Source organism: Thamnophis elegans, chromosome 2, assembly GCF_009769535.1.
Source record: "Thamnophis elegans isolate rThaEle1 chromosome 2, rThaEle1.pri, whole genome shotgun sequence".
NCBI lineage: Eukaryota > Metazoa > Chordata > Lepidosauria > Squamata > Colubridae > Thamnophis > Thamnophis elegans.
The window spans coordinates 48105921-48177748 of record NC_045542.1 but is presented as its reverse complement, the minus strand read 5'-3'; the positions used below and the strand labels follow the sequence as shown (position 1 = coordinate 48177748).

Here is a 71828-nt window from a genome sequence, read left to right as displayed (position 1 = left end):
GTGGGTGTGGGGGCAAGAGCTTGAACTTTCAACTAGGTGGGGAAAACCAGGAAGCTTTCAGATTCGGCTTTTTCCAGATATGCCAACATGGCTCTCTTAATAAATTGGAACTTTGTGGAATGCTTTGCCTCGGACTCTGATTTAATTTTGTATGCTATTTGGAACCCTGACATTATTGCTTTGTGTGTTTTCTGACCAAACTACATTGCAACAGCAATGCATGCATATTTAACAAAACTATCAATTTCAAAACAGAAAAATTTGAAACTCAGTCCAAATGGTGGAGTTGGGGCACTGGTTAGGCTCACACGAAATGGCTCCATACCTTTCCACCATCAAATTCTTCATCCCAGTCATCAAGGATGGACTGCTTCTGGGACCATCTAGCATCATGCATGGCATCCTGGCTGATAGCAGATGCTTCACCATTCCATGTTAAAACTGTAGATTAAAAGTACAGCTGAGAATGGCAGCATCCAACGTCTTTATTTCAGCTTACAATGGATTCTTTATTTCTGCCCCGAAGAATCAAGCATCTATTTTCAGAAGTACAGGCAGGGAAATAGGAACACCTTACATTCACACGCTGCCATCATAAATCTCAGAAGGCCATCACAAAATAACAGGTCAAAATAAAAGGTCATTATTGGTGACCTTTTTTGCCAGCTTCCTGCAAGCAAAGTCACTGGGGAAGCCAGCAGCAGGTCGCTAATGACAGCCACATGATGCCTTCAGTGATTTGCTTAATAATGACAATTGGAAGTTCAGGATTTTCTGTCCTTAATTGGCGTTGTCACAACCATGTTGTTTACTAACAAGAATTCCAATTGCCATCATTAACTACCTGTGAATGTGTTGCCCCCTTTTTTCCTTTATCTTAATTAGAAAGTGAAGTGCAAGACATACAGTAAAAATTGTATAGTAACTAGCATGCAGCTTGAAAGAGCATTCATGTTCCCAGTGAGAAAGGCTTCCAAAGTCCTTGTGAAAGCTGTTAACTGGAAAAGGAGGGAAATCCAAAATCACTGAGTGTACCTTGCTTTCCATAAGCTTTATCCAAAGAATCCTTCAGTAGCTCCTGAACTACATCAACTGGTCCACATTCGTGCTGCATAATTTCCTTCTTTGGGCTCAGGACATTGAGGGAGAACTCATCCCTATGTCTGAGCTGGTTGCCCCAAGCCAATGCTGTTGTGAAAAGAAAAAGGTGAAGAGCATATTAATGTAAGAAAGGTGTACATGCAAATCTCCTCTTTCCTGCAAAGCAGGTAGCAATAGCATTGCTATATAGACTTATATATTGCTTCAGAGTGATTTACAGCCCTCTCTAAGCAGTTTACAGAGTTAGCCTATTGACCCCCAACCATCTGGGTCTTCAGGTAGGACAGTGCAGTCTTAATGCAGTGGAATGGCAGGCAAATTTCTCACTTCCAAAGTGAACGCATATAAGACATTAGCACATACTGAAGTATTTTAGCTCTGCCAATTATTCTTCATTGCACAAAATATCTCGTGAAATAGTCTGTTGCAATTCAAGCATTTATAGCCAGAATCTATCCTCCAAATCCATTCCTTTTCAGAATATCTCCACATGTCTGTGTGCAGGAAAGAGAGGGGCCGTTTACTTCTTTCAATCAAGGCTGATGAAACGCTAGCAATGTGGCTTATCCAGGAACAGATGCCTAATCTGTGAAATCCCCAAATGAGGTTTGGTTATAAACACTAGCGACACAAAAGGATCTTGGCGAAAATATCTTGGAATTAATGCAATACACTGGTGCCAACAGATGCTTCTATTTTAATTTGGATGTACAGACATCCGCTCTTATTTCTGATGATAGATTTTTATTTACAATTCAGCTGGAGTGCAGTAAGTGGAAGGTCACCTACACCACATAAAGGAAGCGACAAAACTATTTCAGATGGGGATGTGACATGAATACCTTCATTATCCAAATTTTGACCTCCATTGCTTCCCCCTACCCAATCAACTTTGATGCAGGGGTATTACCAACCTGGAGGGCTGTCTCTAGCCACAGAAAGTCCATTCTCGTTTAGTTCTTCTTGGGGGCTACAGACTTCAGCCACATGAGAATGCAGTATCTTTCTTTGCTTATCTTTGTGGTGCTCACTCTCTCCAGAAGAAGTGCTCTTGTCTGAACTGGGTGAAAGTAATTGCTTCTTCCTTTTCTTCTTCTTTTTTGTCCTACAGGAGCTGACTTCAGGTGGAGGAGAGCAGCTGTACAAAACAGATAAAAGGGTTTGTTGTTGTTATTGTAAGCTTTACCAGTAGACCAGACAAGAAACCTGGCCAGAGAAGCTTATTTTCTCCACTGTAAAGCTACTTTAACAAAATCTTGCAAGTCTAAAAGTACAATCTTCATGCTATCTCTTTTAGAGAAACTAAAGTTCCTTCTGACCCTCTTTGCCCAGCCCACTCTCCAGCTGTGGGCTACGCTATCTCTTATCATGCCCTAGGCAGCATCTCTCTGCCTTGTCTTCCAAGATCTTTCCCACATACCATTACAACTGGTCAAGTAAAACTTTGACTTGAGACAACCAGCCAAGCACTTACCAGTTCACAGGGGACAATAAAGATGAGCAGTCTTCCTCCCTTTGCTGCAGCCCTTTCTTCTTCTTTTTCCTCTTCTTCTGGATGGAACTACTTTGACCAGTAGCTACTGCCCTGTCACCTCCAGCCCTTTTCTCTTCCTCTCCCTTCTTAGTCTTCACCAAGTTGGCTTCCTGTGCAGGGGAGATCACAATGCTGCCATTTCCCTCAAATTGCCTCCTCTTGCAAGGAGGACTGGAGAGCCAAGTCCTCTCACCATTGAAGTCTTTCATGTTTCGGCTACCATGGCCATCCTGCTCTTCCACTGGGGAGCTATGCTTCCTTTTTTTCTTCTTACTGCTGACAACGGATGGCTCTTTGCTGTTGTCTAGATAACAGAGGTGTGGTGCCGAGGTGGGTACAACAGGTGATGGAAGAAGGGTGGCAGCAGAGAGGCAGCATGATTTGAAGCTGGATGAGGGCATGGAGTTGGCAAAGGGACTGTTGGCTGTTTGTGGAACTGCTGAAGATTTGGAAGCAGGTGAGACCACCCTAGAGAACCACATAAATATAAAGTTAAGAAGACCCAGCAGATTCTGAAGCTTTAAAATTTTTGGGAAAATATCATTGCTGTTGCAATTCTCTAAAGGTTTCACTAATTCAATGTACAAACAGAATGGCATTATCATATATCTGATTGCTTCCAGTGAAGATTAGAATTACATTTTTTTCTTCTTTAAAAAGATACAAGTACCAACTTGGATTACAAGTATCTCAATTCCAGAACTGGAACTATCAAAGATTTTACACCACTTTAGTTTCCATCCAAAGAGAATCATTTGGCTGGGCATAAATTCAGGATTGTCAACTAACATACTTCTAAGCATGGAGCTTTTCCAATTACAGAATTTCTATTTCCTTTTTTCACTGCCAAATCTGCAACCACTATATTATGTAACAATGGCTGGGGCACACATTAAGCTGGATTTTAAAGTGGCTTGCATGATTGCAACCTATGCAGGAGTGAAATTCTGCAGGTTCTGGAGAATTGATAATGGAAATTTTGAGTAGTTCAGAGAATTGGCAAATACCACCTCTGGCTGGCCCCACAGTGGGGTGGGAATGGAGATTTTGCAATATCCTTCCCTTGCCACGTCTACCAAGCCATACCCACAGAACCTGTAGTAAAAAGAAATTAATTTCATCACTAAACCTACGTGTTATAGGCGAACTAGGTAACTGGGGCTTATTTCCCAAATCATTATAATAAATCAAGATTGATGTAAACACTAATTTGTTCTTCTCTTTGCAGATTCATCTGAAGATATTTTATAGTTCACAAAAATAGTGATGTTCCAATGTAGGATAGGAATGAAATGTTGCTGTCCCATATTACTTCCAGTTTATATCTAAATGACTGGAAAGCATTTCTCTTCAATATTTCCATTGTTCTGTTAATCTAGTTGTGCCTTTTGTTCTAGAATTCTTTTTTTTTTTTTGTGGCAGACATCTAATCTACACTAGTTCTCAAATTTTAAAAAATGTACATCCTATGACTTTTTGCTAAATAAACTCACCTACACCAGTTGCTCGATTTACTTGAAAAAAAATGTTCTAGCACGTGAAGCATTTAACTATTGAGCAGCAGGACTGCATTTTGTTTCCAAAGATTGATCTTTTGCTACAAAGTAAATTTATCAATAGAAATTTTAGATAAGGTGCTGATCGGTTCACAGGTCAATTACTGGACCTAATAGCAGTAGGGTCACTTAGACTTATATACTGCTTCACAATGCTTTTACAGCCCTCTCAAAGCAGTTTACAAAGCCAGCATCTTGCACCCAACAATCTGGGTCCTCATTTTACCCACCTCGTAAGGATGGAAAGCTGAGTCAACCTTTAGCCGGTGAGGATTGAATTCCTGGAAGTGAGATGAATTAGCCTGCAGTACTGCATTCTAACCACTGTGCAACCACAGCTCTAATAAAAGCTTTCAGGAAACAGAACTTACCAATATTAAGTTATGCAACTAGAAACTGTTCTCAGGCATCATCTCTAGCCGAGCAAATTATGCTTCACCTCCCTGAATGCAATTTTCAGTCCCAGAACATGGATTTAAAACAACAACAACAACAACCCTGAACCAACCAGATTCCTCTGAGCTAGCAGGCTTTTAACCCAGAAATATTTAGGCAAATCACTGGGAGGGATTCCAAGAGAGACTTTAACTAACGAAAAGGCCTTACTGAGGACAGGATTAAATACCGCAGGTACCCATATTCCAAAGGCACATGGGCCACTTATGACGCAGGCTGTCCTGCCCTGAAGCCCCACTGGCCATAGCTTACCTGGCTTGGATGGGTGCAGCAGCGCAGACGAATTGGGTGGTATATGTGGCAGCTGGGGGGAAATGGGGCGGTGCCTGATGCTCATTGCCGCTCACTTTCCGCAGGGTGTTGCTGCCCTGTAGTTATCGACATAAATAAAAACTTGGTGGTCTGAAAGGAGGTTTCCATGACCCCAGGGACAGCGGGTGGCGTAAGAAGAGAGGGTGGGCACAAAAACAAAGAGAGGTAGGGGTGGAAGAGGGAGGGGAAGAAGAATCAGAAAAGTGTTTGTGGTTAGAAACAGAGGGAAAACAAGGAAGGACATGTCAAAAGACAGAAGACGTGTTAGAATAAATAACAGGCCACTGGCACCTCCCCATTTCCCAGGACATGCTAGCTTTATTCCTGAAGACCACACCCCTGCCAAGATGCTCTCTTCTGGCCTAAGGAAGCAAAAGGGTCTCCCTCTCCCTCTCTCCAAGCAGCCTCATTTACTTGCAGAAGCAGCAGAGGGGGTAGACAGGCTGTGGATCAGGACCAAGGGCTGCTCACAAAGCCAACAGGGCCTTCCTCAAAATCGCACCCCCAAGAGGGTGACCAACGTATGGCAATTCTCACCATGGCCAAAGGGGGAAATCTTGTTACTTTTGTATTTTAGCAATATATCCACAGTGCTTTACAGCCCTCCTTGAGAGGTTTACAGAGTCGGCCTATTGCCCCCAACAATCTGGGTCCTCATTTTACCAACCTCAGAAGGACGGAAGGCTGAGTCAACCTTGAGCCTGGTGGGATTTGAACTGCAAAATTGCAGGCAGCCGACAGTCACAGTCAACAGAAGTAGCCTGCAGTACTGCACTCTGGCCACTGAGCCATATCAGCTTTGTTTTACTCAGTTAATATCACCTTAACTGTTCAATTCAATACTATTTTAGATTTTTTTTTGTCCTGGACCTGTTCTCTTCTTAGAATGCAGTGCCATTCAAATGGTCTAGTATGGCTCTTGGTTCCCGTCCCCCCCCCTCCCGCCCGGCCTCCAAAAAGGTTCTAAATCTTACTCTTCATAGCCAGAAAGAGGAGGAGGGAGGAAAGCAAACTCAACATGTTTCACCCAAAGGCCATGGGAAAACAGTCACAGACTGCAAGTATAAAGGTTACTTCCTGCAAATGCTGTCTATCGCTCCAGGGCATTGCAAATTTGCTAAATGAGGCATTATTTTGGCAACTGCCTGCATATACAGGGAGTCCTTGACTTACAACAGTCCGTTTAGTGACCATCAAAGTTACAACACTGACAAAAGTGACTTCTGACCGTTTTGCAGAGTGACAAACTTTGCAGCATCCCCATGATCATGGGACCAAATTCATATGCTTGGCAACCGGTTCATATTTATGACCATTGCTGCATCCCAAGGTGATGTGATCACCTTTTGCGACCTTCTGATCAACACAGTCAATGGGGAAGCCAAATTCACTTAACAACTGAGGCAAACAAAGGTCACATAATGGGGCAAAAATCACTTCACAACAAAAATTGGGTGCTCCATTGTGGTAATAAGTCAAGGACTGCCTGTAGATGCCTCTAAGCATACAGCGCCTTTACTGGTGGAAAGACCACCTGGTTTTCCTTTATCAAGCTTTCCCTTTTCTCACCACTCCTCTCCCTTGACCTCTGGAGAACGGTATGCTCAATTCCTTCACCCAAACGCACCTTCCTGGCAGAAAGCGCCAGTTTCTTTGCAGGTGGGGGCGACATGGTGCTTCCCAACTCCAGATTGGCTAAATTAGTCAACAACGGGGATTTCATCTTCGCAAACTTGGTGTCCTCAGAAGTGTATTTCCCAGACACACAGTCCGATTCCTGAGAGGAAGAGTAGCCATCAGCTCCTACTGTGGCCTGAGAAAGTCCCTTAATTGGCTTATGAGCTGGACTGGAGGAAGATGAGCTGCTAGAAGATGACGAAGATGTCAAGGAGGAGTCCTTGCTTGGTAGCTCTGTACCTTCCTCGTGTGCTTTGGCTTCGGGGGTTCCTCCAGAGCTGCCCGACAGCTGCAAAGATGCCACCAAGTTCTTAGCTCCCCAGAAGCTCTGCTTGGCTAACTCCAGTTTAGCACTGTCAGCCTGACCAAAATCCTGAGAAGTCTTGCGAGACGAGGATGCCTGCTTCTTGGATCTCTTGCTTAAGTCGTCCAAGAAAGCCGGCTTGCTGGAGAGTTTAGGAGATGAGAATCCAACAGCAGGTATGAGCTTGGGAAGAGGAGGAGGAAGTATCCCATTCTGAGTTTTGTTGTTGGAAACAAAGGTGTTGCGGGAAACAGGAACACCCGATTCCTCAGGGTCTGAAGCCTTCTTAACCTGAATCACGTTGTGTCTCTATGGAGAAGACAGACAGAAGTGCTGGATCAATAGAAGTATATATTGCACCACTATCTGCATAATAGGCACATACACATGTACCTAAAAGATGAAAAGTGGCCTTGCCAAATGAAATAAGGCAAGTTGCTATTATATATATTAAACCTAACCATCTTAAGATTCAACCTCACTTGATCGACTCAAATAAGTTAAATGGAATTACTACAGATTACAGTGAAATTCTGCTTTCTCTGCACAAGTTCCCACAACAATAAATCTGTACAGCTAGTAGCCAGATTTGAGAAATTAAAGGCAGAGCAACATTTTTATTGCTTGGGTGGGGGAGCATTCTTATTTGATAGCTATACTATATGGTTTCCTCTTCACTGGGCCAAAATTGACTACTTGGGAGACAAATTTTCCCACCCATGCTTTCTCTCCTAGGTTCACACAGACACATGAGATCAATTTTGGAGTGTGACTCTGGTGTGCCACTCACTTTGTTTATCAGTGGTGATGCAAGGGTACCATTAGTTGCACTTTTCTTCAAGTGATCAGAGGAGATGTTTGTTCGGCTGGGCATTGAGCAATTGCTTTTGGAGACAAGTCCTTCAGGATTCTTCTTAGTGCTTGGAATCCTTAAAGAAAAACAAATTATTTCATTGATTTATTCATCCATTTGCCTGATCCTTTGCCTTTCATGAAACATTTTTATGAAGTATGCCCAGCAGCTAACTAGGAATGAGGGTTAACTATTTGAACACTGGAAAGTTGGGAGCCGCTGTCCCAAGGGATTATTTAGTTGCTATGTATTTTGCATACGTTACTCCGTGTAATAGAGTTCTGAAGACTATTCAACTCAAAAGCTCCCGGGATTGAGGATGTCCACAAAAACATAGGAAGCCGCCTTACTTCATGTCAACCCATTCATATAATCTGACTCTGTACTGTCTGTATCAATGGGCAGCAAATCAGAGGTGGAATCTTTTTCATCTCTGTTTGAAGGTGCTGGGGATTGAACCCAGAATTTTTTTTCCATAGCAAGCATGCTGACCCTTCCCTAACAGAAAGGATGGCTTGATGCCATGATACAGTGAACACATTTCCCAATAATTAACCAGGCCAATTCAGGTCATGAGTGGTACAAGGAGATGCTTGATACTTAGGCTACCTCCCAGCCATCCAGACTTGCAATGGGTCAGCCAACTAGGTCAGTGATGCCTAAGCTTTTTGGCACCTTTTCGGCATGCGCACACCAGAGCACTGGAACCTGGAAGACAGCAGCTGGCTGATGAGCACATGTGCCATCACCAGCTCCTCTTCTGGCTTCTGTCGTGCGTGCTGGACAACTGGTACAGCGCACATGTGCACCGGCCAACTGCTCTCTTCTGGGTTCCAGCACGTGCATTTTCGTGCAAAGACCAGCCGCCCAGCACACATACATGCAACAGAACCTGGAAGAGCAGCTGGCGATGGTGGGCATGCCCACAGAGAGGGCTCTGCGTGCCACCTCTGGCATGTGTGCCAAAGGTTTGCCATCATGGAACTAGGTTATCCCTAGTATTAATGTTATCAATTTTTGTTAGATAATAATCCTGAGGTGGAACACAATAAAATCCTATCAATTTTCACCAACTTTTAAAAAGGGCATAATGTAAGAAAGCATAAAACAAGAATGGCCTAGGAGACACCAGCTCAAATATCAGGGTGACAATAACAACACCCTAAGGGAAAGTCGGAGAACCTAATAACCCCAAACATTTCTTACCTAAGGTAGAAGAGTACATAGGCCTGTTGGTTGAGAACAACTTTGATGTTGCTTGAATGTACCAGAGAATCATTCATCTGGTACCATTGCCCATTACTAGCCTAGATGTACAAAGAAATAATAATTGGTCACTGTTCCCTAGCAAATCATAATTATCCTCAAAAGATGATTATATGCATATATTCATTTATTTCATTCATTTATTAGTAGCAGCAAGAAAATCAGGAAAATCAGCCCAACTACAGCACTGTCTAAAGAGTAATACTGGAGATTATCTTAGAAGGTGGATAATGTCATACCTAATCCTAATATACTTTGCCTTTGGTGTCTAGCTAATTGATGTTATTAGACTTAAGACATTAGGACAATCACTGTCTGGACTGAGCTCAACTGAGCTTATGATGTCACATCACTTCCAGTAATCTGTAGCTTGGACATCTCAGAAAATCCCCAAATCACAGGTCCTTCAATAACCAAGAAAATTTGGAGATGGACACAGAAGACACAGAAACATTCTACATGGATATTAAGAACATCCACAGGGAAACAAAGCTAAAATGTTCTGGTGGTACACAGCAATTTTGTAAATTTTCTCAAAAGGCATGGAGATAAAGCCTCTCCCCCAAGGCTAAAGCACACTGAACAACTGTTACCCACACAAAGACCCACCTTGACATAGCAGTAGTAATGCCCTGCATGGCAGCTGTATCCTGAATGCACAAGTACAGCATAGAGGCCATACATGACAGCGTCCCCACTGCTCTGCGACATGTAAGGACGAATATTCAGGAATTCAGGGTAACCCACGTCCTACGTGAGAGAAAGAAAAAATTCGTAAGAATGTGTTCCACTTTCTAGCGACCTGCATGAAGAGCATCAGCCTCACCAGGCACAAGTCAGTGATCTATAGATTGAACTCTCTATAGATTGCATTGAGCTGTCTAACAGACTGACATCCATTCTTAAGGTCAGAGGTACTGGCCATCTGGACCCACCCTTCTCTTTCTGAGAAGGGACCACCCTCCCCCTTTCCTGATCACCTTGGTAATCTTGCCCCCACTGAAGTTGGCAAAGCGCTTGAGGGAGATGGTAAGGACATTAGAGGCTCGGTGGATAGTAAAACGCTTGCTGGCAGGAACTTTCTTCTTGCATCTGCATGGAAGAGAAATGGATGAGTTCTGTACACCTGCTCAAAACATGAAGTACTTGGAACACAGAGCCAATCCCTAAACATCTATCCTCAATAGAGGGTGCAGCTTCTGGACGGCCACTAACAGAGGCATGTTTGAAGCATCTTAGGAAGGGCTCTCAGTCTGCCACATACCTGAAAGGAAGACAGCCCTAAATTTAAGGCCACCCCCCAAAAAAAAGTGGTTTTAAAAACTCTCCTGCTCCCGTTATTATACTTGCACCAAGTTTAAAGAGAGCCCTCCATTTTAAGGACAAATTATTTAAGAAAAAATAAGTCACATGCACTGGATAAATATTTAGGAAAATTGTTGACTTCAAGTAGTAAGTGGCTATCCCAAATGTAAATATATATCTCTCAAAATTTTATTTTTACTCAGTTATTTCTTCATGACCCCATCCCTGCCGACTGATTAATTTATAAATGATTAGGTGGAGTAACCTTGCTTTCCTATTTCTTTAGATCTCATCAGAAGTTGCAGAGATATGGTTAAACAAGATAAACAATCTTTCTTCCATGAAAGACAAATATACCTATCCCAGGGTAATGCTGCAGGATCCAATCTCGGTCAATCACCAGGACCAGAGTGTCAACTTCGAACCGAACCTGGCAACAGCCATCTTTCTGTTCCTCAGTTGCCACACAGAGGGGGAAGGAGGTTGGAACGCATTACTAGACACAACAGAGAGCTTTCTCGTGAGAACCAAGGTCATCTCTACTGGCAACATAAGGTTGGGGAAGGAGTGCCTGTAGAGCCTGCCAATTAATCCAATTGGCCAACGTGACCTGTGACACTTGGAGATGGGGTTATTTCCTAGTTTACTTATACTGAAACCACCGGAAAGATTTAGATTTGAAGCTGTGCCGATATGATGTACTCAATAAAGAAGACCTTTGACAAGGATCCTAATCTCAGAATTCTGATTTGCTTGGGTTCATTAGTCGGAGTCTTGATACAAAGATTTTGCCTTGGAAGTTCAGAAGACAAAACCTCTGATCCCGGTGACCAACCCAGATTGGATCCTGCAATTCCTTCTTTTCTTTCTTCCTTCCTTCATTCCTTCCTTTTTTCTTCCTTCCTTTCTTCCTGTTCTGATCCAGCCTTATTCAAGGTTATTATTCAAGGGTTTTTTCAGCAACTATATAGTAGGGAAGAAACTTCTGAGCATCAAATTAAGGAATTTTTAGATAATGCAAATCTACCCAAGATCTCAAATGAAGCGAAAGGGTACTAAACCAAAAGATAACAATAGATGAATTAGAAAAGGCAGTCAAAAAAATGGAAAACAACAAAACTCCTGGCATGGATGGTTTGCCAGTTGAAATCTATAAAACTTTTTTGGAAATCTTAGGACAAGAGATGATAGTAATATTTAATGCTGTCTTGACGGATTCTATCGCACCGAAATCGTGGGCTGAGGCCTATATAACCCTTTTGCCTAAAGCTGGAGCTGACCGTACCCAAATTAAAAACTATAGGCCCATTTCACTTTTGAATGTGGATTATAAAATCTTTGCAGCTATACTGGCGGATAGACTTAAATTCTTCCTTAGTAAATTTATACACCCTGATCAGAACGGCTTCTTGCCGTCAAGGCAATTGAAAGATAATGTTAGAATTATTTTGGATGCCTTAGAATATTATGAAGCCCGGCCGGATAAACAAGTGGCCTTTATGTTTCTTGACGCACAAAAGGCTTTTGATCAGGTAAATTGGAAGTTTATGTTGTCACAATTAGAAAATATGAAGTTTGGAGAAAACTTCTTAAACGCAGTTCGGGCAATTTATGTACGACAAACTGCGACATTATTGGTAAATGGAGAAGAGGCGGGCGATATTGAGATTGGTAAAGGCACAAGACAAGGATGCCCACTATCCCCCCTACTGTTTATCCTTACATTAGAACCCCTTCTTAGAATAGTGAGGAGTGATATACAAATTAAAGGGTTACAAGCTAAAGCTCAGGAATTCAAGGTCCAGGCTTTTGCCGACGACCTTGTTTTTATTCTGGAGGATCCTATGGCTTCTGGGATACAACTTCTACGTAAAATAGAGGAGTACGGCATGATAGCAGGGCTACGTATAAATAAAGAGAAGACAAAACTGTTAATTAAGAATATGACTTTGAACCAGAAAAGGGAAATACAAAGTCTGCAATACTTGGGAATTTGGCTCAAGGAGAGATGTTCCTCTATCAAAGTAGATAACTATATGAAATTACTACAACAGGTATCTAAGGACATGACTAACTGGAGTGGTAAACAACTATCTTTGATGGGCAGGATTGCGACAGTTAAGACACATGTACTACCGAAATTTTTGTTTTTGTTTCAAACGGCACCAACTAAATTGGACAATTTTTTTAAAAAATCCTTGGAGACAATAGTGGCTCGATTTATATGGCAAGGCAAGAAAGCACGAATCAAAGCCCAAATGTTGCAAAAACGTAAAGAACTGGGAGGCTTCGGAGTACCCAACTGGGAAGCATATTATAATGCAGCAATTATGACATGGGTGAAAGATTGGGTGACGTTGAGTAGAAGGCACCTATTGGCTATAGAGGGACACGACCTCCCCCAGGGATGGCACACCTCCCTCTGGCAAAAAAGAGATACCCCCCATAGATACTTCATGGGACATTATATTCGGAAGATTTTGATGGGGGTGTGGGAAAAGATGAGGAAAAAATACTATCTTAGGGTTCCGTGCTGGCTGGCATCGTTAGAGGCCTTAACACATCCCAGTGTATTTAATTGGACAAGAAACATAACATATAAAGACATTATGACAGAAGATGGCAACATGAAAACAAAGATGGAATTAGAGCAGCAGGGCAGGAATCTGGAATGGTGGGAATATTTACAGATTAGAAATAGGTTTAAAAGCGATAAGGTACGGTTTGGGATCTACCCAAACCCTCACGGGCTAGATAAGATTTTGTTTGGTGGAGATAAGAAAATGTTATCGAAGATTTATCAGTTTTTGACCTGTCAAGATGCTAAAGAAGAGATGGATAAAAGCCTTCTAATAACATGGGAGAGAAACTTTGGCTATGAGATTGAAATGGGCAAATGGTGGGATCTATGGAGTAAGACTATTAAACTTACAATAGCTACAGCATTTAAAGAAAACATATACAAGATGGCTTATAGATGGCACCTCCCCCCAACGAGGTTAGCCAAAATATTTCCTGGGTTATCTCCACTGTGTTGGAAATGTGGAAGAAGGGATGGCACGTTCTACCATATTTGGTGGTCTTGTACTGAGGCCACGAAATACTGGAGAAGGATTCAAAAATGGCTAAAAGAGGTTACTAGGGCAAGCATGGAATGGAAACCCGAGAATTTTTTACTAAGCATACAACCAGAAAACATGAGTAAATCTATATGGTATTTGAGCCTACATATAATTGTGGCTGCAAGAATAACCTATGCACAATTTTGGAAATCTACTACCATACCACCGTAATTAAAAAGATCTATGAATGTGCAGAAATGGACAGAATGACAGGTTGGCTGAGGGACAAAGGAGAAACAGAACATTATCTTAGCTGGAACCTATGGTATATGTGGGCGACAAGGAGAACAGCAGGGACTTAAAACGGGGAAAGTTAAATAGCAGTTGTTAACAATGGGAACTAAAAGTGAACGTGGGTATTGTAATAGATCCCTGAACTTTGTAACGAGAAGATGTTGCTTAGAGACTAAACAATGAGGAAGGAAAAAAAAAGTTGGGCTGTGAATGACTGTCACCGCGGGGGGGGGGGGGTGTTGTATGTTTAAACTGAATTTGTATTTGTATGTTTTATCCTTAAAAAATGTATAACTAATAATGACTATTAAAAAATAAATAAAGAAGACCTTTGACAAGGATCCTAATCTCAGAGTTCTGATTTGCTTGGGTTCATTAGTCGGAGTCTTGATACAAAGATTTTGTCTTGGAAGTTCAGAAGGCAAAACCTCTGATCCCGGTGACCAACCCAGATTGGATCCTGCAATTCCTTCTTTTCTTTCTTCCTTCCTTCCTTTTTTCTTCCTTTCTTTCTTCCTGTTCTGACCCAGCCTTAGCAGAAGCAAGAAACAGACTCCTTGTCACAAAACCCCCCTCTTTATTTACCTCTTGTGAATTAATTGCATTCACCCACCGAAAAGTCCAGGCAACAGTCCTTCAAGGAGTTAATTGCAGTAACAGACCTTATCAGTTCTTTGCGATAATAATTGCAAGGCCCTGAGCTCCCAGCTGATCTTCAGAAATACAAACTGTTGTCTCCTACGACCACCAATCCCCTTTTCTTCTATTTATTCCCCAGCCAGGAAGGGGCCATTCAGCGTCCACATGTGCTTTGCTTTCCGAGTCAACTCCTTGTCCTCCATTGTTCACGTCTAACTGCTCTGCGCATATGTGCATCTGGAACAAGCTCCAGCTGTTCTTCCTCCTCACTCATATCAGCCTCCAAAGGCAGTTGCCTCTCCGGTGGTTGGGAAATGTTGGATGGCCCTAGCTCTATCTCTGCGTCCGATGCAGAGCATCCATCAGAGCCTTCCTCAGACTCCAGAACTGGCCCAAGTTCCTCCCCAACCTCATCATCATTTGCCACCAGTTCCACTGGCAGGCTACAACACTTTCTTTTTCTTCCTTCCTTCCTTCCTTCCTTCCCTGTATGTGAAGGCCTTGGTTAACAATCATTTGTTCAGCAACTATTTGAAGTTCCAATGTTGCTGAACAAGAAGATTTAAAGCCAGATCTCAGGGGTTCAGCATCCCCACAGTCAGTTGATCACAATTCAGGTGTTTCCCAACCAGCTCACAATTACAATCGCTGCAGCATCGCAGTCACGTGATCGCATTTACGACCTTCACTGCCATCTTCCAACAAGCAAAGTCAATGGGAAAGCCAGAAGGTCACAAATAGCGATCATGTAACTGTTGGATGCGGTGACTGCGCAGGATTCTCTGAATGACCACAACTGGAACTTCCAGCCTAAGACAGCAGAGACACCTGACACTGTGCTTTAGGATCGTGTCACTTAACCAGATCCCAATAAACATTGTTAAATGGGAACCACCTATATGTGTAATTATGTGAAGGGAAACTGTTTATACACATGGCAGACAAATCGAGGGAAATCAAGGGAAAAAAGTAACTCACTTGGCACACATGTAGGCATTCTCCCCACTCAAGACATCAGCTTTTACAAATAATTCTAACGCCCGTACAATATTGGCTGCTTGCTGTAATAAAAAGAGAGAAGGAAATTTAATTAAGCTTCGGCTTGAGCACCTAGAAGTTCAGACTAGAGGTAAGTACCATATTTTTCAGACTATAAATCGCACTGGAGTATAAGACACTCCATGATTTTGAAGAGGTAAATTTTAAAAAAATGTTTTTGCACTCTGCAGGCTTTCCAAATCCTCTGCATGTCTCACTTTTTGCAAAAAAAAAAAGGGGGGGGGACATGCAGAGCTTTGGGAGGCTCTTAAGAGTGCTCTTGGGGGCTGGGGGGGGACGAGCAAACAACAGCCTGTTTTTCGCCATTTTTTTGCAAAAAAAAGAAAAAGGGCATGTAGAGGCTTTGGAAGATTTGTAGAATGTTCCTGGGGCGGGGGGGGGGGAACAGCCCTTCCCAGCCCCCAGGAGCACTTTGCAAGCCTCCCAAACCCTCTGCACGTCCATTTTTGCAAAGGAGGCAGAGTTTCGGGAGGCCAAAAATGCTGTATTTAGTGTATAAGATACACCCAGATTTTCACCTTTGTTTTTTGGGGGGAAAGGTGCATCTTATACTCTGAAAAATACGGTAACCTTTCCTTGTGCCCAAAGATATATCTCTAATCATATGCATTCATATGCAGAGACAAATAAACATATGCAAACAGGTAGGCACACACACATCCCCCAACAAACTCTTTCTTTATTTGCCTGCCCCCCCCCCACCTCTTACTTATCAATGTTGCAACTACTATTGTGTAATAACATAGTGCAGTATCTTTTTGGGCATTTCAGGTCTAAGTGAGGGGAATAAACTTGAAAAGCAAGCTGGGCAAAAGAATTATAGTCTTCCAGAGATGGGTATGTCCTAGCTATTTCCTCCTAGTAGTATTTTAGGGGCTTTTACTCCTTTTTATACAGGACAGCTGCCCCTTTTCTGCAAAGGCCATAAGCTTTAAGAAATGGTATGCTTGGAACAGCTTCCTGTAAACATATCTACCCCATGGCTCAAAACAATTCAGAAGCTGGCCGCCAATATTTCATTGTTATGACAACTGACAACTGGGTGACACCATCCTTTGAGTTGGATTTTAAAGAAAGAAAACAAGAGAAATAACAATGCTGGCATACCCTGATTTCCAAAGCCACATCCAGGTATGGGTCATAAGTATCTGAAACACTTTTGCACACGGAGCACTTCACTGCAAAGAAAGCAGAACAGTTGCTTGCCTGTTCTTCATGGTCACAGCTCCCTGACAATGTCACGTTTCATACTGAGACAATGAGGCATGAGGCTTCCGTCTCTGCGTCTAGCAAAACCAGCACTGAAATCAGCTAAGTAACCAGATGCTTCATATCCCCTTCATAGCCTTGATAGAGGTCAAAAACTAAAGGAAAACGTCTACAGCAGGAGTGTCAAACTCAACACCTGCAGGTCTCATCCAGCCCATGGGTGCTTAGATCTGGCCCGTGCGGCCGCCTTGGAAACAATGAAGGACCGTCCCATGGTACCTCTGCCAGCAAAAATTGAACTTGGGAGGGCCACGTGCTGCCCTCCAGAGCTCCATTTTCAGCTGCAACGGCCTCCTGCAACCCTCTGCCAGTAAAAATGGAGCTGGGGGGGGCAGCGCTGGCAGAGCACTCGGGCCACCACAGGCGCGCCCGACACAAGTGACATTGAGCTGGCCGCACCCACCCTAGCCACACCCGCCCAAAGGTCAAACATAATCCTGATGTGGCCCTCAATGAAATTGAGTTTATCACCCTTAGTCTACAGTGTGTGGAAAGCAACTACAAATCAATTGAACCTATAGAGGTATAATTGGGCACTGAAGGGAATTTTGGAGATGCCATATTATAACAGACAGCCAAAATTTAAAAACTCCAGGAACATGGAAAGGAAACCTCCCGCCACACCCTCATCTGAGGCCTCGCTAAGCTGCGCTCACCACGAGATCGGAGGTAGCCGCCAAAGATCTGGTGCACTAACGTGGTAGCCTGAGTCTGGCGATCCAACCTGAAAAGACAAGCAGGCGGGTGACTAGATTTCAGAAATTGACCGTTGAACGGTCCTTCTATGTGCGCTGCGAGGGGAATCCAAGCATGGGTTAACTTTGTCCATTAGCCTGAGATTGAGTGATGCAAATTGCTGGCCACGCCTCCTCTGACTGGACTGGTTCAGTTTTGCATGAAGGATCAGCCAGCTTGAAAGAAGCAAAATAAGTCTAGAAGTCAAGGTAAGTCCGAATGTCATAGGAAAACATGGAAGCCCAGGCCCAGAACAGCCGAAGCCGAGGGCGGGTTTGGATTCCCCTCTCACTGCACATAGAAGGACCGTTCAGGTAAGTCAACGGTCATTCTCCTGTGCGCTGCTTGGGGAATCCAAGAATGGGACATGCCAAAGCAATAAACTTCAGGGGCGGGAGCGAGGCTGGTCTGGTCCCGTAGCTGAAGAATCTACCCTTTGCAGCACACGCCATCCAAAAGATGCCTCAGCCAAGGCATAAACGTCCAGCTTGTAGTGACAGATAAAGGGTGACGGCAGTGACCAGGTCGCTGCCCTGCAGATGTCTTCCACCGAGGCCCGCGTTGCCCAGGTTGCCATCGTGGCCGCCCTCCTGGTAGAATGGGGAGTGATACGACTGGGAACTGGTCGGGACTGGCAGTCATAGGCTAGGGCAATACACGCCTTCAACCAGCGGCCGATGGTATGCGACGATGCCTTGTGGCCCATGGTGGCAGGTTGGAAGGACACGAACAGAGCCTCCGTCCTTCTGAACGATGCAGTGCGTCTCACATAGCGGTGAAGTGAACGACGAACGACGAGATAATGCCAACGCCATTCTCGGGGGTGAGATGGCCGTGGACAGAAATCTGGGAGAGTGATTTCTTGGGACCTGTGTAACCATGAGATGACTTTCGGAATAAAGGTCGGATCCAAACGTAATACGACCTTGCTCGGATGGAAGATGCAAAGGTCGTCACGGACAGAGAGCGTCGCCAACTCGGACATACGCCGCGCCGATGTAATGGCTACCAAAAAGACAGTCTTAAGAGTCAGTAACCTTAGGGAGATGGTCCGAATAGGCTCAAATGGAGCCGCTGTAAGGGCATTTAGTACTAGGGAGAGATCCCAGGTGGGATAGCGATGAACAATAAGCGGGTTAAGGTTCACCACTCCCTTCAGGAAGGCCCACACCCCCAGGTGTTGAGCTATGGGTTGGCCTTACCCACTGCCAATTACAGTAGACAGAGCCGCAATTTGACGGCGGAGGGTGTTAGGTGTTAGTCCTTTGTCCATGCCCATCTGTAGGAAATCCAATACCTGTGGTATGGTCGCCCCGGTTGGGTCCTCACCCGTTGCCTGACACCATCTGCAGAATGCTTGCCAGGTAGCCTCATAAATGCGGGTTGTTGACGGGCGTCGAGCCGCCTGGATTGTGGAGATGACCTTATCAGAGAAATGCTGCTGACTCAGGATCGCCCGCTCACGTGCCCCACAGCTAACTGTAACAGCTGTGGATTCGGGTGAATGAGAGCTCCTTGCGAGAGGGATATCCAGTCGTCCGGAATTCTCCATGGGTGAGAGACGGACAGATGGACGAGGTCCACGTACCAGGGGCATCGTGGCGACATCGGTGCGACCAGCAGCACTTCCGCCTGCTCTATCAGAATCTTCTGGATGACCAGCGGCACAATTGGCAGAGGCGGGAAGGCATAAAGGAGGCCCACCAGCCAAGGGCTTCGGAGAGCGTCAGTGCCTTCCGCTCCTGGTACCTGGAACCTGGTGTAATAACGCGGCAGGTGTGTGTTGTTGGGTTGGGCAAACAGGTCCACCTGCGGATGGCCGAAGCGGCGGGGCAGTTCTAGGAACAGGGCTGGGTGCAAGCGCCACTCTGCCAGATCCACCATGGCCCTGCTCAGCCAGTGTGCTTGGACGTTCGCAGTGCCCGATATGTGTTCTGCTTGGACTGACAACGGATGGTTCTCCGCCCAGTGGTGTAAGCGTTCTGCTTCCATCATCAGGGCTTTGGACCTCATGCCCCCTTGGCGGTTGACATGCGTCTTGGAGGCCACGTTGTCGGTGAGTATCAGTACATGGTTGGAGGTGACCATGTCTTGAAACTCACGGAAGGCTAGGTGGATATCCCGTATCTCCAACCAATTGATGCTGTTGTTCAGCTCCTGGACAGTCCAACGACCCTGTACCACTCGATTCGGGGCATGACCCCCCCACCCACCCAATTTGGCTTGCATCCGTTGTAACCACAATCCGCTCCGGTTCCTTGAAAAGGCATCCCTTGAGGATGCGGGATGACAGCCACCAACGGAGCGATAGGCACACCTTGGTCGGTAAGCGAGCCCTGGTCAGAGAGTGACTGGTGTGAGTCCTTTGGAATGGAAGTAGATACCACTGCATTGGTCGTGTGTGGAACTGTGCCCAACGTACACATCTATGCAAGATATCATCTTCCCTAGAAGTTGGGACAATACCGCAAGGGAAGGTGACCTCTGCTTGAGCACTTGACTCACCAGGGATTGCAGGCTCTGCTGTATCTCCCTCGAGAGAGAGACCATACAAGTCTCCAAGTTGATGATTGTCTCGAGATGTAGCAGGGACGTGGTCAGGTGCAGGTAACTCTTTGGAAAGTTCAGCACAAATCCATGATCCTGTAGGGCGTCGATCGTAAGCTGTAAGTCGCGATAAGTCTGGTTCCGGGAAGACGATAAGATTAAGATGTTGTCGAGATAACAATTGACCCTTATGGGAACCGACCTCAGCGAGGCTGCGACCACCGCTAGCTGTTTGGTGGAGGTCCGCGGGGCTGATGATAGGCCGAATGGTAAGGTGCGGTACTGGAAATGATGCCCCGCGAAGTGTAAGTGCAGAAACATTCAATGGGCCGGATGTATTGGAACGTGCAAGTAGGCCTCTTTGACGTTGAGGTGAGGAGATTGCCTTGGCGAATGCTCGCCAGAATAATCTTGAGTGATTGCATTTTGAATTTTTGGTATTTGAGGTAGAAATCGAGTCGTTTCAAGTCTAGGATGGCCCGCCATCCTCCTGAGGCCTTGGGAACTAGGAAGAGTATGGAGTAGAACCTAGACCCTCCTGTCCCCTTGGCACCTGTTCTATTGCTCTGATGGAAATGCGATGCTGAATTTCCGTGTCCATGAGGCGCCACTTTACCTGGCACCTGGGTACCAGACATTTGATGAAACGTCTTGGGGAAATGGCCAGGAATTCCAGAGTGAGGCCCAGCCTCACTGTCTGAAGAGCCCAGGCGTCGGAGGTTGTGGCTTCCCATTGGTGAACGAAGGTAGTTAAGCGCCTGCCAATAGGGCCAACCTCTAGCAAGTCATTGGTACCTACGAAAGGACCGGTTGTTGACACCACAAAAGGGCTGCCGGGCCTGGGCCTGTTGGTGCTGGTTCCTACCTCTGTCGCTGTACTGGACCTATCCTGAAACCTGTCCTGGGATTGGGAAAAAGATCTATTAGATAGTGGGGTGTAGGGAATGGATGAGTACCCCAGCTCCCCAAAATGAAAGGGCTGCCTTCGAGGATACGGTTGTTGCCTCTGATCCGTGCACCTAGCGGTCGAAGGCAGCACCTTTCGCTTGTCCCTCATTTCAATCAGTATAGGATCCAGTGTTGCACCAAATAGGGAACCGCCCTTGAAAGGGGTGGAGGCAAGGCGCCATTTGGATTGTACGTCCACCTGCCAATGGCATAGCCATAACAGGAGAAAAGAAGCTATGTTGGATGCCAAAGCAGCCACCAGTTTGACCACATCCTGATGAAGGCGCAGGTCCTCTGGATCTAACCTCTCCTGTAGCTGTCTTAACCAAACTAAGGAAGTTCTATTGAAGAATGAGGCCGCCGTAGCGGCACGCAATGTCCGGGCAGCCGCCTGGTGCGTTTTGCGAATAACGAGCTCCGCCTTGCGGTCCTCCGCCTTCAATCCCTCCGAAATCTCGGATGGAATAAGGGAAGGGGAAGCCAAGGCCGCTATCGGTGGGTCAACAGTGGGAAACTGTAAAATGGCATCCAATTCTGGGGTGGAAGCATAAAGCTATCGCCATTGCTGGGGGGGCGAAACTGTGGTGGGCTGGGCCCACTGTTTCTGGATTATGTCCAGAAACAATTTGGGTGATGGAATAGCCTCCTGTTCTTGTACCTGTTCAGTGAACAAGTGCTCCATGGGATCAAAGCCCACATCGGTGCTGGCTTGGGTGGTTGCTCCCCCCAAATTGGAGGTGGCCTTGGCTTTGTAAAGAAGATTTCAATAGGGCTGGTTTGAAGAGGCCCGAGAAGGGAACATTATCCTGAACCAGCCCTTCATCACCCGATAATTCCAAATCCAAAATCTCACCTTCCTCCCCTAAAACAGACCCTTCGCTGTAGATGGAAGGCAAGGGAGAGGGGGAGCCATCCTGAGAGGTGGCTAAATCGCTGGCAGAATTCACATTTCTAGGACGTTGACTCCTACGCTGTAACTCTGCATCCACTCCCCTAGATATGGCAGTGGCAATCATGTCCCTGAGCCCAGGGGAGAGATAAAACTCTCGGTCAGCTGCCAGCAGCCGTGGGAGTAAAGGTGGCTAAGGCCCCTGAATGTGAGGGGGCCGGATCTGAGCTGGGCCCCAGAGAATCAGACGAGCCCTGAAGACCTGAGCCAGATCCTGCAGTTGTAAGATCCTGAGAGAGGGGAAGGTCTGGGGGCCAACCTTGAATTCCAGCTAGGCCGGAAGTAGAAGGCCCTTCAGGCAGTAAGGTGGGAAGGGGCCTGGGAGTTGAGGGATCCCTAGGCCCGTTCTTGGACTTACTGGTGCGCTTAGCAGCCCTGGCAGGAGCTGCTGAGGTGGCCCGGGTTCTGAGGCTGGCGGCCCTGGTGGAAGCCCTACCCACTCTAGATGAGGCCCCATCGGAGGACAACTGAGGAGAGGTGGAGGCCCCAGCGCTGCCCCCGGTAATAGAACGATCCGCCATATAAGCTAAGTTAAAAGGGTTCAAGCTCACGTTCACTGAATGCCAAATGTTGATCGCAATCGAAACAGGAGGCTGTTAGGGATCAAACTTCTGCTCCAGTAGAATGGTGGTGAACCGACCTCCGTGGAGCAATGAATCTGGTGATTCTACGTCACTGTGGGCGGGTAACTGAAGCCACGCCGAGCTGGACTGGTTGTCTGGCGTTTAAAAGGGCTCCAAAATGGCCACCACAACCCAAAATGGCCGCCGCAAGCAATAGCGAAGGCGGAAGATTCAAATCAGCGAGGCACAAAGGCCGTAGCCAGAATGGAAAACGCCTGCCTCAATTCTTGCCAGCGACCGCAGCCGCGGCCTCCAGAGGCACTGATGGGATGTCCAGGCTCCTCACTTCGTCAAGCAACCTCGAGGCGGGGAAAGGGGGGCAGCAGACAGCGGTGAGAGTGACCGACGTAAGGCGGCGAACAGATTGCCAACTGCGGCAAGACAACACGAAGGCGGCGAACCGACCTTTCCACAGTAAACAACGGCACACCCCCGCCTCCAACAAGGAAGTTTCCTGGCCCCGAAGGCTCCGGGAACGCCAAAATCCACACATCACTGTAACCGAGGAGAAATGAACCCTTTGCAAAGATATTTACCCTGAAGGGAACTCAATCCGGTGAAGTGGAATCCAAGCTGAAATAATAATGATGAATTTGTCTAGCAAGCAGCCGAAGTAATAATGATGAATTTGTGAAGTAATAATGACGAATTTGTGAAAGAATAATGATGAATTTGTCTAGTAACCTAGAGAGAATTATTTAGTAACCTAGAGAGAATTATTTTGCATCTCTTTAGGCTGGACTCAGTTTTAAAAAACTGAACCAGTCCAGTCAGAGGAGGTATGGCCAGCAATTTGCATAACTCAGTCTCAAGGCTAATGGACAAATTTAACCCATGCTTGGATTCCCCAAGCAGCTCACAGGAGCTTTCATTTAAAACAGGGGCCCACAAACTCTTCTGCTCATTGATCTCTTCAATGAGGTTTTAGATGGTTCATTCACTCCCAACATTTATTATATGAACATGCAATAAATACAATGTTAAACCAGAGAATGATAAATAATAATAATCAATAATCCCATTGATTCTTGGAGGTCAATATTGATCACTGGGGAACTCTCATTTAAACTGGGTGGCCTAAACAAGGATAAGGAATGTTGCTACACTACATTTTCTAAGAATTGTAACTAGTATGGCCTGTAATGAGGCATGATGGGGGATATAGCTCAAAAATATCCAATAAAAATGCAATTCTTCACTTCTGAGTTAAAAAACAAGCAATCAAAATCACCAGGCATGAATTTCTTCCTCTCAAGAGCAAAGACTACCTGCAACTCTGGGTTAAACTGGTGGGTTTTGGGTTTTCTATGAGCTCAGTTGTGCTCCTCAAATGTTTTTGTTAACTATGCACTGATGTCATCTAGCCTAGTTACAAAACATTTTCAGGAAAATGACCAATCTCAGAGAACACCAAGAACCTAACATGCCGTGGCGGTGCAGTGGTTAGGATGCAGTACTGCAGGCTACTTCTGCTAACTGCCAGTTGCCTGCAATTTGGCAGTTCAAATCTCACCAGGCTCAAGGTCGACTCAGCCTTCCATCCTTCTGAGGTGGATAAAATGAGGACCCAAATTGTTGGGGGCAATAGGCTGACTTTGTAAACCGTTTAGAGAGGACTATAAAGCACTGTGAAGCAGTATATAAATTTAAGTGCTATTGCTATTTCTTCCTTCAAAAAGAATTTTTGCTACCCTTAAAGCAAGGATTACTTGCTTTAATATTTACTTCCATAGCAAGGAAAGGTAGACCTTGTCACTGTTGCTCATGTAGTATGCATTTTCCCTTTCCCTTAATTAGGGAAAGCTAATGCTTCAGTAAGCAAATTTAATGACATGATCAATTCAACCAAGCGTTCTCTCCCAAGCACACAGCAAGCGAGCTAGTTGTTCATACTTAGTGTAACCGTTGAGGCAGGCCTTTTGCATGGCATCAATGGTGTAGCGCAAGAACTCATGAGCATCCTCCTGACTCCCGAAACGGAAGTGCCGTGCAATCTCTGCCAAAGGAGATAAAAAAAGAACACCTCAGAACAGTATCAGAAACAGAGGTCTCTATTGAACCCAGCATGGAAGCTCAAGAGGTTTTTCCTCATAAACTGACCACCACCAAAACCAAATTCTGCACCTAGCATATCTACAAAAAATGTTGGAAAGTAAAACAAAAAATAAAATATGGTAAAAAAATGTTTGTGAAAGAGCCAGTTTGGTCTAATGGCTAAGGCAATAGGCTAGACTGTTGAGTTCTAGTCCAGCTTTGGCCATGAAAGTCAGATAGGTTGACCTTGGCCAGTCACTCTCTATCAACTCAGCCCACCATACAGGGTTGTTGTTGTGGGGCAAAATAAGAGGAGGAAAGCTTGTTGGATTATTATCACTGCCTTATTTGTAAAAATATAAATAAAATAATAAAAAATAAAAAATTTCAGTTTCACCCTTACAATCTTTGAGGCGTGTTCAGTTATATCTTGAAAAACCCTGAAAAAGAGCATCTTTGGACCACAGCCACTGATGGCTGATGTGTCTTACTGCTTCACTTTGTAACCATAAGTTCTAGAAATCTTGCTTTTAAAAAAAACCATTCACACACGAAAGTATTTAAGTTATGGTCAACATCTCAAAAGGATCACTGGTCTTTTGCCCTGTACGAACTGGACAGGTAGAGAGTATTCCAACCCCCTGCTTACTTTTAAGATCTCTGATGAAGGACACAGGTTTGATGGCATTACCACTATTGGCAAAAGCCTGGATCATGTGATTCTGCATTATGCACATCATGCAGAAGCCTCCCTGGTGACCTGGAAGAGGGGGAAAAAATCACAATTGGCTATTTTCATCAATAGCTATGTTATACACGTTCCATTGTATCATATATATTTTGCTAGAAGCAAAATAAAGTTAGAGCCTGCATTTGAAACCCTCACTTTACTGAAATAGCTTACCTATTGATTTGTGATCAGACCTATATGGACCATCAATCAGTCTATCCATCTACCCATCTATCCATCCATCCACCTTGTCTCTTTTTCTCTTTCATCTGCTGGCTAAAGGCCATAATAACAATATATTGATAATATGGACAGCTTAATGACTTCCTATCCTGAATCCTTCTCTGCCACATACCTGTAAATCTCAACACAATGCTACTCGTTAAGCAGCTCAGACAAGTAAACACTACTCAGACAAGGGGAAACATTTCTAAAGTATGTGCATTAAGCTGCAAAACGATCCTTGCTGCTATTTAAATAGCTTGTTTGAGTTTTAAAACAAAACCACCAAAGCTGCCATCTACCTACCTCTACCTAGTCATAGATGTACACTCTCCAACTAAGAGTCAGTACCACTAGTAAGGAAGGGATGACGTAGTGAGGAAAGTAGCTCTTACCTAACCCTACAACTGGCTCAAGACCTTCACAGCTGCTAACATAATCTGCCAGTCTCCCATCACAAGGATTGATGCAATGAAAAGCAACTGCTGGCTGGAACGTGATACAGCACCGCATGTGGGCTAACCTTGGATTACTCACCCTTCCCCTACCCCCACAAGCCAAGAAAAACCCACCCATTAAGCTCACACAACACTGCAGGCCCATTAAAGGTAGTCCTCAACTTACAACAATTCATTTGTGACCGTTCAAAGTTGCAAAGGCATTGAAAAAAGTGACATATGACCATTTTTCACACTAGTGACCATTGCAGCATCCCCATGGCCACTTGATTTACACTCAGATACTTGACAACCTGTTCATATTTATGACGATTGCAATGTCCTTGAATCATTACCTTTTATGACCTTTTAACAAGTAGTCAAGGGGGGAAGCCAGGTGCACTTAACAACTGTGTTACTAATTTAACAACTGCAGTGATTCACCTAACAAATATGGCAAGAAAAATCATAAAAGGAGGAAAACTTCACTTAACAAATTTCTCACTTAATGACATATGTTGGGCTCAATTGTGGTTGTGAATTGAGGACTACCTGTATTACAATTGGGTTCAAAATAATTCTTTGTCACAAGAAGCACTGCTCCTAGATTTCAGTTACAGAAATCAAAGGGCCCAGTAATGGAACATAACCAAATCCTAAACAAAAAACCTCAAATGCAGCAGAATCTAACATCACAGCCTAACTTATATAACATTTTCTTAAGAGAAAACTACTTAATATACTTCCTAATGTCTTAAACACATTGAGATCCTTTATATGTAAGTCTGAAGCATAACCTCATATATGATATTGGAAAATCCCAATGTTTTCCTCAAAACACTATCAGAATAGAGGAATCAGAAATTTGTAACTATAAATTGTAGAGCAATTCAAAAAATAAGCTCCGATCGAAGGGGAGGGGGAAGATTTCCACGACAAATGAGCAGAATTATAGAATTTTAAATTATATTTTGGAATAAATAACATCACCATCATCTGAAAAACACTTCTGAATGGTCAAACATTTTTACCTGCCTCATCTTGCTATGATCCTTACTACAAGCCTGTAATGTAAAAGAGCATAACTTCCTCCCACAATGCATGGAAGATTAACTCCATTTGGGGATCCTATGCCCATGGGATTGATGGGATGGTGGCAGAAGCAAAACCAGGCATAATTTTCTAGTTTTGGGGACAGTAATTCTGCCTGCATCGATGCTCTAAAAGTAATAATGAGGATGAGAAAGGAGTAGCTTACCAGAAGCAGCCCTGAATCCATCCGATCCCTTCAAATTCCCGCAACACACACTAAAGGACACACACAAACAATGTTGTGCACATGAACCCTCTAAACGCCTCATTCCCTGACCATTCACCTTCCTTGGGCTGCTCCGCCAGCCATAACCTTATATTTTAAGAACTCCATCCTTCAGAGGCCTTGGAAACAGGTTATTCCTATAGCCTATGCTCTAAGGGGAAAAGAGATATGAACAAGTGGGTGCATACAGCACGGCAAAACACACACAAACTCAGCCACACACTTACAATTGCGACTGTGCTCCTTGGAAAGCAGATAATTTGCTAAAGGTGGGGTGTACGTCAGACACTGTAGAGTTGAGTTGAGGAAGCAGGTGTTGCCCAGGTTGTGGAGACCAGCTCCAACACGATACACCCGCTCCCATTTTAGAGAGAGTCGCTCCAGAGGGAAGAGGACCTTTTGGGGAGCTGGCACCCCATCACTTCCCGACACATGCTCATTACCTGTCGGAAGAAAAAAGGAAAAGTCAGCAACTCAAAAACAAATGAAGAACTCGTTCTCCACAATCCCATCTCAGGGGAATGTGATTAAGAAAATCCTAAGACTGTGCAGAAATGGATACATTAACACTTGCTAATAAGGATAAAGATGACGTGGAATACTTTTCGATATGGGACATATTTTATCAATGGCTAAATAATAGAAGCTGGAAAGGAGGAGATGCAACTGGAGGAAATGGTAAAGATGATGTTAAATATTAATGTTACAGTACTGTTATATTACTAATATGATGACAAGGAATTATATCAGCAAAAATGTATAATATGATTACTTAAGCACAATTGTACCCAGAACACACACTATTCGATGAAAATTGGATGTTATAAAAATAAAATAAAACTTGGGGGGTGGGGGAGAACTCCAAAAGACAAGTACAACAAACGAGGCAGGCACCTTGTTTTCGTATGGGTCCCTCTTCAGAGCTCTTGTGCCGACTGCAGTTTTCTGTCCTCGGGTTCAACAAAACGTACTTGCTCTTGAGGGTCTCCAGCTGGTAGGAGAAGTTTTTGGAGGCGGGTTCAAACTCAATCTTTTGCAGCAAAATCTTCTTGGCAGAAGCTGCCAACAATTTACCCAGTTCAACATCGTCAGCAGAGTCTTTTCGCCCAGGCTTTAGGGCTTCTTTTAATTTGTCCACTATTGGCATGGTGCATCACTTGGTAAAGGCAACAACCACCATCCTAGCAAGGCAACTTCACTCTGCCAAAAAAAAAAAAAGGTTATTTGACCTCAAATTCAAATGCCTCCAGCTCAGCCCTCTTTTCTATGTACTGTAGTAAACATCCACCCTCAAATATGTTATTGAAACAATCAGATAGTCTTTCTTTTTGTACTTCTATTTTGCTTCCCGTGTCACTCATCTTCCTATACTGCAGTGTTTTTCAACCACTGTGCCGCGGCACACTAGTGTGCCGTGACATAGTGTAAGGTGTGCCGTGGGAAAAACATTTATATATAGTCAATATAGGCACAGAGTTAATTTTTTTTCTAATTTTCTAATGGTGGTGTGCCTCGTGATTTTTTTCATGAAAAAAGTGTGCCTTTGCACAAAAAAGGTTGAAAAACACTGCTATACTGAATATGGATTTTAAGGACTGGGCAGGTACCTTTTTAAATTACCATGAACTTTATGATGTTTTAGAAATCATGATCAACATGAATTTGGTTTCCACAACACAGCTTCTGTTAAAAAATATCTAAAACCAATCTATCTTTAGATTAATTATCTAATCTTTATAAACAATCAGGTAAATCCAAAGCACATCTGTAATTCAGATTTCCCAACTGTAAAATTTCAAATAGAAATGCATGGCAATAAATATATACTATCTATTAAGGTACAAGAATAAAATTCCCATGACAAAAACTAGAAATGCAGTAATTTGAAAGGCAGGATAGGATAAAAACTTTTCACATTTCTGAAAAGCCTAAAATTTTACCTACATTGTTAAGGCCTTTATTGTATTCTTTAGCATCTCATTGCTCCTTGGATCCAAAATTCTCTACTCAGAAAACAGATTTTTTTCCCCCAAAACCCAACAAAGGATTAGATTATATAATAGCTTTTGCTGCATGTGAGGGCTCTAGATGTACTTTCACGTTGCTTTGCAACTAACTGGAAATTAACTTGTAAATGATGCATTTCTGTTCTCTGAACTGACTGTGCTCTGGAACATGCAATTCACATTATAGCCTTTAACGAGGTGTGAAATTTGCTTAGTCTTTAGACAGATAAATTAACAGCCATAGCAAGAAATATAAATAACATAAATAAATAAAAAGGCTCACAACTATTATCTGACCATTTCCTGGATTGCCTTGAAATTTGATTGGCAATAGTTTTACTTCCCATTAAGAAACCTCAAGGGTCCCTACTAATAGAAGATTAAAACATGCTGCCAGGATGAATGGATGAATTTTTCTTATAACAGGCCTTGCTGAAGGAAAAAAATCATATAGCACTCTGTTTTTGAAGGAAAGGGGGTTTGCATCATGTGTCTCTTTTTGGGGGGGAACCAGGTATTTTTCCAGAGGATATATATTTATATATAAATGTACATGGCTGTATACATGGCATTCTATCTCACACAAACATTAAATTGTACTATTATCTGAACATTTGCACCTCCCTAAAATAAACAAGGTCAGGAAAGTTTCTTCAGTCTAACTTGCTTCAAATTTGCCACCCACATTCCCCCCCCCATTCTCCCATTAGAATATAGAGGGATCATACTTATCTAACAAAACAGTCTCCCACACCTGGGATCTTCTAGATGTGCTGGATTACATCACATAATTTCTGGCTAGATGGGCAATTAAGTGCAGCATACCGGGAGGGCACCAGGTGTCCTATGCAAAACAAATCTCACCCAGTGGCAGCATCTAACGGGGCAGCCAAGGGCACACAAGATATGGGTGGTAGGGGAAACAGCATCGGAAGTTGGGGGGGAGGGAGGAGCAGAGGTGCAGGCGCATTCTTGCACCTGAGAGCATGGTCAGGAGAACTGAATCATCGGGGAGAAGAGAATGTCACTGGGTAGCCTGGAAGCAAACCTCTCCAGCTTGCAGCCTCCCGAAGCTATTCTATCCGAGATGAAAGGGAGGGAGGGAGGAACGAGGTTGCTCTGTGAGATAACAGGCCAAAATGAGCCCAAGGTTTAGCAAAAAGACAATACTGCAAGGAACCAGCAGAAATATCCCAGTTCGAAGGGCAAAATGCTTCATCTACCCTCCTCCAATCTGTTCGAGAGAAGAGACTCAACTTCAAATTCAATGCTTGGAATGCACTGCCTGATTCTGTGGTTCCTTCCCAAACCCCCCAAAACTTTAACCTTAGATAGCCAACAGTGGACCTCACCCCATTCCTAATAGGTCTGTAAAGGGGCTTGCATAAGGACACCAGCCTGCCTACCGTCTCTGTCCTACTGTCCCCATGTATTCGTAAACCATTTCATGTATCCAAAATCATGTCTATACATATGTTTTCTAATACGAAATAAATCAAAAATAAATAAACTCTTTCCTCCTTTCGCCTTCTGTCCTTCCCCACCTCCCTTCCTTTGCAAGGAGCGCGCGCGCATTAGACCCATCAGCCACAGCATGTGCCTAGAGAGTGTTTGGGGTAAGCCACGCGCAGCCCCCTTCCCCCCACCCAACCAGACACGCTCTTCTCTTCAGCCCGGAAAATCCTTAGCCGAGATTAAGCAGGCGGCCCCCACAGCAAAAAACCCAAGGCGCTCCAGAGCCTCCGGCGTTCGTGCAAGGGCACCTACAGGCAGGGCCTGGGCTCGTAGCGGAAGAGGAGGCTCCTCCTTGGCACGGCCCCGATTCTCCGGGTGCGCCACAGGGATCCGAGCAAAAGTCGCTCGCCCTGGCGCCGGGGACCATTCGCCCAAGCAGCCACGGCCCAAAGGGAGCCGAAGGAGGGCTGCGCAGGAATAGCCGCGGTGCCGAAAAGGGGCAGAAGGGAAGCGGCGGGGGAAGAGTTACGCTGCAGGGCGCGTCGGACTCCAGAGGATCGTTCCCCGCCAGTAGAAAACACCCCGTGGGCCAAGCCGTCTCCGTTGCACCGGCCCTCGCGCTCCTCATTCCGACCTTTTTCCACTCACCATCCGGAGCGGTCTCTGCGCTCCTTACAGCGTGTGTGCGCATACACAACACGTGTCCAACGTAGCGCAAAGGAAAGGGAGACAGCGCAGCTGCTAGGCCGCGAAGCCAGGCCCCATCCGCCTCCTGACGGGGCGGGGAAAGGAAAGGCAAACCCTTCCCGGCCTGCTCTGACGCAAGTCTGCCCCTTCGCATGTTTCCGGGAGGCAGCGCCGCCTGGCTGAGTCGTCTTTGGCCCAAGCAAGTGGTGAAGCGGTGGCTTTGCCTCGTAGGCAGCAGAGGCCGCTGTGCTCCCTCATCCCCTTGCTTTGCTAATCTTTGGAATAAAAATTGTGGCTTGTCCGACTCTCTTGAGCCGGTCTACCATAAGATTCCATGTTCAAGGACATCCCTATTAGTACCATTTTATAAAGTACCGCTTTATAACCAATTAACCAATGGAACAACTTCCCTGCAGAAATTATGAATGCGCCAACACTGTAAGATTTTAAGAAGAGATTGGATGGCCATTTGTCTGAAATGATAGAGGATTTCCTGCCTGAGCAGGGGGGTTGGACTAGAAGACCTCCAAAGTCCCTTCCAACTCTTATTCTATATTCTACAACTCACCACGGCCCATTCGCAGCAGGACAATTTGGCGCGGCCAACTTGCTGTGGAACAACTTGCCACTGGACAAGACTTACACTAACATCGAAGAAATAGTGGAACACAGGTAGTCCTCGGCTTACGACCGCAATGGAGCCCATAATTTCTGTTGCTAAGTGAAACCCTTATTAAGTGAAATTTGCCCCATTTGATGACCTTTCTTGCCACAGTTAAGTGAATCATTGCAGTTGGTAACACTGTGGTTCAATGAACCCATTGACTTTGCTCGTTAGAAGGCCACAAAAGTTGATCACAGGACTGTGGGACACTGCAGCCGCCCTAAATATGAGTCAGTTGCCAAGCATTTGAATTTTGATCACGTGATCTTGAAGATGATGCTATAGTCATACTTGCGAAAAATGATTGTCACCTTTTTCAGTGCCGTTGTAACTTGGAATGGTTACTAAATATAATGTTGTAAGTCGAGGATTACTGTAGAATCATTAAAGGATGCCAAAGGAGGGACAAAATGAAATGTGAATGACAAAATTTAAAATAATTTTTAAAATAATTTTAAATAATTGAATTGTCCCGGAGCAAGTTGTCCATGGCAAGTTGGCCGGTGGAAAGTTGTCCATGGTGAGTTGGCCACAGCAAATTGGCTGTGGTGAGTTGTCCCATTCAGCTCTTGAGCACCACTGAAAAGGGAGGGAGGGGAAGGTGGGAGACTCTGGAGGCAGCTTCAGGTTCTTAACCCAGCACAGAACTGATCCACGACAATCCAATTTAAGTGACCGCACATAGCAGTGATCAGAGGATCCGTCATTAGGATTTTAGGCAACACAGGGTAAATGGTTCTCTTTTGAAGCCAAAATTTATTCTTTGTGTGATTTTATTCCCAGATATCTGAATCTGGTTAGGGTTAGGCTTTAGCTGGGCCAAATCAGCTTATAAATATTTATGCTGGGGAGAAAAGTTAGTACTGGAGAAGTTATTTAGAGTTGTGAATAGCAGTGGTGAACCCTCAACCCTTTTTGATAATCCAATGGACTCTTCTAACTCCATAAGGTACTGTATGTAAAGAGCTTCAATTGGAAATGTGCAGTTAGGGCATAAACAGAAATTGTTTCTGTATCTCTGCTGTTTAGGGATCATTTCAATATTCCAGCTCTATGAACCTTGTTGGGATTTGGGGTGATGTACCTTTGAGTCTTGACTCCTGGTAACTGCTTGGACAAGTCTGTGCAATTTCTTGGCAAGATTTCAGGAATAATTTGTCCTTGCCTCCTTCCAAGAGCAGAGGGAGGGTGACTGGCTCAAGGTCACCTAGCTGGAGAACTGGTAGTGGAAATTTTGAGTAGTTCGGAGAACCGGTAAATACCACCTCTGACTGGCCCCGCCCCATCTATTCTCTGCTTCCTGAATCCCAGCTGATCGGGAGGAAATGGGGATTTTGCAGTAACCTTCCCCTGGAGTGGGGAGGGAATTGAGATTTTTCACTATCCTTCCCGCCATGCCCACCAAGCCATGCCCATAGAACCAGTAGTAAAAAAATTTGAATCCCACCACTCGTCTAGGATTCATGGTTTCCCAGTTTCAAGCCTGGTGCCTTCATCACTATACCAAATTGGCTTTGTTTGGAAATAAGGCAATTTATATTGCACTGATTTTAAGTTGTTCCAGGAAGAATAAGCAGAATTTTTGAGATCCCTTTTATAATTTTTCAGTCCTGCTAAACTCAGGGAAGGGCAAGTGTTACATACACACAGTACGAGCCTGATGTACTATTAAACAGCATTGCTGGATGATTAATTGCTATCACTCAGATAACTGGTAACTCGAACTTTGGATTGGGAAGGGAACATGAAGAACATGGGAAAAATACTGAAAATAGGTGGGAGGGGGAAATATAAAGCCATTGAGGCTGGGGCTACGGAGAGGAAGAAGGGTCCTACATTGATTTGCCTGCATTCTTCCATTCAAATGTTCCGAACTATTAAGTGGTTAAGAGGCCTTGCAGGAATTTTGGCTGCCCCTCAGCAGAAACAAAGTATATGCAATCCAAAGGAGCCTGCTTCCATTTTCTTTGATAATACTGTTTATTGTCCGGAGACTCAAGTGTCCACATACGAATTATACAAAGCGTCAGAGACATGCACAGTCTGCTTGTCTATTCAGCAACTTTCATGTGTTCCCAGCACAAGAAAATCTCAGCTTTCAAAATCCAACAACAACAAAAACAACCCACCCCATATTATTCTACCCACCAAACAATCTTCCCACCCCAGCGGCTCCCCAAAAAGCTTTAAATTACGGCAGCAAGTTAACTTATTTTTTCATACTCACTAAGCAAAGATTTGAAAATAATGTAAACTCTTTATTATTATTATTTTTAAAATATTTTCGAATTGCTGGCATGGAGGGGAAACTGTTATGTTATGGGTGCTTCAGGGAAACCTATGCGTGACACTAAACCCACAGCTATAAATTAAGCCAATTGAGGAGTCTTTGATATCGTTTTTCCATAAATAGGTCTTTTGCAGGGGTTGTTTTTCACACCCCTAGTTAAATGGCCAACTTAGTTTGCTTGCTGGGAGCTGCAATTTGGCTAGCAAGAAGCAGTCGCATGTTGCTGCCACCCTCCCGTCTCTGTAAAAACTTACACATGCTGCAGGAGAAACCAGAGGAGAAGGCAGGAACAGAATACTGCTTCCGCTGGCATTCAGCAATGAGGGAAGGAACATTGTCCTCCATACATTTTGACGTTCTTCCCACTGTATGTTAAAAGCTTCCAACGCAGAACCCCTTTACAAAGTAATAAGTGCAAATCTAACAGCTAAACAAGAACATTTAAAAAAACATAATAGAGGAATGATACAACTGATTGCTGAAACAAACTGAAAAAAATTAAAAATCAAAAAGTATCAACAGAGAGAAAGAAGGTAAATGTCACATAGGATATAAACGTACAGGAAGTAAAACAGGAGTCTTATACTGGACTGAACAATTTTTTTCCTTTTTTGTTGTTTTAAAAATATATTGAAATAAACAGACTGGCCCAGTATGACATCTTTAAATTCTACCTTGATGAACAGCATGAAAAGGCCACGGGGCAGGCCTGGCTAAGAATAAGTGTGATTATCCTTCAGATCTAAGTATGAGAATCCCCCTTCCAAAAGGGGGGGAGGGCACCCAGAGCTTGGGGAAATCCAGGAGAGAAAGGACAAGCTCAGAAGAGGGAATGGGAAGGGTTGAACTGAGCAATGCTCTTTTTCAGACAGTTGAGGGTTTTGTCATTACTCCAAAGGAGCATTTATAATCACAGTTTAATACATGTGTGGGTATCACCAGCCAGCTCTCATAATCACATATATGGGAAGAGAACATAAATGTCTGCCTTCTGCGGAATTCTTGTTGCAATCATTGATTTCTCCATTCAGCAAGTCGCAGGGCTTGGAGCTGTGTCTGATTAAAAATCATTCTGTGCCAGGAACTTTGGAGGAGCAGGAGGAAGATGACAATTCCTTGGTCTACAAAGTTCCAAAATCCTAATAGAAATAGCAAAACTTTACAACTGGCTAAGAGAGACTGTGACATCAGAATTACATTAATGGCATAAATACGAAAAAGGTGGAATCAAGCATATGGAGTAAGTCCATATCCTGAAACCCCTTTTTAAAAACTGAAATTTGACAATCCCAGACGCAAAGCTAAGAGCTGCACATATCTCCCATGTCTTCCAGGCTATATATATTAACTTCGTAAAATAATTAACGCACCCACCTCCAATTTTTGCCCCTGAAAGAGGATACTGTCTCTCTCAGATAGTCAATTTTAAAAAGGTTGCTTAGTCCTTGGAAGATGACACAACTCTTCTCTTTGCTAGTGCAAAAGGATGCCCTGGACTGATGGCACCACCACTTTTCATGGAGGCCAAAATGCAAGTTTAATCTCAGCCCACCACATGTGTCTCTGTATATGTGTCTAAGAGAAAGGAATGACTCTAAAGTAGTAAATGTGGAATAATTTCATATGTGGAAAGAAAAGAGGTTTTGACCCAGGCAGAAGGTGGGAAAGTGGGAAAGAAGGTTTACGAATTCTCTTCACAAGGAGGGATGTCTCTCAAGACAGTAAGAACCTGGTAGGCCTGCTACCCAGAATCAGAGACAACACCTCTCAGCCAATCATACTGTTGATACTGCCTTCCTCCGTTATGCTTGGCTGAAATCCATTGAGTAAAAAGACACTCACTGGATCAGCACAGGAGAAGAAGCAGAAGAAGCAAAGTATGAATGGCCTCAACATTCCTTTCCTTAGCACTCTCCAACCACCACTATTGGCCTGCCCATAAGATTTTATTTTCATGCTGTTTCCAGGAAGTGATGTCAAATGTGGACCGATCTAATTCCTTGCAAGCCATGCTGCCGGTGCCAAAGGAACTCAAGGATCCTCAATGTCAAGGAACTCCTGTTTAGGGGGAGCCACTCCACGGTACCACGCACAGGAACCATCACTCCGCTTGATGCAGGCATAGTGTTTTGCCTGCCGCCCATTGATGTTCTTCTCCGTCACCCAGTCAGTCCACAGACACTCGTCCTGAGCAGAGACATAGCAGGGGATGGAGGGGCAGCGGGAAATCTGCAAAGAGAGAAAATATCAATAGCTTCATGATTTCCTAGCATTACGGTTGAAGATCTGATTAACCCTGTAGGCATTAGATTCAGGTTCCACGTATTACAGTGTTTTGGAGCAAATATCTGAGTTATCTGACAGGTTAGCATGCAAAACTACTGGCAAAACAATACCATCAATATGGAATTATGTGCATTTTAAAGTGCCTGCATTGGTTACCAGTAGGCGTCTTGGTCCAATTTGAAGTGTTTTAAAGCCCTGAATAACACAGCCTTGGGCAGGGTGTTAGACTAGAACACTTCCAAGATCTCATTCAGCTATAAGAGTCTTGGGCAATACCTTGCCAGAAGGAAATCTACCTATCTGGTATGAATGAAAGAGAACAGGAATTATGTCTAATATTCTGTGCATCATTCACAAGTAGTCATCCAGACAACCCTACCTGTTTGCAATTCTGGAAGCAAGTTGAATCTGTTTCATGTCAGCCTGCCTTGTGAATTAAGATTCTGATTTTTGGTACTAATTACCATGGCCATTTTGTTTTGTTTTGAGGCTGAACATCAGCCAGATCCTTGGGGATTGGGGTGGGTTAGGAGTTCCTCAACTGAATAAATACTTTACTCTGCCAGGGCCTCCAAGAAAGTAAACTAAAGAGCAAACAGGAGCCATTGACTAAAAGAACACGCTTCTTCTGCTCCTCGGAGGTCCATAGTTGAAAAGGTTCAGGCCAGGTTACAAGTTTAAGATGGCACTGACTACACTCCCAGATAACCTGTGGCAAGAGCAAGATGGGAGTAAAGTGACCATCCTCATGCTTCTGACCTATCAGCAGCTTTCAATATTAGCAATCGTGGTATCCTTCTGAATCAACTTCCGGAATTGGATGGGGCAATACTGTGTTGAGCTGGTTCTACTTCTGGGGTCAATTCCAGTCAGGGTTGATGGGGCGAGGGGATTCAGCCAATGGCCTCTACTTTGTGAGGTACCTCAGGCCGGTTCCACCACAAAACCGCGAAGCCCTTATCCACGCCGACATAAGTGCGGAGACAAATCCGCGCCGTCCGAAGCGCTAAGAAAAACACGACCCTACCGCGATGACATAACCGCGGAGGGCAAATCCGCGCCTACCAAAGCACCCTAAACCTAACCCTAACCCTAAACCTAACCCTAAACCTAGGGGCTCGCAAGCGGGGCGGCGACGCGCAGCGGAGGCAGGCCGCCCTCTTCTTCCTCAACAACATCTCCTTGCATGGGCGGCCGCCGCCACCAGGCAAGCCCGCTTCGCCGGCCCCGGGACAGCCTCAGCCGCCACCGCTGCCGTGTCCTCCGCCGGCGTCGGCACCTCCCCGGAGGAAGAGGCAGGGCGGGCGGCGTCGGCGGCCCCGCTCGGACCCCCCCGTGGGCTTCCTGCTGCCCCCCGCAGCTGAGCTGGACCCTTCCCGCGGGCTGCTGCTGCTGGGCAGCCCACTTTGCCCCGTCTGGACCCTTCCCGGAGCAGCTGGAGGAGGAGAGCTACCTTTGGAGGTACAGAGGCAAAGAACGAAGCATGTAGAACGCCCTTCTGTCGCCGCGCTGTTGTCGCGGCGGTGATGACGCACGGTGATGACGTTGCGGCTTTAGCGACGCGGTTTAATCACCGCTATTTTGATGAGCGCGGTTTTGTCGTGCCACGCCTCAGGCCCAGTTCTCTCTCCTCTCCTGTTTAACATCTACATGAGGTTCTGGGTGAGGTGATCATTAGGGATTAGGAAGCTTTATACCTCCATGGCGAGCTGCCTGAACGATGTCATGAATATTCTGTCTCCAGGGCATGGAGACTGTAAGGCTCAGGATGGAGTGCAATCAGCTTCGACTCAAGCAAAACGGAATGGCATTGGGTATTTGGGTCTTCTGGAGAAAAGGTTTTCCCACTGCTGGCCTTGGTGGCTTTCCCTTTGCACAATTGGGGGAGGGAGGTCTTCTGGGACTTACAGCTCCTACTAGAAAAACAGGTATCAACTGTGGCCAGAGGGGCCTTTGCACATCTTAGGGTTGTGAGCCAGTTGCCCCTGATCCTGTATTGGGAGGCTTTGTTTATAGTCACTTATGCCTCATGACCTCTTTTCTGGATTGCTGTAATGCGCTTTTTTACAAGGGACTGCCCTGGAGCATTCAGAAGCTTCAGCTGATGCAGCATGCGGCTGCATGAGCAGTAAAAGTTGTTGGATGCTCAATGCATGTTAACCGAACGTGAGTGGCATTGGCTGCCAGTGTGCTTCCAGGCACAATTCTAGGTGTTGGTTTATTTATTTATTTATTTATTTAAAACTTTTATATGCCGCCCAATCCCAAAGGACTCCGGGCGGCTTACAAACAAAATATAAAAAACATTAAAAAAAACAATACAATTTAAAACAACAATCATCCATCAAATTCATTCTAGTCAGGGCCGAACCTCAATGGTGAGGTCAACAGCCCCAGGCCTGCCGGAACAGCCATGTTTTTACGGCTTTCCTGAAGGCCATCAGAGTGAGTATGGTACGGATTTCCGGGGGGAGCTGGTTCCAAAGAGTCGGAGCAGCCACTGAGAAGGCTCTTCTCCGAGGGCCCGCCAGCCGACATTGTATGGCTGACGGCATCCGAAGGAGGCCCAATCTTTGGGATCTTACTGGTCGCTGGGAGGTATGCGTCAGCAGGCGGTCTCGAAGGTATCCTGGCCCTAAGCCATGTAGGGCTTTAAAGGTGATAACCAACACCTTGAATTGAGTCCGGAGACCAACACGCAGCCAGTGCAGATCACAGAGGATAGGTGTAACATGGGTGTACCTCGGCACACCCCTATCACCCGCGCGGCCGCATTCTGAACTAACTGCAGTCTCCGAACGCTTTTCAAGGGTAGCCCCATGTGGTTATCACATTTAAAGCCCTTCATGGCTTGGGGCTGGGTTAACTAAGGAACAGTCTTCTCCCACTGATTTCTACCTGCCACATTAGGCATATTAACTATCCCATCAGTCAAGGAATGTCAGCTGGCAGGGAACTAGATGTGCCTTCTCTGCCGTAGCCTCTGCCCCCCAAAAAATTCAGAAATCAGGAAGGCCTCAACCTTGTGGGCCTTTTTAAAGACCGTGAAGACTTGGTTCTGAGCCTGGGGTTCTGAGTGAGTTAAGGGCTCAGTCTCTTGACTGAATTAACATCCATTGGCAATAGTTCTAATCAATGACCATATATATTTATTTTGTATTGGTTTTGTTTTACATTTGATGATGAATGTAAGCCACCCCAGATGGGCAGTTATAGAAATCAAATAAATAAGTAAATGAATTTGGATTTACCTTGCATTCACAGCCCATCTGGTACCGCTGGTTGAGACTCTTCTTTTGGGTGGCACTGAGGGAGTCCCAAGGAATGATGAAGTCACAAAGGGTGATGTGCATCCTGCCATTACCCTCCGATTTCCCTGAGAGAATAAAGCAACTATGAATAGCAGCCTGCAAGCCAGAGGGCATTTTCCTGATTATTTCCAGAGTTATCAGTGGTCACTCTCTTATTTTGATTGGGGAACTAAAACTGTAAATGAGAGCTATAACAAACGTTGATTTGTCAGTAATTGCACTCTCCTGACACAGCTTCCAATCAATTGGGGGAGTGAAATTTCCAGATCACACTTTAGATTCATAAAATGGCTGCCTTTGTGGAGAAACTGAACATTCACAAAATGGCTGCCACATTGGGCATCACCTATTGTAAAATAACTTCTCCCCAAAGCAAATTGGTAAATCAACCAATCCCTGCTATTCCAGTCTTGCCTCCCCACCTAACTGCAGCCCCTAACAACCAACCACTTTTTCTTATAAATCCGGTTAAAAGATACAGGACCAACAAATATTTGTGGAAATAAAGATGAAGTTGAAAGCTCATTTCACATTCATTTTTTGAAAAATAGAATAAAAATAATAGGTATACTCTATTCCCATGATGGCAAACGTATGGCATGCATGCCGGAAGTGGCACACAGAGTCATCTCGCCAGGCACGCCAGGCGTCGCCTATTGCTCTTCCGGGTACTGGCCAGCCGATCTTCACGCATGTATGCGCACCAGAAACCGGAAGACCAGGTGACTGGCATCTCATTTTAAGGAGATTAGAATATGGCCAGAGAAGAATAAGTAGGATGATAAGGAAACTAAAAGGCAAATCTCATTAAAAACATTTCAAGAAGTAAATTTTCATAGCACAATCATATGTGGCAAACTGAAATTATGGCAAAATGATGATCCACATAGAGTGAGGTTTCAACATAAATTTCAGTTTCATTGTGGTGTCCCAACAAGACATATGCCACAGATTTTGTATCATGACATGTGGCTGTGTGTTGCATCTCTCCCCCACCCTTCACTGCCATCATCAATGACTATGCCTGAAAAAAAGAAAATAATTTGCAATTGATAGCAAACATTACACGTCTGATGAGCTATCATGAGAAAGACAAAACAGAATTATTCTATTCCAGAAATAATGGGTGGAAATGGCTAGGGAAGCAGATTTCAGCTAATCATTTGAAGAAATTTTGCAAGTCGGAGAGCTGCAGGGATTTAAGGTGAAGCTGGACAGCCCCCAATTGTGGATGTATTATATGATCCTGGGCTATGAATCTTCTAGAAGCCTGGCATCCTGACAAATTATCCATCAATGGATAGATAAGACATAAGCAATATCTACAGACTATGCAACAGAAACAATCAACAAGCCAAAAAGGGAACAAAAAGACCAAAATATCTCCCCACCAGCAGTCAGATCCACATGAGCACAGATTAACTCCAAAATTAATATCAAATCAACAATCAAGTAAACAACACCACAATCAAGAACAGCCAAATAAATAGTAGATAGTCCAACCAAAGAGCCTGTAAGACCAGCCCCACTAACACTGACAGGGCAAGACGCTAAAATATTAACTGAGAGCAAACCCCACTCCTTACCAGCACTGATTATATTATCCAGTTTGGATAATGAAACATCTGCAAGGAAAAATCCAAGCTCAGAGAGCACCAAGGACCCCTCACTACGAATCTTGAATTGAGCAGGAAGCTGAACTAGAGTGAGACTAAGGTTCCTGTTTATTATTTTATTTTCTAAGAAACAGCCAAACATTACTGCAACGTTCTTGTATGGTAGCAAGTTGGTAAAGATTCCCCTCACACATATCTGCTAGTCATTCCCGATTCTAGGGGACGGTGCTCATCTCCATTTCAAAGCCAAAGAGCCAGCACTGTCCAAAGACATCTTTGTGGTCATGTGACCAGCATCGCTAAACAGTGAAGGCACACGGAACGCTGATACCTTCCCACCAAAGGTGGTTCCTGTTTTTCTATTTGCATTTTTATATGCTTTCGAACGGCTAGCAGAAACTAAGATAAGTAATGGGAGCTCACTTCATTACACGGCGCTAGGGATTCGAATTGCCGACCTTTCTGATCGACAAGCTCAGCGCCTTAGCCACTGAGCCACCGCACCCCTTGCCAAAGGCGCATGATCACCAAATTTGAAGTTGCATTTCTTGCTGCAAAGCTAATTTTCAGAAATATTTTGGGTATTTAGAGTGATATGCTGGTAAAAAAGTAGAATTGGAATTATTATTATTTTTGTCTTTCATACCTCCATTTCATTGGCTTTCTGTTTCTTACTCCTTTTCTAGGCTTTGAAAATATATTATGCTTTACCTGCAATGAGATATTCCTTCTTGCCACCAACATCCAGTGTCACTCCACACACTGCCGAGGAGGGAGCTGTGAAGATGAATTCAATGTCCCATTCTGGCCCTTTAAACATCTGAAAGGGAAAGAAGCAAATGAGGCCAAGAGTAGATAGAGGTCAGCAACCTACCAGTTAATTTTCTTTAAAAAAAAAGGAAAATGGAACACACCCTTTAGAGATTTTACATGCACAAATCTGTCCTCATGCTAATCATCATGTCAGTCGTGTTTCTGGTACAGCCTTTTCAAACTGGTGCCCTCCAGATGTGCTGTTCTCATTCCAGAAATCCTGGCTAGAAACCGTAAGAGTGGTTAATCTGGCACATTTGGAGAACATCAAGATGGGGAAGACAATTCTAGTGTTTCCAATGTTATTCCAAGTTCTTTCCCAAACACAGTCAAAAGAGAGTAATCACTGTTTTTACAATTTTCTTTAATCCTTTGATGGGCATATATATTTTTCCTATCTATTTTCCCTCTTGGAGAAATCAGTCCATATGCAAATAAAATGTTGCCACCTATTTATTTTTTAAAGGCCACCCATTAACCATTATTACAACAAAGGGATTCACAGATTGTGTCAAACCATAAATTGTGATTTAGAAACCAAAGTTGTTGTTAATGTGGTATGTGAATTCTATCATTCGACATGTGATCTTATCCAACTGATTTCCATTTGACAAATGCTAACTTTATGTTTATGGATATTTTAAAAATTCATAATGTAATAGATCATTAGTACATCTGGCGAATGGGATGTTGCACTGAGACCTATGATCAAGTTATTTTAGTGTAGAGGTCTGAGGTATAGAAAAAGAGCATTTGTTTCCAATAGCTTCTCCAGCAGAGAGAGAAGCTTTTGCAGGTGATATGCAGGAAAACCAAAATAACATTAATGGGCCAATTCCAAAGAAATTCCAGAAACAGGAAACCAAAACTGCTCTTAAAGGCTGCTTCTTCCATACTAGTTTCAGTGTGTCTCTAGGATACAGAACGATAGCTCTTCTGCTCTTCTTTCATTAAATTAGCGTAGGAATAGAATGCCAATTGAATCTAACTCTAACACATGTCAAACCCTTGGTTCATTTGCTTTTGAGGGGTTTTTCCAATGTTTTTACACTATCAGCTAAGACTAGAAGGCTTTTCTTTCCCTTCCTCTTTCTTATTCTTTTGTTAGCCTAAGTATTCCTGACTGGTAAACTAATAATATTTTAATAGTTCTAAACAACACAGTTAAAATTCTGAAATGAAAACAAAACATAAAAAATGTTTAGCACTAAATAGCACTAACATAACAAGTTTACAGCAGGGGTGAAATGCTACAGGTTCTGACAGTAGCAAAAAATGCTAAGGTTCGCCCAAACCGGTAGTTAAAAAAAGCTTTAAAAAGTGGTTAAAAAGGTTCCATGACACCCAGCTGTGCGCCTTTTTTATTTTTTTTAAAGCATTTTTTTTACTACCTATTCACCCAAACTGGCAGGAAAAAAATGCTTTAAAAAGTGGAAAAAAGTTGGCCATGCCCACCCAGTCAAAAGGCCTTGAACCTGTGTCAGCCTCTATATTGCTTGCTTGATATTGGCTGCCATAGTAATGGGGGGGGGGAGGAGGGGGTTTCGGTATTTGGGAGGGGAATCATGCTGGAGGAGATGTCTCGGGATGAAGAGGAAGTTTTGTTCTCACCATCTTTTGCGCATGCTGAATGGACTTGTTTAAGTCTGGTCAAGGTCAACCATCTCTGCATACCAGATGGATGAAGCTACCTGAAGATGCACCCCACATGACACCCTTGCGGGCTGGAGATTGGACTTTCAGCTTGGGGATGTTGGGGAGAGAAATTTGGGTAAACTTTTGATATGCACAATTTCGTGCCTTTAGCCTCAGATCTTCCTTTACTTTCGTTGCTATCAATTCATATCCAGTAAAAGTACATTTTCTCTAAAACAATGGAATTGGGGGTTTCCTTTCTTGGATTTTGAAGGAGGCATGTCTGATAACCGGTGGCAAAAAATGTTTAGATTTCACCACTGGTTTATAGGTTCTCTGCTGTTTCACTCTGAATTGCTGTTGCTCTTCTTTGTGTGTATGTATAAGGCAGAGTTACACAGGCAGCCCCCAGGTTCAGAAACAAAGGACTATCTCCGAATACAAACAGGCTGCCTATTGCTAAAAATGGCAAACAGTGTTCTCCCTTCCTTGAACCGATGAAGTGCTGAATCCATGCAATGCTTTCAGGAACCACTGAAGCTGTGAATTTTTAATATATAAGCCTTTTTTCAGCCATTTTCAGCAGTTCCTGAAAGCATTTTGCAGCTTCAGCAGTTCATCAGCCCAAGGAAGGACAATGTCATCCCCCACTTTTTTTTAGTAACAGGCTGTCCCCGTTTGTTAAGTACAAGTTCTGACTTCCATACAAGTTTGAGTTAAAGACGGTGTTAGGAATAGAAGTCATTCTTAACCTGGGGACTGTCTGTATATACACATAGCCAAAGCTAGGGTTCTCGTGTAGCTGTTTGTTACCTTTATCTGTTTGATCTCATATTGGATGCGTTTGATGGGGTTTCCATAGATGTCATTCCCAGAGTCCACCTCTTTCTCAGAGACAGCCTTTGCTCTGATCACTGAAATACAAAGAGACAACGGAAGTTGGAAAGATTCAGCGCCAGTGATGAATGCAACCACTCCAAAGCAGACTACAAATAACGTAGCCATGAGTCACTCTTCTTCTGTCCCCTTATAGTACTCAGCAGCTATTTTCACAAGCAAAACCTGGGGTTATTAATCCTGGGGAGAGTTTCTGTTGCATGCTGCTAACAAAAAAGCCCTCTGCCCTTTTCTGCTCTTTCCTTTCTGCAGTTCTTTGATTATAGACTCGTTCAAGCTTGCAACAATATTTGAAATGCCACCTTGTTCTATTTATTTCAGAGATAAGGATAATGTCTGCATTATCTGCAAGCAGCCTCCAGGAACAAAGAAGATTACTTTAACTAAAATGTGCTGCTGTAAGAATACTGATACGGGAAACAGAGGTTAATAGCTTTTCTTGTCAAATGGATTTGCTATTAAAACTCAGGTCTCTTCATCCATAATGAAGCCAAACACATTGAGACGAGACTCAGATGAAAATATTTTGCATTCAGACTCTCTGTACATAAAATCTTCAGGCTATTGTGGATTTGGGGTGGGAAGGAGAGAGTTTGATTTCAGTAAAGGGAAGAGGTGAAAAGCAGGAAAGAAGATACTTTTTATTCAAAGACTAGCAGGATAATCACAGTAGGCTGAGACAAAGCAAGACTGCACTCACTTCCACACTAGGACTGGTTTTGTCCTGTCTTATTTCCTTAACCAGAGTTTGTTAAAAACCACAATTTGCTTTGATGGCACAAGAAACTAAGCCATTAAGAATCTCAGTTGTGCCTAGAAGGTATGGACTGAAATAAGCTTGGGATCTCCTGGTAATGTTTCAGAGTACAGGTAGCCCTCGACTTAAAACCACAATTGACCCTCAAATTTCCATTGTTAAACAAAACAGTTGTTAAGTGAATCATGTCTTATTTTATAACCTCTTTGCATGGTTGTTAAGCAAATCACTAAACTTGTTAAATGAATCCTGTGGCCATTAAGTGAAACTGGCTTCCCCCATTGACTTTGCTTGTCAGAAGCTCCTTAGGAAGATTGCAAATGACAATCCTGGGATGCTGCAACTATCATAGATATATGCCAAGCACCCAAAACCTGATCACATGATTGTGGAGATGCTGCAATGGTATGAGAACAGAGGTAACAAGACATTTTTTTCAATGCCGTTCAATGGTGGGATTCAAATTTACTACCGGTTCTGTGGGCATGGCTTGGTGGGCATGGCAGGGGAAAGATACTGTAAAATCTCCATTCCCTCCCCACTCCAGGGAAAGGATACTGCAAAATCCCTATTTCCTCTCGATCAGCTGGGACTCGGGAGGCAGAGAATAGATGGGGATGGGGCCAATCAGAGGTGGTATTTACCGGTTCTCCAAACTACTCCAAATTTCCGCTACCTGTTCTCCAGAACTGGTCAGAACCTGCTGACTACCACCTCTGGTGTCGTTGTAACTTTGGGCATTAAACAGATGGTTGTTATGTCAAGGACCACCTGTAATTCCTGTTTTTAAACTGCCTAACAGTTCTAACAACTAAGCCAGCTTTGTTTCCCCAAAGAATGTTGACCGACTATCCTAACAATGGCTAAATTGCAGTAATTTCTCTGTATTAACTGCAAAGTTGTGGCCGCCAGGATTTGCACAGCTCAGATGCTGCCTCTGTGTCTTGGCACCGGAATTGGAAATAAGAGTTAGGCCTGAGTGAATGTGTTGAAGTTGTGAAATGCTGTCAGGTGCACGGTGGCCTAGAGGTTAAGATTCTGGACTTGTCAACCAAAAGGTTGTCAGTTCGAGATCCAAGTATCTTATGATGGGGTGAGCTCCCATTCTTGACCCAGCTCCTGCCAACCTAGCAGTTTGAAAGCATGCAAATGAAAATAGATAAATACCGTATTTTTCAGACTATAAGATGCACCAGTGTATAAGATGCACTAAGATTTCAAAGAGGTAAGTAAGAAAAAAAGTTTTTGTCCTCTGCAGCCCCCAGAGCACTTTGCAGGCTTCAGCAGGGCTGGGGGAAGGCAAAAACACCCATTTTTGCAAAAAAAGGAGGGGGGCAGAAAATGGGCTGGTTTTCGTAAAAATGCCCCCATTTTTGCCTTTCCCCAGCCCTGCTGAAGCCAGCAGAGTGCTTTTGGGAGGCCAAAAATGGCTGTATTGGATGTATAAGATGCACCAACATTTTCACACTCTTTTAGGGGCGGGAGGTGCATCTTATACTCCAAAAAATACAGTAGGTACCACTTCAATGAGAGGGTAACGGCATTCCATTCAGCATATAGTCATGCTGGCACATGACCACAGAAACATCTTGGGACAAGGCTGGCTCCCTCAACTAAGGAACAGAGATGAGCACTGCCCCCTAGATTCGGACACAACTGGACAGGGGAAATCTTTACCTTTTTTTTTTAAACATACACATAGTGGTAACTGTTTCAAAGTTACTGATAATTTATCTATTGGCCACTAGGTGGCATGAAATAACTATAGTAGTTTTTTCTGCATGTCCTGAGTGCAGAGATGCTGGATCACTTTGAGCTGTATGCTGTATGCTGTATGCTAAGGCCACATCCATACCATGGAACATTCTATGATGGAATGGATTTTTTTTAAAATAAAGAACTTCCATGTATAGAGGAATTGAAAAGCCAGGGCCTTTGGGAAGGGAATTCCCAGTTGCTCATGCCACATAAGTTAAAGTGGGGAACCTTTTCAACCATCAATTATATACATTAAATTAGGGATACTCTCATCAATTTCAGGGCTTCAGCTCCCTCTAAATCAGGGGCGTCAAACTCACATCGTCATGGTGACATCACGTGACATATTGGGACTTTTTCCCCCTTCGCTAAGCTGAGTGTGGCCAGCGCATGACGCATCCGACCTGTGGGCTGGGACTTTGACAGCCCTGCTTTAAATTGGTTTTTTTTTCCTCAAACTTGGCAACTTTTAAGATGTATGGACTTCAACTCCCAGAATTCTCCAACCGTCATGAATTGCAGCCAAAATGGTACTGCAGAACATCCAAGTCCAGTGACCCTGAGGGAAAGGGGTGGTTCATAGCAGGTTCAGTGGGCCAACTGTAGCCCAGTAGATCACTGGTGCCAATCATAATCACATTATCTCAAGCCTCCTTCTCCATGGGGCATGGATTCTCCATACAGATTTGGTTGTTTTGGCTTGTCTCAACAGCAGAATGCCCGAAAAAAAAGACATATCCTCAGCAAATGGTAGGTGGGGCATGTTTGAACTACAGTAAGGAGGTTATGTAGATCAGTCTTTCCACACATTAACCGCCAACAGACTAACCACTAACCACCGACTGAAGTCCAAATAAGTAGAAGCTAATCAAGTATACCACACCTAATCCATAACAAGCATGACAATTCATACACTGAATCTGCCAAAACAATCCAATCACTGGGTATAGGACGTGTCAATATAGAAATGCTGTACATTGCATAATACTTAGAATTGTTTGAGGAAAAAAGCTCTTTCCCTTATTTCTCTGCTGTAAATGAAGGTTAACAGTTGAGGCTTCTTCTTTAATGTCTCTGGCCAGACCTTTTAGGGGGGAGGGGCTTAATTTACCAAAGCCATCCTCTTTCGTCTTTTCTATAATTTTCTCTTGCAATTATAAGGGAGACAGGATTTAAAATACACTCCTAGGTGTCAGAAGCTGAAGTTACAGATAACTGTAGCAGTATTTTGTACAAAATTATAATATTGTAATTTTTCTGTTTCATCACCAGGGACTCACAAAATCCTATAGTGTGAAATTCCACTGTTAAACCCGTTCAACTGTGCTAAGCCTGGTGTTTTTCATACAGATGTTGCCAACCAGTTTAATTAGGCCTACATTCCAGAAGAGCAGCTATGTGAACTTGCTGCAAGCAGCAAAAACAACAGAGCCTCTTTGCATCATAAACACCATTTCAGCTTTCATGAAGTCAGAGTCTGCTTGTCAAATATACTGCATAAGATCTTGGTTAGTCTTCAACATACCACAGAACTTTGCTATTTTTACTGGATACAGGAGGTTTGTGTCTCTGTGTGTGTGTTAAGCTTGACAAATTTTCCATGCGCTTTTAAAAAAAAGTACAAAACTGACTCAGCATTCCCAGTTAGAAATAAATTTTCCATATATAGCTGTTTTATTGAAAATTAAATCTTTGGTCCAGCTAGGGTAATAATGATTCAATGTGCACATTCCACCAAGCCAAAAGGTGGTTTGGTTTTGGCTTAGTGTTGTGTAAATCCAGCCTTCTGATTTGTCAACCAGTTATGATGATTTAATGTGAGTCCCAGCAAATTATTGAAATCCAACCATAGTTTAACATAAGATATGAACTCAACCACCGTCTACTTTAACCAAAGTGATTCTCCAGAGCTTTAGGCGGGGATTATTTCCAGCCCCCTCATTCATGATAGGAAATGTCATGTACTGAATGTGGCTCATATAGAAGCAAAATATATATGTACCTACAGCTGAGCAATAGTTCATTTTCACTCTGATCGCCCAGAAGATTTTAGCATAGTTCTATCCAAGTGATTTTCAGTTTCCAAAATTTAGCCTTAGTATCAGAGGTGGTATTCACCCGTTTCTTATCAGTTCAGGCGAACCGGTAGCAGCTGCTGCTGGAGGCTCCGCTCACCTGCACTGACATAATGTGCGACCTTCTGCGAGCGCTCTTTCATTTGCGAACCTGTAGCAAAGGTAAATGAATCCCACCACTGCTTAGTATTATGCTCTGGCTTATTTAATCTTACTAAATCTTGGCATTGCTGGTTGCTCCAATGTATTGCCAAGGATGTTCAGTATACCTGTCAACATTCAGAAATATCTGCTTTCCTCTCCCTTGCTGATACATTGGTGAGAAAGTGGTGTCCAAAGTGGAGAAAGGTGATATGTATATAAAGGAACTCAGGAAATATAATAGCAGAGCTGGAAGGGTCCTTGGAGGTCTTCTAGTCAAACCCCCTGCCTAGGCAGGAAACCCTATACCATTTCAGACAAATGGCTATCCAACATCTTCTTAAAGACTTCCAGTGTTGGGGCATTCACAACTTCTGGAGGCAAGTTGTTCCACTGATTAATTGTTCTGTCAGGAAATTTCTCCTCAGTTCTAAGTTGCTTCTCTCCTTGTTTAGTTTCCACCCATTGCTTCTTGTTCTACACTCAGGTGCCTTGGAGAATAGTTTGACTCCCTCTTCTTTGTGGCAACCCCTGAGATATTGGAACACTGCTATCATGTCTTCCCTAGTCCTTCTTTCTATTAAACTAGACATACCCAGTTCCTGCAACTGTTCTTCATATGTTTTAGTCTACAGTCCCCTAATCATCTTTGTTGCTCTTCTCTGCACTCTTTCTAGAGTCACCACATCTTTTCTACATCGTGGTGACCAAAACTGGATGCAGTATTCCAAGTGTGGCCTTACAAAGGCATTATAAAGTGGTATTAACATTTCACGTGATCTTGATTCTATCCCTCTGTTTATGTAGCCTAGAGCTGTGTTGGCTTTTTTGGCAGCTGCTGCACACTACTGGCTCCTATTTAAATGGTTGTCCACTAGGACTCCAAGATCTCTCTCACAGTTACTACTATTGAGCAAGATACCACCTATACTGTACCTGTGCATTTCGTTTTTCTTGCCTAAATGTAGAACCTTACTCTTTTCACCATTGAATTTCATTTTATTAGATAGTGCCCAATGTTTAAGTTTGTCAAGATCCTCCTGTATCTTAAACCTGACTTCTGGAGTGTTGGCTATTCCTGCCAGCTTGGTATCATCTGCAAATTTGATGAGTTCCCCATTTATTCCCTCATCCAAGATGAAGATGTTGAAGATGCTGGGCCTAAAACAGAGCCTTGGGGTTGAAGGTGATGCAGAGGGCACACAACAGTAGACAAAGGGCTGCACAGAGGCTAACTGATGAGCAGAGTAGGGGTCAGGTAAACACTTGTCAACAATCCCCAAACACACTTCTTTCCTCCCCACTAAGAGCAGGACCGCTAAAGTTGCCTCCAAGAGAATACACAGATGACGAAGCATTACAAATATTACACACCTTGATATGGGACAGGGTTGATTTAAGGAGGAAAAGATTACTTTAAAACCAGTACATCTTACTCCTGTCTTTGTGGTTTACAGAATCTGTGTGACATATTGTTCCATATTCCCATGACCCAGTTAGGTACATATAAAATGGAAAACACGTAACTGAGATGAGGAATATTTCATTTGATCACAGCTTCTGAAAACATTTTCTCAAGTGTAAAGTACAAGGGAAGTTTTTTTAAAAAAACCAGAGTTTGCTTTAGTTTTATTAAACTCCTTGATGACTAGTTGGAATTTATTTGTGGTCTAAAATGCAACTTGTAGGCTTCCTGTTGGTCACTCAATGAATCATATCCACTGGATACTTTCCACATTAAAGGCACTTAAAAAGTGCATTGTCCTATTGAAAATATTATTTTATTAAACTGCTGAATTTGGAATTAAATTATCCCTTCTAGCAGGATCTTGAAAATCAGTTCCAGGTTAATAGTTCTCATGGATTCCTCTGCTTTTATACTAGCTATCTGTTTCAAGCATTCTATAATGCAGGGAGGAAGATAACTTTGATAGAAATGTACACAATCCATTACCAGGAAAATGGGGTAAAAGATATCACAAGTCCCCCCCAAAAAATGCAAGAGGCTTAAACAGACACATCTCCCATTTACAGGAATCTATGAAGGGGAGACAATATAGCACAATCAGACTTGCAAGATTCTGTAATTATAGCAATTCTCAATAAAAGTAATTTTAGCTTTTTTTTTTTGAAGTTGATTTCTGGCCTGGTCAATCTGGTGGTATCACCTAAGAAAAACAAATACGCTTTCCAGTTTTAGGGCTCCAGAGCAGAACTACACATCTGGTACAACCATCATCAACTGTAGTTCAGAACCCCACCCCCCCATTTCTGTCTCTTGAAACTGCCTGTGGCCTGACTTGGATGCCTTTGGTCTGGCTGAGACAACTGTGTGACAGCAGCTGAATTTTAGGCCTAGCTAATAGCTATGGCTCCAGGCTTTTCCACTCACGTGCCGCTGAATCACTGTCAAAAAATGCAACCTCGTAGAAAGAAGATTCTCTGCTGAACAGAGTGGCTTTGTAGAAGGGAAATTGCTGCTTTGGATTTTCTTAGCCAATTTTCTGAGGGAGGAAGCTGGGAGGAAGAAGGCAGAAAGAAATGGGAGAGGGGCAGAGAGAGGATTAAGGAGCATATGAATTTGATTCCTATATACAGTGTATTCAGAAAGTATTCCGACCCCCTTCACTTTTGTCAATTTTGTTATGCTGCAGCCCGATTTGTTAAAATTCATTTTTTTCTCATTAATCTACACTCAGTACCCCATAATGACAAAGTGAAACAGAATTTTAGAAATGTCTGTAAATTTATTAAAAAGAAAAAAACTGAAACATCACATTGGCATAAGTATTCAGACCCTTCACTCAGTACTTTGCTGAAGCATCTTTGGCAGCAATTACAACCTCGAGTCTTTTTGGGTAAGATGCGATAAGCTTTAACACCTGGATTGGGGGGTTTCTGTTGTTCTTTCTTGTAAATCCTCTCAAGCTCAGTCAGGTTGGAATGGTGACCATCAGCGAACAGCCATTTTCAGGTCCCTCCAGAGATGTTCAATTAGATTCAAGTCATGGCTCTGGGTGGCCCATTCTAGGATATTCACAGAGTTGTTCCTAAGCCACTTCTGTGTTGTCTGGGCTGTGTGCTTAGGATCGTTGTCATGTTGGAAAGTGAACCATCAGCCCAGTCTGAGGTCCCAAGCACTGTGGAAGAGGTTTTCATTGAGGGTATCCCTGTACTTTGCTCCATTCAGCTTTCCCTCAACTCTGACCAGTCTCCCAGTCCCTGCTGCTTAAAAACACCCTCACAGCATGATACTGCTATCACAATGCTTCACTTTTGGAATGGTACCAGAGGAATCTTGTTCCTCACAGTCTGAGAGTCCTTCATGTGCTTTTTTGCAAACTCCAAGTGTGCTTTCATGTGTTTTGCACTAGTAGAAGCATCTGCCTAGCCACTCTGCCACAATCCCAGATCGGTGGAAAGCTGCAGTGATGGTGGTCCTTCTGGAACTCTGTCCCATCTCCACACAGGATCTGTGGAGCTCAGTCAGAGTGACCATAGGGTTGGTTCTTGGTCACCTCTCTTACTAAGGTCCTTCTCTGAGTTTGACTGGAAGAGCAGCTCTTGGAAATGTCGGCTACGATCAAGAGAAGTGGGAGGCACAGAGCTAAATTTCATGTGTTGTTGCAAAGGGACTGAATACTTATGCCAATGTGATATTTCAGGTTTTATTTTTAATAAATCTACAGACATTTCTAAAATTCTGTTTTCCCTTCGTTATTATGGAGTACTGATTGTAGATTAATGAGAAAAAAATGAATTTCAACAACTGTAGAATCAGGCTGCAGCATAACAAAATTGACAAAAGTGAAGGGAGTCTGAATACACTGTATACATTTTGTGCCACCATAAGAAAAGAAGATTATTGGTTTTAAAAGGGGTGGTAGGTAGTTTATCCCTGACTAAGAAGGCCTCTATTTTCCCTGTTTGTCAGCTAGATCATTCATATAATGATATAGTTGGCAAACAATATACAGTACATTCTGTTCTTAACAGGTGTAACAGTAAGTTGCCATATTTCACTTGCAAGCAGCTGCAATAAATCTTGCATATTTGGTTGGACTGACTCTTCACAACAAATGACCGTAGATTCCCACAGGGGTATTATACCAACTCAGAGGCTCACAAAACTCAACCCTGCTTTTAGCACCTTGTAAAGATGGATCCCATCATTCTGCAGATCACATTTCAGTCATCATAGCAATAAAACCAAATGGATTGCCTTTGTGCATGCTTTTGCTTCATTTCAAGAAGGTATGTGTCTTGAATAAGAAAGAAATTAATTTGGCCTATTGATAATGGAACTATTTAGCAACTTTATTTTTTTTGTCACCATAGATACCCTGAGGATAGGTGAGGTTACAGATCAAATTCTGTGAATACAGCAGCTAGCAGGCTACCCAATCCCATCTTAACGAGCCCTTCCTCACATGGTGGAAGTACTCCTTTATTGATCATCTATGTCCCACTTTGACACAGCAATGAAGGGACCAGACAGAGGCACTGGAACAGAGAGATCTATTGAAGCATAAGGATAAATTTAGCATAACAATCCACATGAGGTAGCATGTTTTTTTTTCTGATTTCTACCTGTATTAAATGACTACCTTTAAGAGCTATGAGAAATACCTTAACCGAGATAAATATATCATTGCAACATACTGTATTGCTGTATAAAATTATCTGAATAAACTGTGTTACCAATGATAAATAGGCTAATGAGTCAAAGCCAAGATTTCAACATTAGTGTGTGTACAAATGGGGAAAGCCAGCAGGGCTTTTCAAAACTGTAATATATTGATAAATATAAAGACAGAGAACCTACAAAATACATATTAGGAACATGGTCTCAGTTATAAATTTACTGATCTGAAGTAATGGTATTACAACATATAATAATGGTTAGGATTAAAGACATTTCATATTAGATGTTCCAGACAAATTCCTACAGGAAAAAATAGCAGAATGAAGTGATGTTTGCTAGTATAAGACACACCAATGGCAATTTGGTATGGTGATGAGGCAGCCCTCCTGAGGGATTTTATTAGCAATCAGTCCTTCCCACTTGGATCTGTTCATACATCCAGTTACAGGTAGTCCTTGACTTATAACTATTTGTTTAGAGGCTGCTCAAAGTCACAGCAGTACTGAAAAAAGTGATTCAAGACCATTTTTCACACTTAATCGCTTTGGTTTATGCATCTCCATGGCCACGTGATCAAAATCGAGGTGCTTGGCAACTGGCATGTACTGTATATACTCGAGTATAAGCCTAGTTTTTCAGCCCACTTTTTGGGCTGAAAAAAGCCGCCTCGGCTTATACTCGAGTCAGTGAAAAATTTGCCCGAAATGGAGGAGAAAAAGGGGCGGGGCCATGCCGCTGGGTGACACTCGTGAATGGCCCAGTGCCCCTGTGAGTTTCCCCTCCCTCTGTGTCAGTTTGCCGCGCAGCGCGCACCGCACCATCCCCCCTCCTCACGTTCTAATGTAAGCAGGGCTGTCTTACGATTCCCCTTCCTCCCCCTCCTGCCGCTCTGCAACGATGTCCCACCTCCTCCTTGTTATGGCAAGCAGCCACATAGCGATGTCCCACCTCCTCTGGTACAGTGATCCAATGATAGGAATCACTGTGCCGTGTGTCATAGGAGGCGGGACATCGCTCCCGCGGCTGCACGGGACATCATCATCACAGCGGGACATCAGCATCATGAGGTGAGTGAAGTATTTCATTGAATACACCGCTAGTTTACTGTTTTTCTTTGAAATAAATATTCAAAAACATTATTGGTATCTATTTTATTTTTGAAATTTACTGGTAGCTGCTGCATTTCCCACCCTAGGCTTATACTCGAGTCAATAACTTTTCCAGTTTTTTGTGGTAAAATTAGGTGCCTCGGCTTATATTCGGGTCGGCCTATACTCGAGTATATACGGTATTTAAAACAGTTGCACTGTCCTGGAGTCATGTGATCACCATTTGTAACCTTCCCATCTGGCTTCCAACAAGCTAAGTCAATGTGGGAACACAGATTCCCTTGACGATCTCATTTCACTTAACAATTGCAGTGATTCACTTAATTGTGAAAAAAAGGTTGTAAAATGAGGTGCAATTCACTTAACAACTGCCTCATTTAGCAATAGAATTTTTGAGCTCAATTGTGACTGTCAAGGGCTAGCTATATAACTTTCTTTTCATACAGTGATATATTATGATTTCCTTTCCCATGATCTTGTGTGTTCCTGTCAGTCTGCTTGCCTGATTTTATTCATAATCCCTGAAATATGCTGCCAAACAAATCAAGTCTCAGCAAGCATATATATTACTCCGTGAAGAATTCTGGCATTGCCTTAGAGACAGCATGTAATCAATACAATTGGCCTTGATGACATTAAAGAGCTCAGTGCCCCTCTTCTCACAGCTTTATGCAAGTCAAACTGTATTCTTGCTCTCACAAAGCAGACTTAATAGAATTTCTGTCATTCAAGAAATAATGTATCTTTGGGGGCAAAAAGATAAATTCCCATGTTAGCAGAATTCAGCTTTCTACCAACAATATACCATTCCCCCACCTTTCAGTCATCTCCACCTTGTTTTATACATAAAACTGGGCTTAAACAAACAGGTGTGTCACCCCCTTACCCTACCTTAGGCAAATATATTAAAGAACAAATGCAGGTGCAATTGGATTGAGATCAAAGGAAATTTAACAGGAAGCTTTCTTGTGTTTCTTTCAGAACTGAATCAGTGCATGTATGTGATGGAAGCAATGATAGCTTGATTGGATGGTAGGTATTTGAAGCTGGAAAGGTATTTTGAATTGTATTGGTTAAAGGAGACTTAATTGAATATCCTGTTCTTATCCCATCTCTTTCATTTATTTGGCTTGCTATTCTATTCCCAAAATTAGTTTTTCTGTACTATGCTCAGCTAATGTAGATCTTTGTATTATCCTCAAACAAGGAAATGTCAGGGTCCAAATAGCATCTAAACTTGTATCTGAGTTTGTGAAATGGAAGCCAGAATCTTCTAAATATGCCTCACCAAATTATTCACAGATACAGCATCTCAGCTGGTAATACCTCTATGTTGTCCTTCCAATGTAGAGATATCACAGTGGCAATTTAGGTCTTCCATCTGTTTCCTGTAGCTCCTCACACCTCCCATCACTCACCAGTTTCTTCTACATTACACACATGCGTATGCCTTTATTCTAATATGAATGATAGGTCTTCCTTTACTGGCAGCAGCGGCCAAGATTTTCTATTAAGTTTATGAGCTTGATTGCTTACTTAGATTACACACATCTCTTTAATCTTTCTGTAAGTCAAAGAATGGTTCCTCTCAAAAATTAATTTCACATCAGGAATCTGGCAGAGACTAATGATGACCAGCATTTGTGTCCTTATACATTTGCTTGATGTCCCTGTTCCCTACCGACTAAAATCAGGCCAGAGCAATTATAGCTCCATTGCTCTTTGCTTTGTCCATTCCTGTTTGTTGTTCATTGTTGGCTAATTTGGATATTTCTCTACAGCACGCCCATCCACACAAATGTGATTAAGCCCGAGTTGATGCAACTCACATTCCTAGCAGTTACCATAGCAAGGACCCAATGGCCTCTCTGCCTCTTTCTTTGGAGAAGTCCAAGGCTTTAACCTAAACCACTTGCAAGGGCTAAATAGGAAGCTTAAATAGCCAGGATGAAAGAACATGTCAGGTGCTTTTTTTATTTTATTAAAAACAACACAGTACAATCAATACAATCCAAATTAGAGCACTAGTGGCTATTCCTACTGCTTGCGGCAGTCCTACCAGTCTCTGAAATTTTCAAAAACAGGAGAGCTGGTTTTCTATTTTCCAGCTGCAAACAGGACCAGAAATGCAGAATTGTTCTAAATGCATAGCTAACTGTTCTGACCCCCACCTTGCCCGTTCAGAAACGACAGCCACACACAGCTTGCAAAGGAATGTTTTTATCAGTCCCGGCTCTTGCTGGCTGCGAGATCAAAATAAACACAGATAAATTCTCTGGCAAAAGTAAACTACAACAAACAGGTTTATATAAAGCAAATCACTTATCCAAGTGCTTCTTCTCGATGATTGCAAACAAACAGACTTGACTAGGATAGGAACGAACGTTGACTTCTGCAACTAGGGCGTGGCACCATCAGTCTTTTATCGCAGGAGGAGATCCTTAATGAGCCACAGCTGCTTGTTATCCTCTCCTGTGAGCATCCTGAAACAACTCACAGGAGGCTTCTGCTGAGTCACAACAGCTAACAAAGCTGTTTGCATTCAAAAAAATTTAAATAAAAAATCATCTCACAAGAGTATTCTCAACATCATTTTCTTCCAGATTACAGTAGATTATTTTCTGAGGAAGAAGCTGACCCAGTTAAGCAAGCCTAAAGCTAACCTAAATTTAAAGCACACAAATGGTCATTTTATTTTGTTGGACAACCCATACCAAGAACAGTCTCTCTCTATGGAATGAATTTTGACTTCTGAAAAATGAGAAGACCATACCAGAAAGCGAGAGGAAGTGTCAGGTTCCCTCCCACTTTTGATTGCGACCCCACCCATTTCTTTTCTTCAAACTGCCCTCAACAGAACAGAAAATAAGATGCTCCATTTTTGCTTTACAGTTCATCACAACCTTACTTCTCGCAGGTAGAACTTACTTCAAGCAAACTTCAGTTCTACCCATCACTGCCCACATTTGAAAACCACCCACCTTCCTTACATAGGCATGCCTGAATGGAAAACTGAATTAAATGAAATATTCATTAAATGAAATATTTCAATTTAATCTTTTAGCATTCTCAGCCAAAAAGGAAATGGTGCTAGTTCAGTTAACACATCCTACACACTGTCTGGTTTTGGTTTAACATGATGTGGAGTGTAGTCCCTGTTTTAATAACTATTAGGACATAAAATTAGTTTTCAAATCCCCTCTCCTTTCAACACCCACCCTCTCTTATTTCCCATACAGATCTTCTCCACAGAGACAATCCATATGTTGTGTTAAATACATATTGTGGCTTTGCATTTTTTAGCCATTAAAGAGTAGCTAGGAGTTTACCTCATAATCACAGAATTTGCTATTTGGCACAAGGAGGAACTTACTACTGGCACCTGTCATAACTTTTCTCCCACACCAAAATAGCATCTGGGATAAAAACACCCCTGCTTTGACACCATAGTCCTAAATCCTTCTGTAGAGGAGAACTATTACCCTTGCTACCCAGAGGTTTGGGCCAACTTTGTTTAGTGTAATATTGTCAGTTCTCACATAAGAAAAGAGGAAAGTCACCTCCAAACTGAGCTAACATCCGGTGATCTCAGAACATATCCATGATTTTTTTATTTTTTTTATTTTTTTTTGGCAAGCAGTGACAGATTGGAGGCCTTCACAAATTTGTGGATTTCATGAACTCATTCAAGAGTGATGGAAAGTGCCAAGGGCTGCCTTGTTTAACTTTGAAGAAAAAAAATAACCTGAATTGGGACTGCTTAATATGTGGTTGAGAAAGCCCACAAAATGCCAGGATTGTAGGCTACACTGGGAAGTTGAAAAATAAGGAAATTGGAAAGAAGAAATTAATGGTAAACTATTCATTGGTATTGCCACCAATGAAATTACACCATTCCCATGAAATCACCAGGAATCAAGGTCCTTTTTATCTTCCTAGTTTTTTTTACTTATACACTTAACTATTGTCATCTCCTAAATCACTGACATCCCCTAAATTCTGCTGAAGATGTTACCTAGCCTGGTAACGAAATGTTATTGTGACAAATAGGATGCTTATATGCAAAGTCTACAAAACCATTTACTTAAAAACAACAGTAGTGCATTTTACTCTTACTATAATTAGTGTAAGATTTTCAATGTAGTCATTTTCAATATTCTGGAATATTTTCTGGGGTTTTTTTTTGGTGTTACTTTGTTCACAATTCAATATTTTGTTCATGCTAAGGCAGCCACTGAGGCTTACTATGAATATTCTATTTTTATTCTAGGAATTTAAGTCAGGATAAATCAGACTGAAATAAAGTAAATAGGGTAGTAAGCAATGCAGCATATTTTAATGTATGTGTATATGTGTGTGTATGTATGAAAGAGAGATGAAGAAAGTGGGGGGAAAGAAAAATATATAAAGAAAAGGCAGTTCAAAAGAACCAAAGATGGCAATACTGAATGCTCATTTGGAAAGGAAAGGAACATCACCTTAATTTCCTTGCAATCACCTGATAACATCCAGAAAATATTTTTTTCAAAGGGACAGGCCACATGTTTCATTTGGTATAGCAATCCAGAATGCCCATGGCTTGGGAAAGATGATTTCATCTTACAAAATGTTCCAAATTTGGAACATTTTCATTTTCTCCTTTACTAGGAAAATGGATAGCTATCTCACCAGGGTATCGTCTGGAGTTAAGACCTAAGCAATTTAGTAGATAGTGGGAAGCTAAAGTAAAGGTATTCAGTAAGCCAAGACAATTGTTGTTTTCCTTTTCAATAAACCTGGTTAGTAAGACTATAAGAATTTACATTCTTGGTTGCAAGTGCCTGGTATAAGTTTAATAATCATTGCCTATGGACTGTCTACTTTTGGTCTGCTCCACTCAAAAAAAATGTGTGAGGTTCAGCATACTGAACAGCATACTGAACTTCTTGAAAGAAGACAGAATGAATTTGCAAATAAAAAAAACCTTCACAAATATTATTATAGGTATGAGAGCCATATCGTCCAACTACTGCTATAGTCCCACCATTGACAGGTAAGGTGGCTACGGAGAATAAGCGTTAGCCATTAAATTTGGTCAAAACTTCCACTTTCTCATCTCAAACCCAAGGCAGAAATAAACCAACATATATAGCTAAGTGGGAGTCATCCTGGAGGCTGCTTGTTCCTGGCTAGAAAAAAAAAGTAACTTGTAATGAACTAAATAGACTTCTTGCATCCAGGATAGAGATCTGTGTGGCTGTTAACTGCACAACTGCCATATAGCCCCAAAACCTCATCTTCTGAAGAGTCCTACATCAAAAATCCAAACATTAATGATTGAAGATGGCTCTAAAAGTCTGATCACTGGCCTGGGAATATTCCAGAAGAAGAATCTGAAGAAATATGCCAACACACATTTGCATCCATCCCTTGATACCTATGATAAAGTACCCTAGTTATTTCAAAGTACACTATGATTGACTCATCTTTCCAGCACCCAAGGGAGGGTCACCATTGATTAGAAAAATGTTAACAGATCAATTAATGACTCTCAGGTGGAATTAGAGCCTACTATTTACAAGGTTACATTGCCAGAAGAGAGTGAAGTCACAACTGAAGGGGTGGAACCCAAACTGAACACTGTGGAAGTGGAGCTTTGGTACTGAGAATGAGAGAGTTTGTATCCATGCTATGTATGAGCGTCAGTGGTGGGTTGTAGGAGGTACGCCCCGGTATGGGCGTACCAGAGCCAGCCTGGAGCACCAGATACTGTTCCGGTACGGTGCTTCGGTGGGCCCACCCGCCCACCTTACCTGTCTTTTAAGGCTTCCGCGCTTTTGCACATGTGCACAGCGCGTACAGCACCTGCACGAAGCTCCACTGAGCAGCTGGAGCGTCACCGAGGCTTGCCGAATCCTCACTGACAGGTAGGATGCATGTGTGCAGCACGCATGCCGTGCATGTGGTTGACACCGGCGCCGTTCCAACCGTACCAGTTGGAACGGAATCCAGAACCCACCACTGAGCATATTCATATATGTACACACACACAGGCAAAGATAAACTCCTAAAAATCTCAACCACTCAGCACTTTCAATTGCTGCTAAGTAGGTCTCGGTTCATAATTCTGGCAGCCTAAACCCATTCACAAAATCATATCCAATCTCACCTGTTCTTCCCTCTCCCCTCTATACATATTGAGCATGTTTGCCTTTTTCCTTTTTTTGCAAGCATTATGTGTGTATATATTCATCCCCCGCCTCCCCCTCAACACACACTCTTTATTCTGAAACATGACCAGTCCTTCTCTTTTTCCATTGAGCCACCTAGGTTTGGTTCTCTGATGTCTGTCAGATTGTTTCTGTCACTACAGATAACTGCCACATCTCTGGGAAATCAACATATTATATAGCCTACTGCCAAGTAGTTTTCTCCCCATCATTTTTTATACCGAATCTCCTATTATGACCTATATTTTCCTGTGTGGTTCTACATCAAGTAATTTCCCTCTGTAATACCTAAATGATCCAGAATAATTACACTCCATTCTATGTTCAGCGAACCAATGTTCTGAAATATTAATGAAGTTTGGAAAGAAACAAGGAGGCTCATCTATTTTTCTTTTGAGTATTGTTAGTGTTTTATGAAAACAATTATTTTACACTTAGATTGAGAAGAATGTTTGTAGCTCAAGGTTGAACAAAAACTAGCAATCAGTTCATCTCTGAGCTACAAATATTCTTTTCTATCGTACACTTTAGATTCCAGCTGTTAAAATTAAAACAGAAAAATATATTATTTAAATAAATTATTAATCAGTATGGCTTCTCTCATATTTCAACCGCACTGCTATCAGGCTGTTAACCTTCTTTTTCAAACTTGTTCTGGCTGATGAAAAGTCTGACTGTGGTAGCCAATTTAAGGGGTATTAGAATAAGTGAATAGGACAATCCACAAAATGAAGAGTCCTGTGCACATTAAATACTAACAGGATTATTATTTCACAAGGGACTCAGCAGGGCACCTTGGATATAGACTTGTGGCATAGTTGATATTAACCCAAGAGAACTGCTCCTAGAACTGTCTCAATATCCAATAAAGTGCAAACAAGGATTTCAGCTAAAATTCTAAGAAACAGAAGGATGTCTTGCGGTTGAAAAGTCACAAGACCGTAGTGCAAAATTCTTTGACTCAGAAATTCTCATGGATGGAAGAGATACTGGATGGTAAGACGAAACTACAAACAAGTGCTGCTGAGAGCAACCACTCAGTTCCTGGAGACATTGGAAAATCAAGGAAGGCAGTTTGGGCATACCGATCTGCAAATAGTGACAGTCAGAATCAGTGAGACAGATAAGATGCCCCACCAAAATATTTCCAAATCCCAACTGTACAGCAAAGCCCAGAAAATGAGGGCTGAGTTGTTGCTTATCAAGGTTTAATAACAGGAATTTCACAGGGAGAGAAAAAGATGAAACTGAAGCCTAGCCCTGTTAGAGCCAGTGTTTTTCAATAGATTCCAAGCTTAGCGAATTGGGAGAAGAAAAGACAATGTCAAAAAAGAAAGAGCAACAAGTGAAGGATGCAACCCAGCATGCCTGGTTTAAACCGGTAAAACAAGAGTCTCTCTCCCTTAACTCGTTCATTCTTTCTTTCCAACTGCCCAGAAAAAGGGACATATGATGATATCACAAGGCCTTGATTAAATCAACATGGAAACAAGGAGTGTGTTTTTTCTCACAAGGGCCTCAGCCATGCTGGGATGGAGGCCTTGCTGGAGACATTTTTCCACGCATACAAAAAGCAACTACCCGCAATGCACAACTCTGGATGGAATGAAATAGAAAAGGCTTATTATGAAGGGCCTTCAGAATCTTATATTCCAAACTGGCAGGTGAAACAGAAACAATTAAATGGCTAACCAGTTCTTGAATATTGCTTGGGAACCTTGTACAACTGCTCAGAAGCTGGAGAAGATGTAGGTTCAGAAATGCTCTCTCCCTTATTACTACTTCATATATTCAGATTATGCCTTCACTTTGTTTTGGGGTTCCAAATGATAATCTGACCGCCTTTGGACCACTGGATCAGAATCCAAAGGTTAGGAAGGCAGAAGGAGATGGCTCTTAATTTTCTGATCTCAGGCCAAAGAAATTATCCCCAAACCATTATAGGTTGTCCTCAGTTTATGATCATTTATTTAACAATGGTTCAAAGTTACAATGAAAAACTGGTTACAATTCATCCTTGAAGTTATAGCCATCGAACCACCCCACAGTGTCATATGATCACAATTTGGGTGCTGGGCAACCAGCTCGCTTTTACAATGGTTGCCATTTCCCAGCCAGCTTCCAACAAGCTAGATTCACTTAATGACCCTGTGATTCATTTATCAACCATGCAATTTGCTAAGCGACATGGTCACAAAATCAGGTCATTACATGATCACTCACCTTAACAACCAAATCATTTAGTAACCAAAACTGCAGTCCCAATTGTGGCCATAAATAAAGGATTACCTGTACCTCTTAAGTACTATTTTTTTGTTACTGGGCAGATGGAGGCTGTCAAACACTGGGAATAAATTTTGGGTCCCTCAGGATGATTTTACATCTGTCTTCAAATATTGCTACATTACTCTGTGAACAACAGCTCTTAGTTTGATTTCCCACCCTTACTCCCACCCCTCCCACAAAAACTTTGGGCCTCTGGCTTGATTACCACACAGGAAGTATGTTGATGATGATGGAGCAAGCAAAAAGCCACAGCTAAGGGACCAGTGGTTGCTGGAAGGCTGCTCAAAGCACTCATTAATGGGGAAAAAAGTTTTAATGACATACAACTAAAAGCAAAAACACAGCAGGGTGAATATAGCAACACTTAAACAGACTCCAGCTTCTCTTAGAGGAAAACTAAAAATGTTCTGTCCCTGAGTCAGGAGTTTTAAGAGACTATAAAGAGATTAGATTTATATAATTATATAGGGAATGGAAATTTGGTTCATTTCCACTACCACTTCACAGCTCTGGAGCTTTTTTTATCCTTCTTTGCCTCCCCGTTTCTGGATTTTTTCTTTCCAAACCCTGATTCTTTGCTCTCCTGTAATTCTGTATTCGCATGAATTCCTGTATTCACAATAGAATATTTGCATTTGAAGTTCAAGGCAGGGGGGAACATGAGAACTCTCTATATAAATTCAAAATAGAACTGTCCAGCAAGTGATTGGATCGACCTCTGTTGCCAAAGGATTTGTGGGGTTTAGGGAAGGTTGGCTGCAACTTCATTCCAAAACCGAACGTTGCTTTTTCAAAACCATACAGATCTAAAACCCTACACATCTTAAGGGGAACTCATTCTTTCGCCTTCTGGGTAAGAGAAGATGGCCCTATATGGTTCAAGCCTGCCTTTGTGAAGTTTTCGTTTTGCGGTCGTTTCTCTTCCAATTTCCACATACTTCCTCTTCTCCCCTCCCCATTTCGAAGCTGTTCCATCAGAGTCTGGCAGCAGCCTACATTTTGCAGGCAGAAAGCCATCGCCAGAAATTAGGAATTTCAGTCCGCGGTTGCCTTTGTGCTTTCAAATGAATTCCTCTGGATCAGGTCAGCGAGCGCGCTAGAGCGAAAGGCGGGGAGGGAGAAAGGAAGCGAAACGCAAGGCGAAGCGGGCCGGCACTTCGCTTTTTCTTTTTTTAATCTTGAGTAAGGTGGCGGTTGTTTTTTTTAACCGAAGGGATCTGCAGAATCAGCCCGGGGGGCATTCAGACGCCCACACTAAAGACGGAAACTGTTGGTCTCTACCCAGGCAGGGACCAAGTGAGAATCAACGTGCGGGCTCCCTTCCAGGTTTCTCCCAATTCCTTGCAGGGTAAAGGGGGTGGGGTTGTTTTGGCCGCTAACAAGTGAGTTTGCAGCAGAGGAGAGAAAAGGGGGCTGCCCGCGATGAGAGAAACGCGGGGGTCGACCAAGCCACGACAGAAAAGCCACTAGGGGAGCCGCAGAGAAGGGGAAGGGCGGTCAGCCGTATATATATATATATATTTTCTTACCTACATCTGCATTGCAAAACGCCTGTTGCGGATGCACCGGGGAGCAGCTGCAGGCGTCGGCAAGGCGGCCCACCCTCCCCAGGAGCAAGACGGCCAGCGAGGCCAGGAGGCTCGGGAACGTAGCACTCATCTTGCGGAGCGGGTGGTGGGAGGGAAGGCGGGCTTGGCTGAGGGGGCGGCCGAGGCTTCAAGTGCTCACGGTTCCTGCCGCCTCATCCAGATAGGCTCGCGCGCGCGCGCCCCCGCTCAGTCCTCTGAGCGCGGTCTTCTGTGGCGATTCCGGGGGGACGCGTGCCGCTTCCGCAGGAGGCTGTCCTCAAAGTTTGCCTGGCAGTCAAAGCCTGTCTCTCGGGATGGGGTGGAGAGCCTGGGGCGGCGGGGGAACAAAAAGTGGGGGTTCCCGCGGCTGGAAAAAGAAAGCCTCCTCTCCGATAAGCTCCTGCTTCTTGCCTTCTGGAGATGTTTTCTTCTCCGGGTTCCAGTCTAAGCTGGCTTTTTAATGGGCTCCAGGGAATTGCAGCCCCTCCTCCCGGTGGCGCTGGGCCAAAACGGGCGGTTGGCCTGCTCCGGTCGTGGTGTGCGCTGCTTTCCCTTCCTTCGCCTCCGGCCCTGCGAGATTGGGTCTCGGCTGCCTTTGCTTGACAGTTTTCCCCACCTTTCTCAGGCTGCAGGCAATTCCCCACTTAAGAGCAGCTACTCTCCATGAGTCCGTGCAGCAACCGGGCCCTTATTTTTTACACTAAATTTTCGTCAGAATTATAATAGCAGTCGAGCTTAGAAGGGATGCAGTTATACAGGCACCCTGATGTGAGGTCTCTCCTCCTCAAAACCATGGTTAGAACTTGGCCTTTTCCCACTGAACTGATGTCACCGAGTCTATTGCTGTCCTGACCCAGGCCCTTAATTGGGATCTGCCTCCGCCCAGGCTTTGCTGTTTTAGAAAGCCAACCTGGTGCAAGGTGCTAGAGAGGGCCTAGCTGCTACAAGCAAGACAGTCAACCAGAAGTCAAGTTCTCCAGAAATAAATGAACAGCTGCTGAAGAAATGGACATCACTGTGAAGGCAGAGTACCAATCTACATACTTGGTTTTCAAGACTCTGAAATGTGGTCAATACTAGTTGCCAAGTCTTGGAAAAGGCACCCTCCTTCTCCATCTAATCTCTGCATTAATCTTAAAACAGAAGATGGTGTTTCTAGGCAACCTTGAATTTTGGCATCAATGAGAAATCTGATTTTCAATCAATATGAAATAAAGAACTTGAAGCTCAATACCATTCTTAGTATTTTTTGACATAAAATTTGGAGGCTGTTTTTGACTCTTCTAGTAAAGGAGATGGGTTTTCTCATGTTCTGAGTTGAATGGTTGAATGCTATTTCAGCCAGGTTCCTTAAAAAAGGCACTCTTCTAAATATTCTTGAATATTTTAGAGGCAGAATATGTTAAGTGCCAAGCGTAGCACGTGTTCTTAAGACATTCACACTAGAGCATTTTTGTTCTTTTAGAAATAATTTCCATCAAATGATTTTCGGTATGACACATGTTTTCCCCATATGGTATGGTATTCCCCATGAATACCAACTTGAGAAACTTGGATTTGGTAAGATTGGCGCCATATTTGGGTTGACAGCAGCCAACTTTACAAAAGTTGGGGAATGGGGAAGGTTTGAAGTCTACATTTCAATTCTGCCTCTTTTCATGTAATTTTGATTTCTTTTCTTGGAAATGTCCCAAACGATATTCTTTCACTTCCTTTGAAAATGGTCATTGACTAATGTTCTGCGTGGTAAATTTTATGGAACTTTGTGTAGATACACTAAGCCTTCTGCTACTTCAGTGTCCCACATTCACTCTAAATGTAGACCAGAAGATACGAAGAGAAGGATGTTTGCTTACTGTAAAATCACCCCCAGAATGTCCTGGGGGCACATAACAAATTTATAATAGGCACTGAAAGAGTTGTGTATAAGTGTTTTGACAATGCTAGGGTCAGGAAGCCAGGCTGGAGGCGGGTCTTGCTGACGGCCAAGGAGTGGAGCCGGCTGAGCGCCCAGCAGTGAGTCATGGCTGCTAGGAGTTAAATGGAAACACATGTGCAACCATTTGCAGGCTTTATTACTCACAGCAGGGAAAGTGTGGACACTTGGTAAACACAGGCCAAAGGCTGGGCTGATGCTTGCATTCAGACTTCCATAGTTCCCACACCCACAGTTTCGAATCTCATCGGTGGAGGATGAGGTCTTCTAACTAAATTCTCCATGTTGGCTCAAGATATTCACTGTGCAAATTGAAGCCTCCCCTCTCTCCCAGACATCCTGCTAAGAGGAATGCTTTATGAAGTTCTGCTGCAGTGTTCAAATTTCAATTGTGTCTTCTTCAATTCCATTCCTTGCCCAGGGAGCCATCTGATGTTGATCATCCTACTGCACAATTAACACTCTAAATCAGTGGTTCTCAACCTTCCCAATGCCGCGACCCTTTAATACAGTTCCTCATGTTGTGGTGACCCCCAACCATAAAATTGGTGTCTCGGTTCCTAAGACCATCGAAAATATGTGTTTTCCGATGGTCTTAGGCTACTCTTGTGAAAGGGTCGTTCAACCCCCAAAGGGGTCCCGAGCCGCAGGTTAAGAACCACTGCTCTAAATCATTCAAGGAAATGATTTCACACATTGTCAATCTAGTTTGCAACTATTTGTGTGCACGTGTAGCATTCATAATAATACAAATCTTCAATTTTCACTTCAGTCAGAAAAAAAACATCACAAACTAACATCAGTAAGAGACCAGTTCTAAACCATGTCACCTTGTTATTAAAGATTCTTGGAGTTGTTTTTCCCCTTAATGATAAATTGATCCATATCTACAACTGCTTTTTTCCCCCTTGCTAAACATTATCATTGTGTCTATTTATGTCCCAAGGAGAATTAGATATTCAGAAGATGTCAGGATAGCTTTTATCATAGAGCAGGGAGGTCATAGAACAGTGTCCAGATGCGTCACACTCAGGCCACACCCACCCCAGCTCCGTGAAGGGAAAAAAACATTGTGAAATGTCACATGATGACAACGATGCTGTGAGTTTGACACCCATGTCATAGAGGTTGCTTTGAGAAACCAATAGCAAGAAGCAAAAATCTCTTGGTGAGATGCAATTATGATGAGTCCTTCATTATGAATGTATTTTAGACCTCATAGTCCTTTCCCTGACTCCATATTGTGCGGGGGGGGGGGGAGACTTTGGAGTCCTTAAAATGATATATCATATTCACTGAGTTAATTTTTCCATGGTTCTTTAAGAAGAGCCAAACTTCAGTTGCTACTATGATCCAAATATGTAGCTGGTAGTATCCATATGTTAGCTCAGAAGATTGATACAGTAGGAGAGAAAATAGTTTTAATTTAACCTTGAGGATGCTGGATTAGAAGATTAATACGTTTCTGAAATTGGAAGAAGAAGCCTCAATAGTGATGACAGTACTGAGGACAGAAAATACAAAGAATCTCTAAACTTTATAAAAATCTAGGAAACTAATGAAAAATCAGAAGACCAAATAATTAATATGTTTGTACAAAATGGTTTCCCATGTTAATTGAACCATGCTTATTCCATTCGCCCAACTTTCATCATGACTTATGAACGTTAACTAATATTATTGGCTGGGCTTATTCAACGTGCTAGGCTAAAAAGTGTTTGCCTTTTTGTGGATCAAGATGTTTCCTCAATTAACCTTTGAATGGGCATTATGTGGAATGCAAGAGTCTCAGTAATTTACCTCAGGAAAGCACTCTCGCTGTCTCATAAAAACTCAAGAGTAAGCTATTCAGGAACAACCACAGGAAAGTGTATCTTTTCTACTGAAACTTCATGTGCTGATCCAACACTCCTAAACTGTTAAAAGTGACCACTCGATCCACTGCATCATCTGGGGTGAAAGCATCAATCAAGCACACATTTCCATGTGTGTCTATTTCTCACAGTTTAAAACTAAATACTGCTTGACCAGTTAGATAATTAGGCATCTCCACTGATAAAGTATTTGTTCTACAATGCCAACTAAGCATCATCAGAAGGAATAACAATAAATAGGAGAAAGCCTCATTCTAGTAAGTTTAAAGGCTTAACATTTTTCACAGTGAATCCAGTCTATGCAACTCATCATAATTTCAGACAGCTTTGAGAAGTTATACCTGATTATAGCAAATTAAATGTGAATCAGTTGTTCTCAAACAATTCATTTCATTTGCTTCTTCTCAGATTTGTGAAAGGAAAATAAAAGTATGAATTTTATTTTAAAATAATGTTTTAATAAAAGTGCAGTTTTTTATCTTAACAAGCCTCTTTTCCTTGTCCCGAGGAAACAATTAGACAGGGAAATATAATTTTAAAATATATTTTAAATGTATTGGTCCCTGAAATGGCAATACATTAAAGCAGAAGATAATGGGTTTGGGTGGCTTTTCTTTTCTTTGTATTCATGCTGATGGCATTGTATTGGTTAGGAGGTTAACCAGTGACTAAATATACAATATTTTTTTTTATCTACCAATCTCTCTGGCACGTTTTTTGGTTAAGGAAGTGTTTTGTTCAAGGTTAACAATTAAGGAAGGAACAATACGTACATAACTGCGTTTTAGTAGCTAATTCAAGACTACCATACCAGTTCTAATCCACTGAAGACAAAGTCTGAATTCTGCTTTGCACCTGAGAAAATTGCACCCTCCTGTTCCTCATGGAACAAAGAGCTGATTTCATTGTTTATACCAAGAACTGCTTACTTGCACAAAGATGAAGGAAATTGTGTCATTTTCTGCTGCCAGCACAGTGAAGCTGAAGTCATGCTGCTGTCATATAGCTTGCCAAAATCCTTAGGAAAAACACCCAGAAAAATCCAAAATACCTCCCTCCTCCAATTAAATATAATGTCTGGGAATAAAACAGCAAGAATTGAGTCTAAGAAGATCTCAATGACCAGAAAAGTGTGGAAGGGAGAACCTTGGTATGGATTTGCAATGTCATGCTAAATTACGAGCCCCATACAATGAATAAGAAAAAACCCTTATGGAACAATATGAGCCTTTTCCATAACCTGTGTACTTTGATTTACCATATTCATAATTTTGGAAAATTCAGTTTCAGAACCCAAGCACATCAAAATTGTTTATCAAGTAAGATAAAGACCCATCCTTAAGTTCTATATACATAGTAAATTAAGAACAAAACTATTCATATTCAGTCTAGGATTATGCACAATTTAACTGTGGAACCAAAGAGTATAGAATATAATGCAATATGTATATTATTCTCCCACTGCAATTTAAATTATGTCCAAACTCAGACCATGATGGGGATCCAGCTGAACATCTAAGTATTTTACTAGAATTTCTATCATGGCAGTCACTTAGGTGAGATGAGCGATGTATAAATTTGATAAATTACGATAATAAATTCCAGCAGATCCTACAGTTCTTCAGCCAGCTGAGCTTAAGAACTGGATTGAATGTTTGAATAACAAGATTTAAAAAGAGAAGGCATGTTTTAGGAGAGCACAGACAGAGAAATATATATCCAGGAAGCAAAATGGCTTTTTTGTCAATTCCATACAGTTTGAGAAAAATATACCATTTAACATAAAGATGTCCTGTGTGAAATGGATGGGATTGAAGAGCATCTTTTCCCAAACAGCTGTTGAGAAGCTGTAAGATTACATGGACAGCTGATATTCTCATGGAAACATACTGTATGTCCTGACTTGGAATTTGAGATCAGGAAGAAAAGCAGAGAGATTAAAAATAAGGTCATCCAAAACCTTTTTAAGGCAAAGGTCAGTTTTTACTCTTTCAATTATTTGCACAAAGATAGCAATACTGGCATGCGAGTCTGCTCCAACCTTGATGGTAGATCACATTTTCCATCAGAGAACTTCTGAAAGCAGTAGGAATCACAATTAGGGGACTTGGAGTAGTTAGTATAATATACTGAGGTCCTCTTCTAAAATTTTGTTTCCATCTCTCAGCTGTATTTGCCCACTCTGTCTACTGGTATAGCTGGTTGTTGTCAGATTAAGTTACGGTAGTTTGGATTGCACAAGTCTTCTGAATTAGATTCTAAATTTATCTTCTTTTGTTAAACCGTCAGCATCTCTGAAAAGCCCAGCTTAACAAATAAGTTAAATAAATTTAGCCATAGCAGACAAAGTACTGGCAGACAAAAGAAAGACATTTGTAACAAACGTGGTGGAAAAATATGCCCTAACTGAAGGATATCTTTGATTTGCTCTAAGCCTGCCTTGGTCAGCCGGTCCAGAGAGCTAGAGTTTGTGTGACAGCCCAACTCATCAGGCCCAAGCCCAAAGACAAGACAGTGAATTCCAATTGAGTTCAGTCCTTTACTTGTACCTAATGGAAGAATCTTGCCAAACTAAAACTA

At 42.9% G+C, this 71828-nt stretch overlaps 2 protein-coding genes across 4 annotated transcripts in view; both read right to left on the bottom strand.

The window, feature by feature from the left end:
- Positions 1-31469, bottom strand: part of USP36 (ubiquitin specific peptidase 36) — a 36380-nt gene extending 4911 nt beyond the window's left edge. Inside the window, exons 1-18 of one of the 3 annotated variants that reach the window (XM_032209089.1) lie at positions 31326-31469; positions 28125-28430; positions 27458-27673; positions 25173-25283; positions 24383-24485; positions 17344-17411; positions 16526-16596; positions 15338-15420; positions 10040-10151; positions 9669-9809; positions 9000-9100; positions 7731-7869; positions 6587-7249; positions 4900-5015; positions 2576-3103; positions 2016-2239; positions 1036-1188; positions 326-441 (exon numbers count right to left, since the gene is read on the bottom strand). In XM_032209089.1, the coding sequence (XP_032064980.1) occupies positions 326-441; positions 1036-1188; positions 2016-2239; positions 2576-3103; positions 4900-5015; positions 6587-7249; positions 7731-7869; positions 9000-9100; positions 9669-9809; positions 10040-10151; positions 15338-15420; positions 16526-16596; positions 17344-17411; positions 24383-24485; positions 25173-25283; positions 27458-27673; positions 28125-28377 (3198 nt within the window). In that variant the 5' untranslated portion in view covers positions 28378-28430; positions 31326-31469. Of the gene's footprint in view, positions 1-325; positions 442-1035; positions 1189-2015; positions 2240-2575; positions 3104-4899; positions 5016-6586; positions 7250-7730; positions 7870-8999; positions 9101-9668; positions 9810-10039; positions 10152-15337; positions 15421-16525; positions 16597-17343; positions 17412-24382; positions 24486-25172; positions 25284-27457; positions 27674-28124; positions 28431-29174; positions 30998-31325 lie in introns of those variants that run through there. The other 2 variants (XM_032209088.1, XM_032209090.1) reach the window with 2 other exon arrangements.
- Positions 31470-34264: 2795 nt separating this feature from the next.
- On the bottom strand, positions 34265-65913 carry TIMP2 (TIMP metallopeptidase inhibitor 2). Its single transcript, XM_032210657.1, has 5 exons — positions 65400-65913; positions 44807-44907; positions 42257-42365; positions 39870-39994; positions 34265-36561 (listed from the first exon to the last, which is right to left on the bottom strand). Exons 1-5 carry the CDS (start codon positions 65527-65529, stop codon positions 36364-36366), a joined length of 663 nt encoding a protein of 220 aa, XP_032066548.1. The 5' UTR covers positions 65530-65913; the 3' UTR covers positions 34265-36363.
- Between the last annotated feature and the right edge of the window lie 5915 nt (positions 65914-71828).

Excerpts from the sequence above, each read along its gene's own strand:
- TIMP2 (XM_032210657.1), bottom strand. The coding sequence starts at position 65,529 with ATGAGTGCTACGTTCCCGAGCCTCCTGGCCTCGCTGGCCGTCTTGCTC. Across the intron at positions 39,995-42,256 it reads GAAGGAATATCTCATTGCAG|GGAAATCGGAGGGTAATGGC; the intron begins GTAAAGCATAAT and ends TTATTCTCTCAG. Across the intron at positions 36,562-39,869 it reads AGATGGGCTGTGAATGCAAG|ATTTCCCGCTGCCCCTCCAT; the intron begins GTAAATCCAAAT and ends CTCTCTTTGCAG.